This window comes from Choloepus didactylus (genome assembly GCF_015220235.1).
Source record: "Choloepus didactylus isolate mChoDid1 chromosome 5 unlocalized genomic scaffold, mChoDid1.pri SUPER_5_unloc1, whole genome shotgun sequence".
NCBI lineage: Eukaryota > Metazoa > Chordata > Mammalia > Pilosa > Megalonychidae > Choloepus > Choloepus didactylus.
In genome coordinates, this window is record NW_023637573.1 from 294,689 (window position 1) to 366,777 (window position 72,089).

Here is a 72,089-nt window from a genome sequence, read left to right on the forward strand (position 1 = left end):
TTGTTACCACGCACACAAATGTAATTAGAATAAAAATTAAAGTGAAAAAGAACAATTAAAGTTAAAAAAGAACACTGGGTATTCTTTTTTTTTTTTTTTTTTTGCCCCCATTTTTCTACTCATCCATCCATAAATGAGACAAAGGGAGTGTGATCCACATGGCTTTCCCAATTACATTGTCACCCCTCATAGGCTACATTTTTATACAATCGACTTCAAGATTCAAGGGTTCTGGGTTGTAGTTTGATAGTTTCAGGTATTTACTGCTAGCTATTCCAATTCATTAGAACTTAAAAAGCGTTGTCTATATTATGCGTAAGAGTGCCCACCAGAGTGACCTCTCAGCTCCTTTTGGAATCTCTCTGCCACTGAAATTTATTTCATTTCCTTTCACATCCCCCTTTTGGTCAAGAAGACATTCTCCATCCCATGATGCCAGGTCCAGATTCCTCCCTGGGAGTCATATTCCACATTGCCAAGGGTATTTACACCCCTGGGTGTCTGATCCCATGTAGGGGGGAGGGCAGTGATTTCTCCTGCCAAGTTGGCTTAGCTAGAGAGAGAGGGCCACATCTGAGCAACAAAGAGGCATGCAGGAGGAGCATCTTAGGCACAATTACGAGCAAGCCTAGCCTCTCCTTTGCAATAACAGTCTTCCCAAGGGCAAGTCCCATGATTGAGGGCTCAGGCCATCAAACCACCAGTCCCCAATGTCTGTGAGCACATCAACAACCATCGAGGTGGGGAAACCCAACACACCTGCATTCTCCCCCAGCAATGTTCACATTAATGGTGGCATGCACCACTATGTGTGCCTGGCTTATTTAGCTCAGTATTTTGTCTTCAAGGTTCATCCAAGTTGTCATATGTTTTAAGACATCATTCCTTCTTACTGCTGTGTAGTATTCCATTGTATGTATATACCACATTTTATCTATCCACTCATCTGTTGAAGGGCATTTGGGTTGTTTCCATCTCTTGGCAATTGTGAATAATGCTGCTATAAACATTGGCGTGCAGATATCTGTTCCCATCATTGCTTTCAGATCTTCTGGGTATATACCGAGATGTGCAATTGCTGGATCAAAAGGTAACACTATATGTAGTTTTCTAAAGAATTGCCAGACTGTCTTCCAGAGTGGCTGAACCATTATACAGTCCCACCAACAGTGAATACGAGTTCCATTTTTTCCACATCCTCTCCAGCATTTGTAGTTTCCTGTTTGCTTACTGGCAGCCATACTAATTGGTGTGAGATGGTATCTTGTTGTGGTCTTAATTTGCATCTCTCTAACAGCTAGGGAAGCTAAACATTTTCTCATGTGTTTCTTGGCCATTTGTATTTCCCATTCAGGGAATTATCTCTTCACATCTTTTGCCCATTTTACAATTGGGCTGTCTGTACTATTGTCATTGAGTTGTAGGATTTCTTTACATATGGAAGATATCAGTCTTTTGTCAGATATATGGTTTCCAAAATTTTTTTCCCATTGAGTTGGCTGCCTTTTCACCTTTTTGACAAATTCTTTTGAGGTACAGAAACTTTTAAGCTTGAGGAGTTCCCATTTACCTATTTTTTCCTTTGCTGCTTGTGCTTTGGGTATAAGCTCTAGGAAGTGACCTCCTGATACAAGGTCTTCAAGATGTCTCCCTACATTATCTTCTAGGAGTTTCATGGTACTGTCTTATACTGAGGTCTTCAGCCCACTTTGAGTAAATTTTTATGTAGCATGTGAGATAGGGGTCCTCTTTCATTCTTTTGGATATGGATATCCAACTCTCCCAGCCCCATTTGTTGAAAAGACTGTTATGTCCCAGGTCAGTGGCTTTGGGGGCCTTATCAAAAATCAGTCAGCCATAGATCTGGAGGTCTATCTCCAAATTCTCGGTTCTATTCCATTGATCGATATATCTATCTTTGTGCCAGTACCATGCTGTTTTGACTACTGTGGCTTTATAGTAAGCTTCAAATTCAGGGAATGTAAGTCCTCCCACTTCATTTTTCTTTTTTATAGTGTTTTTAAAAATTTGAGGCATCTTCCCTTTCCAAATAAATTTGATAACTAGCTTTTCCAAGTCTGCAAAGTAGGTTGTTGGAATTTTGATTGCGATTGCATTGAATCTGTAGATGAGTTTGGGTAGAATTCCTCATCTTAATGACATTTAGCCTTCATATCCATGAACATGGAATATTTTTCCATCTTTTAAGGTCCCTTTCTATTTCTTTTAGTAGAGTTATGTAGTTTACTTTTTATAGGTCTTTTCCATCTTTGGTTAAGTTTATTCCTAGGTACTTGATTTTTTTAGTTGCTATTGAAAATGGTATCTTTTTCTTGAGTGTCCCTTCAGTTAGCTTATTTCTAGTATATAGAAACATTACTGACTTATGTGCATTAATCTTGTATCCCACTACTTTGCTAAATTTGTTTATTAGCTCCAGTAGCTACATCGTCAATTTCTCAGGGTTTTCCAGGTATAAGATCATATCACCTGCAAATAATGACAGTTTTACTTCTTCTTTTCCAATTTGTATGCCTTTTATTTCTTTGTCTTGCCGGATTGCCCGGGCTAGCACTTCTAGCACAATATTGAATAACAGTGGTGACAGTGGGCATCCTTGTCTCATTCCTGACCCTAGAGGGAAGGCTGTCAGTCTCTCCCCATTGAGTACTATGCTGGCTGTGGGATTTTCATATATGCTCTTATTCATATTGAGGAAGTTTCCTTCAATTCCTACATTTTGAAGTGTTTTTATCTAACAGGGATGTTGGATTTTGTCGAATGTTTTGTCAGCATCTATTGAGGTGATCATTTGATTTTCCTCTTTTGATTTGTTAATGTGTTGTATTACAGTTATTGATTTTCTTATGTTGAACCATCCTTGCATGCCTGGAATGAACCCCACTTGGTCATGGTGTATGATTTTTTTAATGTGTCTTTGTCTCAATTTGCAAGTATTTTGTTTAGAATTTTTTCATATATATTCATGAGGGAGATTGGCCCCTTAGTTTTCCTTTTCTGTGGCATCTTTGCCTGGTTTTGGTATTAGATTGATGTTAGCTTCATAAAATGAGTTAGTGTTCCATTTTCTTCAATGTTTTGAAGGAGTTTAAGTAAGATTGGTATCAGGTCTTTTTGGAAAGTTTGGTAGAATTCCCCTGTGAAGCCATCTGGCCCTGGGCATTTATTTGTGGGAAGCTTTTTGATGACTGATTGGATCTCTTTGCTTGTGATTGGTTAGTTGAGATCTTCTGTTTCTTCCCTGGTCAGTCTAGGTTGTTCATATGTTTCCAGGAAATTGTCCATTTCCTCTACATTATCCAGTTTTTTGGCATACAGTTGTTCATAGTATCATCTCACAATTTTTTTTTAAATTTCTTCGGGATCCACAGTAATGTCACCTTTCTCACTCATTATTTTGTTTATATGGGTCTTCTCTCTTTTTGATTTTGTCAGTCTAGCTAGGGGCTTGTCAATCTTGTTGATCTTCTCAAAGAACCATCTCATGGTGTTATTTATTCTCTCCATTTTTTTCTTTTTTGTTGTTCTCTATGTTATTTATTTCTGTTTTAATCCTTGTTATTTCTTTTCTTCTACTTGGTTTGTGATTAGTTTGCTGTTCATTTTCTAGCTTCTTCAGTTGCTCCATTAGTTCTGTGATTTTGGCTCTTTCTTCCTCTTTGATATATGCATTTAGTGCTATAAACTTCCCCCTCAGTACCACTTTTGCTGCATTCCATAGGTTTTGATATGTTGTGTTCTCATTTTCATTCCTTTCTATATATTTAGCAATTTCTCTTGCTATTTCTTTTTTAACCCACTGATTGTTTAGGAGTGTGTTGTTTAACTGCCAGGTATTTGTGAATTTTCTAAGTCTCTGATGGTTATTGACTTCTAATTGTATTCCATTGTGGTCAGAGAATGTGCTTTGAATAATTTCAATCTTTTTAAATTTATTGAGGCTTGTTTTATGTCCCAGCATACAGTCTATTCTGGAGAAAGTTCCATGAGCACTAGAAAAGAATGTATATCCTGGTGATTTGGGATGTAATGTTCTATATATGTTTGTTAAATCAAATTCATTTATCAGATTGTTTAGGTTTTCAATTTCCTTATTGGTCTTCTGTCTGGTTGATCTATCTATAGGAGAGAGTGGTGTGTTGAAGTCTCCCACAATTATTGTGGAAACATCTATTTCTTCCTTTAGTTTTGCCAGTGTTTGTCTCCTGTATTTTGTGGCACCATGATTGGGTGCTTAAACATTAATGATTGCTATCTCTTCTTGTTGAATTGCACCCTTTATTAGTATTTTGTGACCTTCTTTGTCTCTTATAATATCCTTGCATTTAAAGTCTATTTTATCTGAGATTAGTATTGCTACTCCTGCTTTCTTTTGGCTGTAGCTTGCATGAGATACTTTTCCCCATCCTTTCACTTTCAATTTCTTTGTGTCCCTGTGTCTAAGATGAGTCTCTTGTATGCAACATATTGATGGTTCATATTTTTGATGCATTCTGCCAATCTGTAACTTTTAATTGGGAAGTTTAATCCATTTACATTCAATGTTACTACTGTGAAGGCGTTTCTTGAATCAGCCATCCTATCCTTTGGTTTATGTTTCTCAGATATGTTTTTTCCCTCTCTCTCTTATTGCCCTTTAATGAAGCAATATTGAATCTCTTTAGTACTGAACCTTTCTCCATATCTCTCTCTCTTTTCTTTGTTTCTCTGTTGATAGGGCTCTCTTTAGTATCTGAAGTATGGCAGGTCTTTTATTAGCAAAATCTCTCAGCATTTGTGAAAAATTTAAGCTCTCCTTGAAATTTGAAGGAGAGCTTTGCTGGATAAAGAATTGATGGTTGACAATTTTTCTGTCTCAGAATTTTAAATATGTCATGTCACTACCTTCTCACCTCCATGGTGGCTGCTGAGTAGTCACTACTTAGTCTTATATTGTTTCCTTTGTGTGTGGTGAATTGCTTTTCTCTTGCTGCTTTCAGAACTTGCTCCTTCTCTTCAGTATTTGACAGTCTGATCAGAATGTCTCAGAGTGGGTTTATTTGGATTTATTCTATTTGGAGTTCACTTGGCATTTAGGTTTTGTGTATTTATATTGTGTAGAAGGTTTGGGAAGTTTTCCCCAACAATTTCTTTGAATACTCTTTCTAGACCTTTACCCTTCTCTTCCCCTTCTGGGACACCAATGAGTCATATTTGGATGTTTTATTTTATCTCTCATTTCTCTGAGGTCTATTTTGATTTTTTCAAATTTGTCCCCATTCTTTCTTTTGTTCTTTCATTTTCCATTTTGTCCTCCTCCAGGTCAATGATTCATTGTTCAACTTCCTCTAGTCCTGTACTATGGGTATCCAGAATCTTTTTAATTTGGTCAACAGTTTCTTTTATTTCCATAAGATCATCTATTTTTTTAATTTACTCTTGCAATATCTTCTTTACACTCTTCTAGGGTCTTCCTCATGTCCTTTATATCCTGTGCCATGCTCTTGTTGTTTGTCTTTAGTTCTTTGATTAATTGCTCCAAGTACTGTGTCTTCTCTTGTCTTTTGATTTGAGTGTTTGGGTTTGGGTTATCCATAACATCTGTTTTTTTCATATGCTCTAAAATTTTCTAATGTTTTTGGCCTCTTGGCGTTTGTTAACTTGATAGGGTTTTTTTTTTTTTAATATTTAGGCTAATTCAAAGACTAACCTTTAATTTGTCAGATCTACATCTTGGTGGCGTACATGTTCTCTAACTAACCAGCAGGTGGCATCCATGAGCCACCTATTCCCCTCAAGTCAGTTCTCCCCAACTTTGTCTTTGTGGTGTGTGGGGGTCTGATTCTTGTGGGGGTCCAATTGGTGCACCAAGTTTGGATATGTTGTTGGTGCTGTCTGCCTTGAATGTGGGGCATGTGTCTGAGTGGTTAGGGAGCGAGGGTGGCTTTAATAATCAAACCTCCCAAGTGTTCCTGGAGATTTAAGGCTGTTGTAAGAGTCTAAACCTTCAGTTCAATCTCACCACAGATTGTCTCTGCTGCTGACCCACAAGTCCTTAGTATTGGCATATGGTCCCTGGGTTTTCTGAGTGGGTCCCTCTTCCAAGCTGTGCCCTCCTAGGGCCTCTGCTGAGGGAAGATTGTGCTATGTCACAAGTGCATGCCATCCCTCAAGGGAAGTTCTGGGCCGCTGGGCCGTGTAGAGGTGTTCCCTGCCTGCTGTAAGGATGGCTGAATGGGGCATGTTAATTTCCCCCTTTTCACACAGCTCTGCCTTCCCAGCTCCAGGACAATTAGCTGTGTGTGCACAAAAGGCTATTGTCCATACCTGATATTGTGGCATGTGCACATGTGGCTGGAAACACTTCCCATCTCACTGGGTTTTTTTGTGTGGCTCTGGGCTGTGGTGCCAGGGCTGGGCAGGAGCATTCCCAGCCTGCTGGGAAGACAGCTGTAAGGAGCATGGTTATTTTCCCTTTTTGGCTTACCTCTGCCTTCCTCGCTCTGAGACAATTAGCAGCAGGTGTGCAAAAGGCTATCATCCATGCCAGATATTGAGGCGTACCCACAGCCTGTTCCTGCCACACTTCACTGTGTGGTTCTCACTGCCATCTCCACAGCCACTTTTGGGTTTTTTTAACAAAGAACTAGTCCAACTCCAAACACCAACCCATGGTTTCCCCACAATGCAGTGTCACTGCCAGATATTCAGCAGGCTTATTCACTCGTTTCAGAACACAGACTCCTGGTTTAACCAAGTGCATGGTCCCTGTGGATTTAGCAGACCTTGTCCAACTGGTGCATTGCTGGAACTGGTACTCTAGGTCACTTTCTGGCTTTTATCTATTATTTTTCACGGAGGTGTTTTTTGGCCCCATCTCTCCTAACTGCCAACCATTAAAATAGCCTTTTAATTTATTAATGCTTAACAGTCATCACTGTCTGTCAGATGAATAGAAGTGCAATTTAAATTTGCAGTTTTCTATTTCTCATATTTTAATTTAGTTCCTGTATTAGTTAGGGTTCTCTAGTGAAACAGAATCAATGAGAGGTGTCTATGGCTATAACGTTTATAAAAGTGACTCACGCAACTGTGGGTATGCACGAGTCCAAATTCTGTACAGCAGTCAGTAAACTGTCAACTCCAAGGAAGATGTCCGATGAACTCCTCAGGAAATGAACTGGCAGCTTCGACGAACTCTTCAGGAAACACTCTGCTAGGCAGCCAAAGAAGAAGTGAAGGTCCTCTATCTGTCTCACTTATAAGTCTTCAACTGATTAATTGGATTAAATCCAGCCAATTGCATTCTCTCATTGTGGAAGACATGCCCTATGGTGAGTCATAAGTCACAGCTGCAGTCAATTGATGTTTTAGTAAACCAGGCTGTTGGTTTATTAACCAGCCATAAACATCCTCACAGCAATTGTTAGGCTAGTGTTTGCTTGACCAGCTGGGTACTATCACCTGGCCAAGTTAACAAATGAACCTAACCACCACATTTCCTTTACGAATAAACATATGCCAATTTCATCAATATTTTTCATACTTTATCATTATAGATTATTTCTAAATATAAAATAATTTGAGTATTTGCTCTGCTGAGATAATGCTGTAGCCTTATTCTATGCCACTGTGGTTTATAGTGTGTCACAAATCATCTGTGTGATTTAGCATTGAAGAAGTTATTAATTTAAGTGTTAAATCCATGAAAATAGCAATGCGATGGTTTATTTTGGTACCTTCAGCATTCACAGAGTGCTCAGAACCTTGCCTTACACTTCTTTGCCATCCCATTTGTCTTTACTTGCTCTGTCATTGGTCTAATAACTATTTGGGACTGCTTCCTGTTTACCTCCAATATTAAACTAATTAGAATTTAAAAAGTGAAAAGTTTTAAATAGTGATCTGATAAACTATTTTCTCATTTTTCCATGTTTGCTCCTGTAAAGAATATGCATGCTTCATATGAAGAGTCAGAACTAGCCTAAATTGTGCCTACATGCTGTCAATAACACATAGTTTGCTCAGTGCCCTGGCAGATAAGAAACCCAGAGTCCATTCAGTCCATTCAGAAATAGCAATAGTTTGTGTCCACATAGAGATGCCCCCATTTACCTCTTCCCAGAAGTTCAACCATTTCATTCCTTCAACAGCCTCCTTTATGCCAGGAGGGAAGCAGAGCCTCAGCACCTGCCCCAGCCCCACTGACTTCATGAGGATTAGCACCCAACTTTCACCAGTTCAGGATATGTCCTTACTAATCTCATACACTTAAGCTTATATCAGAGAAATTAGATAAATTCTCCAAAAAACAGGGCAATTCAAAGATGCCTACTAGGGTCAATTGAATTATGAACCTCAGTTTTGACAAGTTCTTGGTCTTGATCTGCATTCCTGTGGATATGAACCCATAGCAAATAGGATTTCTGGAAGGTATTTTTTTTTGGTGTGGTGTGGCCCAGCAGAATGAGGGTGGGCCTTAATCCCGATTATTGTAACAGAAGAAATTCAGAGGTCGTAGGAAAGAAAGCCACAGGGAGGAACTGGAAGCTGGAAGTCACTGGAAGCTGGAAGTCACCCAGAACCAGAGAGCATGGCCATGTGACAAGAAAAGCCAAGAAAATCCAAGAACTGTTAGCACCAGGAACACTACTGAATTGGGGAAGAAGAAGGTAAATTCCTGTAGTCAAGCCACCCCGTTTTGTGGTAAATATCTTTGTAGCCTTGCAAACCAAGACAGGAGAAAGTGGCAACAGATAAGGTAAGAGAGGTTGGAGAAAGAAAGGAATTGTGAAAGCAAACTATGAACTGGATTTGACAGTTGCCTGTAGTTCCTAGTAGTATCAGAGGCACATCTTAAGCAAGTTTCTTTGAATCACATTCCTCATCTATGAAATGAGGAAGCTAATAAATACTGGTTCAAAGTTTTAAATAATTCAGTTTTCAAAATGTTTAGCAGAGGGACTGGCAAAAAAAAAGGGCTCTCAATAAAATATATCACTTTACCTTTTAAATTCCAGATTAGTCATTGTGTCATAAGTAAACCTGACTATTCAGAGTCCCTGTGTTTTCTGTTACACAAAAGCCATATTGATGTAAAATATGTGGACACATATTTGTCATCTCAAATGTCCTCATATGAAGAGGGACTTTGGCTCATGCTTCATTACTTGCAGCAGTGACAGGCACATAGTAGGGGCTCAATATGTGTGGCATAATTAAATGAATTTGCCTACATGCAGAGTCTCTGCCAATTTGTTTTTGGCTTGCATCTGTGCTGGAGCAAAGAGCTTTCAGAGACCAATTTAGCACATGCTTAGATTTGACATTAAGAACTCTGCCAAGGCAGGGACTGACCAAATCCATGGGGATGACAGAGTAGAGTATTGTAGAGATTATATGACTCAGAAATAACTTGCATCTACATCCCTAAAGAGACCAGGACCACCTGCCAGTGTTGGCTGCAAAAAGAAATACCACTGCATTCTCTACTACAGCACAATTCTGGAAACAACACCTCTTTCTCTTTCCTCTCCCTCCCTCTTTCTCTTTCCTCCCTCCCTCCCCCTCCTTTCCCTACCTTCCTTCCTTCTTCCCTCTCTCCCTCCTTCTCTCCCTTCCTTCCTCCTATTCCATCTCACATCTCCATGCTGAAATGAAAACGTTAAACAGCTAGTTGAAAAGCATTTATAACTGGTACATTTTCATAATGAAAATGTTACAGAAAGGTGAGATTCATGCTAAAGTGCCAGAACCAGAAGCACCAGCCCCTATCTTTGAGGACAGTTTATAGAATTTCAACGTTGTAAATGTCTTTCATGTTTACCATTTGGGATATCTGACACAGGAAACGGAAGCCCTCAAAGTAGGATTTAATGATGACATTCAGGAGCCCCAGTTCCCTGGCACGAATCTGCTGAATGACTCGGTTGCATTAGCAATTTTGAGGAGTTTATTTGATGTAGCTTTTGAAATCTGGGTTTTCATAGCTACAGAGTCTTGGTATTGCCCGTTAGTCCCCTCAGCTCTTTTGGACCTCACAAGTAAATCATTACGGTGGGGATGTAAACAAACAAACAAACAAACAAACAAAACAAAAAACATGCTATTGCCAAGAACTATAAATTATTGGTGATTCTCTTACTAATAGTTGGTGGATCAAAGGAGTGTGGCTCCTGTGACTACTTTGCTAGCAGTGAAACCAGGGCACAGAAAAGCAAAGAAGCCCTTAATTATCATCTTGAAAAGAAGTTTTTCTTACACATGGCAATAGAATTCATATAGGTCATCCTAATATTTCTACTCATGAGAAAACAGCCCCTACAGGGGAAACCTTCCCAACCACTAGGGAAAAATAATCAAACAGGTACACACAGAACAAATTCCTATTAAGGAAATCTATCAAACATGAAAATAGAACTCAGCAGACTTTATACTGCGGGCTGCTAAGTCTCTATATGGGAGGGTGATTTTTTGTTGTTGTTTTGTTTTAATCTGAAAAAGGGACAAAATCATGTACATATCATATGTTTTCTATTTTAATAGAACATAGAAAAGCAGTTATTCCAAGATTTATATAATCACGTATGTTGTCCCTTAGTTTCATAAACTTCATTTCTCCTTTTAACATGCATCCATGATTTCCCATGAGAGAAAGCCCCCTTCTTTTTAATCACTTTAAAATGCAGATGTAGACAATCATCTCTCACATTTTGCAATGTGCATATATTTCACAGCACTTTAATTATAGAAATTGTGGGTTTACAGAAAAATTATGCATAAAATGCAGAGTTCCTGTATACCAACCCCCCCCCCATTATTGACACCTTGCATCAGTGTGGTAAATTTGTTACAATTCATGAAAGAACATTTTTATAATTGTACTATTAATTGTAGTCCATTACTTACAATATGTTTCACTGTTTGTTTTCTCCAGTCCCATATCTGCTTGTTTTTTAATTTTTATTCTAGTAACATATATTCAACCTAAAATTTCTTTTAACTATATTCACGTATATAACTCTCTGCTGTTAATTGCATTCACAATGTTGTACAGCATTTATTTTTAAATACAGGCTTTGTGGTCAAGTATCTTTGACCCAAAGTTTATGGATAAGGACTTGAACCCAATGTCTCCTGCTTTCATAGCTAAAAATTCACCCAGAAGACACAACCCAGCAAAACAGATTTAACATTATTTCTACATTTCTCTTTACAAGTCATTAAAATGCAATGATGCTAGTTGACTTGGTTTGTCCCAACAATTGGATAGCTGGTTTCACAGACATTTAATTGTCTGTCATTTAACAGAAAACCTCTCATGTTTCATCCTCATATGGGAGTTTGATTTGTTATTGATATCACCACATTAATAGTAGAATATATTACATCTAAACAATATTTTTTGCATGAAAAGGTTAATTAGTTTGAGCTACAAAATAAATAATTGACTATGGAAATAATGAAGCAAACATCTAAAGAAAAAACAGCATGTAATTGACATTTCCCCTGGCAAACTCACTAAAGATTGAAAGAACTCAAATGTTTCTTCCACATATATTATAATTTTTTTCACTAACATGATAGTATTTTCCAGTGAGAATGAAAAATAACTTTTTGTTGTTCATAATTTTGGACTTCTATAAGTTGTTGCTAACTATTGTGATTAATTAAATTTGTCTCTATGAATGAACTGATGCTAAAGCCTATTAAAAAATATTCCCTTAGCCCCAGGGCCTAAATCAGAAACATCATTTAGACAGGAACTAATGAAATTAGCCTTATCTGAACACTTTAAAGGGGATAAGGAAGTAGATGTCAATTTCCCTATTTCTACACAGGCAACATTAGAGTGCTCAACACATAATCAAAGGAAACATTTAAAATAATCTCTGTAGTCTAATTAAGAGTTCAGTTGAGGAAACTATAATGATCTTCCCTGATGAACTTTCATAAAATACCCATTTTAACAGACAAACTTTCATGCTGAAAAAAAGTGCAACAAAACATTGCATTTTCAGTATAAGTCCATTTGCTACTGAAGTGCTTTTGACAGCAGTTTTCATTTCATTGCTATTTAAAAAAAAATGGATAAGAATGTAAAGAGCCTAAAGCAGGCTGTGGGAATACTTCGGAGGGAAACCCTGTGTTGATTTATTTTGTAGACTCATAACCCACCTTCTGCTCAGCTTCTGTACTGTATTCTAGAAAAGGCTGTCTGATTTGGGTTTGTAATGGCCCTGGTGCTCTCTGATACAACGAAAAAAACAAAACAAGCAAAGAAGAAAAGTTTCCCTGTTGTGCCAGTTTGAATGCATTGTGTCCCACAAAATGCCATTATCTTTAATCCAATCTGGTGTGGGCAGACATATTACTGTGGATTAGATTGTAATTCTTTGAGTGTTTCCATGGGGACGTGACTCGCCCAACTATAGGTGATAACTCTGGATGATTTCCATGGAGGCGTGGCCCTGCCCATTGAGCATGGGCCTTGATTAGTTTACTAGCACTATATAAGCTCAGATAGAAGGAGCAAGCTTGCTACAGCCAAGAGGGACACTTTGAAGAACCTACAGGAGCTGACAGAGGAGCTGTAGCTTACAGAGACATTTTGGAGATGGTCTTTGAAAGCACACTTTTGCTCCAGAGAAGCAGAGAGAGGACAAATGCCCCAAAAGCAACTAAGAGTGACATTTTTGAGGAGCTGAAGCCTAGGGAGGAACGTCCTGGGAGAAAGCCATTTTGAAATCAGAACTCCAGAGCAGACACCAGCCATGTGACTCCCCAGCTAAGAGAGGTTTTCCAGATGCCATTGGCCATCCTCCAGTGAAGATACCCAATTGTTGGTGTGTTACCTTGGATAATTTATGGCCTTAAGGCTGTAACTGTGTAACCAAATAAACCCCCTTTAGAAAAGCAGCTCCATCTCTGGTATTTTGCATTCCAGCAGCATTAGCAAACAGGAACATCTGTGGAAGGCTTTACAAACAGACAACATTCTTTCATATGCACCATCTTATCTGATTTTCACATTATTTATGGGAATTATAGAGGATATCTGTTAGTGGTCTTAAAATGCAAATGAAATAAAACCACTTCCTACAATACATGAACATCACAAACTGTGGCCCAGGAAGGTAAAGTGGTTTGAACTAAATCACAAGGTAAATCATTAACTGCAAAGGATGCTGACCTGGGTTTCCCAAAGACTGACTTACTGGTGCATTGTTTTTTCCACTATATAAACTGCTTCTAGAATGAGACAAACCCAAATCTGTCTTCTAAGTGGCTCTTAAAGCTTTGAGAGATGCTTAGGAAACTGCATTAGCTGGTGACTGAAAGAACTGTCAGATTCACAAATGATGCAGTTTTCTCAATGGCTTTCTTGCCTTTGAATTTCCCTGAAAGTATGCATCTATCCTGATTGGGTAAATGGGTCTGCATGGAATCAGATCCTACTGAAAGTGGTTAGAGACCATGGCATTGCCTGTGGGGAACCCAAAGTGCCCTTTCTCAAGGACTTTGCATTCTTACAAAGAAGAGCACCAAGTAGAGGGTGGTAATAATCAACATAGTTGTATAGAAATTTATAGTTTACAAAGCCAGGTCACCTTGGCCATCACATTTAATTGTCAAAACAAATTTGAATGATAGATACTATTTCCTCAGTTTACAGATGAGAATCTTGGGACTCAGGGATGAAATTAAGTTCCCCAAGGTCATATGGCTAGATAGGGGCAAGTCACAAGTCAAATCCAAGTATACTAACTCATACATAGAGACTTTTGCAGCGTGGTAAAGCTAACAGGTATGTCTAAGTTGTTCAAATTCTAAGCATGTACATGTGTGTGCAAGTGCACTTTTACCCATACCGGAAAATTCCTACCATCATTTGATTTTCTCTCAGTTTTCAAAGAGTTGGGCACTACATGCTTCTTTTGGAAATGAATTAGACAAATTTATTTTTTCTCTCTTCCTCTCTCCATTCTCCCTCCTGCATTCACATCTTCTTTCTTAGATTAATACAACCTGGCTCCTGTTTTTAGCCTGGGAAGTATAAGAGAGAGACACTGAAGGGAAGTTGGGATCAAACAGGCCCACTTCCAAGTGGATAAGCCACCAGCACACATGGCTATTAAACATTTGAAATGGGGTTAGGGTGAATCAGGAACTGAATTTTTATTTAAATTAATTAAAAATTTAAAAATGATATTCAGTTCAGTTATTGGAAAACTGTTGTGCATGTTTTAAACAAATTGGATATGTGAATCTAATTTTGCAGCTGTAAATTTTATGTAATATACTTAAAATACAGTCTATATTATTACATGTTGAAATGATAATGTTTTGGGTATAATATATAATGGGATACATTTAAAGAAAGAAATACTATTAACTTCTCTTTTTTTACTTTTTAAAATGTGCTTACTATAAAATTTTTTACTGCAAAGGTAACATTAATTTTTATTGGACAGTACTAGATTAGAGAGTAAAGAAATACAGACATTTAAGATATACCATGAAGTAGGCATTTAATACTACCATTCCTATATCTATTTTATATCCCAACCCTTATTTCACATTTACTCTAAATTCCTTAGCTGTGTTTTTTCTTGTGAAAGATTCTGAAATAGAAACAAACAGATGAAAACAAACAAGAAAACTGAGTAGTCCTATGGAATGCTAAGCATGGTTTCTGCATTGTCTGATGCTATGTTTATTTTTAAGTATTTATTGTCACATTAAATTCTTGGCATAGTATTTTTCTCTCTAACACCTAAGACTCCTTCTGAATCAATTGTCCACATGCCCTCTGACAAGTGATAACCTAATAATCATATAATCATATCTAATATTATAAATAATAACAATAATATTAACTTTCTGTGTGCCTCATATAAAATTATCCTTGAAATTTTTCACAGGTCCCCTGGAAAAGCACAAAGATTTGTTTTTTGACCTTATAAAAAGAAAGATTCTAGAAATTAGTTTTTTTTTTTCCTTTTCGGACATGTTGCCATTGTAACTCCTCAATTTTAAGAGACATTCAGCCCCAACTAATTTTCTATAAGTTCATTAACGTGAATATTTCAGAAATTATATGCTTTATGGGAAGACCTTGGAGATTTCTCAATATCTTCTCCATCCACGTTTATGCCCTCAGGGAAAACACAGATCAAAACTCTTATGAAACAGTTATGATCTGTACCCTGTTGCTGTCAAAATGATTTTTTTTTCCTGTGGTGCTTGCCTGCTTTCCTTTAAGCTATAGGCAAGGACGTTTGTTTTCAACAAGAAGGACAGTCCCAGAGCTCTGGGAGAAGGATTGTTCCAGCTTCATAAAACTGCTATCCTTTCAAAGAATAGATACTAAGCAGACATTGCTGAGACACTTTCACACTGTGTAATAGACTAAGTCAGGATATCCAAGGTTCTTTTAGCACTTTGGGTTTAGTTTGTTCTTCTTTTTCTATTTCTTCCAGTTTTGAAATTAGATCTCTGATTTTAAATCTTTTGTCTTTTAAACACAAACATTTAGAGCTATAAATTTCCCTCTCAGCACTGCCTTTGCTGCATCTCACAGGTTGGGGATAATGGAGATGCAAAATTACAATATTTAAAGAAAATATGATTACGGGTAGAAAGAAAAGCAAGTGCAAAGGTCCTGAGGCAGCTGTGTGCTTGTACTGTCTATAAATATCAAGGCAGCAAATGCAGCTAAAGCCAAGTGAGCGAGAGGAGGCCGATAGAAGCAGAGATGAGAAAGGCAGCAGAGACCCAGATAAGAAAGAACTTTTAGGTATCTGTGGAGTCTTTGGATTTCATTCTGAATTAGAAGGAAAGACATTGGAAGGTTTTAAAGAGATGAATGATACAATCTATCACGTATTTTAAAAGAATCACTCTGGCTGCAGTGTGGAGAACAGTGTGTGTGTGTGGGTGTGGGTGTGCTTGTGTATGTGTGTGTGTCTGTTAGCTGGATAAGGGGGCAGGGCAGGTGCCTATTGCAAACTCCTAGTGGCAGATGATGGGCATTGGGTCTCTGGTATAAAAATGGAGGCTAATTTGCTTCTGGGTATGCTTCAAAAGTAAATGCAACATCAAAAAAAAGCATATGTTCTTCAGTAACATTGAATAACTTCAGAGAATTTTGAGCAATTGCTTAATTAAAAAATAAACATAAGAGCTATAACGTAAGGAAGCAACAAAGCATCCTAGTCTATGGACAATACAGTGAACTAATAGAAGAGAGAAGAATATGAAAGGCCAATGGAAGACACAGGCTATTCACTTGGATGTTTTCAATTATTTCTGAGCAGGGTAGGAATTAGCCTTAATAGTCCAACTTCATTCCTTTAAAGCAGGTGGTAAAAAAAAAAATCCTCTTTGGAAAGGGGACCGAGGAGAAGAGACACCTGAGCTTAAGTAAACCAAGCAGATACCCGAAGTTAGAGCGTCTCAGGCACAGAGAAAGCAAGTGCTCATATTCCAAGTACAGCAAAGAGTCCAGGGTCTCTAGATGTGCATATAAATATATTTATCCAAGGGATTTGGTTGTAAAATGTAATAACACATTCCAGAACAACTATTTCCTTGTCATAATTCCCTTCTTTTTCACTTTCCGATAGTAATAATGGTATATATTTAGGCTAGACATGTTTTTCCAGACTACTGCAATTACTATTCTGGCAGGCAACCCCTTACAGGATGCTGCGTTAGAGAGGGTTATTGCTGACATGTGGTACAAAAGCAGAAGTTGCAATCCCAACTCCTCACGAGATCAAAAGCCTTTCACGTGATTTTTCCTCCTGCATGCCATCTCCCACTCCAGGCTTTGCAAAAAATGTGACAGGGCTTATTTTGAAGTTGAATGAACAAAGAATTATGGTCCTGAATACCCTCGTACACTGATAATAGGATTGTAAATGAGCAAACCATTTAGGGATGGCAATTGGGAGTATATAATAAAAGCTTTAAAAGATGAATGTTCTTTGACTTAGCCATCTCATAAAGGAATATCTTAGGAAAATAATTAAGGACATTCAAAGTATTTAGATACAAGGCTTACAGTAGTGAAATACTGAAACTAAACTAAACTTCCATTGACATGAAATTAGATAAAAATGTAGTTTCATACACAAAAATTGATGTCCAAATGTATAGTAATTGATAAGGGAATATAGTCACAAATCCTTCCTAAAGTATAAAAAGTATGCTAAATATGTCTAAGCCCAGGTTTCTTAAAATTATTGTAAAGTTGATGGGTAGACAGAGAGATAAATAGAAACTTATATATATAATAATTATATATATAATACAAATCATATTTTTACATATACACACAGGATATTTTCCTCATTTTTATATTTAATTTGTATAATAAAAGCATATTTGGTTATTAAAATATAATTGTGTGATTTTTACAACAAAATACATGCTAGACTTAACAAAGATACTGTTCTTGATTTCCCTTCATGTAAATTTTGCAAAATCTGTTTTCTTTCACTTAGAACTATAATTTAGCTCAAATAACATAAAAAATAATGACAGTTTCTTTTAGGTATTCTTTCTGTGATTCTATTTTTTCCACTAATAGCACATCTTGGTCAAGCATCATAACTCTGTAGAGTCTTCTTTAGCTTTAGAGATCAATTACCACCATTCTCCCTTACCTCTCAGGACACTCTGGTTTTGTATGGCCACAGATAACCTCTACAATGGGACAGTAGGTTGGTAACATTTGCTTGAAAGCTATTGGTAAGTGTTTATTTATTGAGAGTCAAACTGACTTTTTCACCAACCCAGACTTCTTTTATTCATAGAGGTGAGTAAAGCATGGGACTCGGGGTTGACAGTTTTGTGGCCATGTTTCTCAAACTGCATTTCTGCATTATGGAGCTCGTTGTAAAGGCAGGTTCCTTAATGCAACCCTCTGAAGTATTAATTCAGTAATGCTCAAATATCCTATTGAAGTTCTTAATAGTTTTCATAGCATGGGAAAAGTTCTTTAAAAAGAGATTCTCTTTTTTTTAAATTCAGTTTTATTGTGATATATTCACATACCATACAGTCATCCATGATGTACAATCAACTGTTCACAGTACCATCTTATAGTTGTGCATTCATCACCCCAATCTATTTTTTAACATTTCCCTTACACCAAAAAGAATCAGAATCAGAATAAAAAATAAAATTAAAAAAAGAAGACCCAAATCAACCCCCTCATGCCACCCTATTTTTCATTTCAGTTTTGTCCCAATTTTTCTACTCATCCATCCATACACTGAATAAAGGGAGTGCGATCCACAAGGTTTTCACAATGACACTGTCACCCCTTCTAAGCTACATTGTTATACAATCATCTTCAAGAGTCAATGCTACTGGGTTGGAGTTTGGCAGTTTCAGGTATTTACCTCTAGCTATTCCAATATATTAAAACCTAAAAAGTGTTATCTATATAGTGCGTAAGAATGTCCACCAGAGTGACCTCTCGACTCCTTTGGAATTTCTCAGCCACTGAAGCTTTATTTCATTTCATTTTGCTTTCCCCTTTTGGTCAAGAAGATGTTCTCACTCCCATGATGCCGGGTTCAGATTCATCCCCAGGAGTCATATCCTGTGTTGCCAGGGAGATTTACACCCCTGGGAGTCAGGTCCCACATAGGAGGGAGGGAAGCAAGATCACCCACCAAGGTGGCTTAGTTAGAGAGAGAAGGCCACATCTGAGCAACAAAGAGGAACTCAGGGGAGACTCTTAGGCACAATTATATGCAGCTTTAGCCTCTCCTTGAAGCAACAAGCTTCATAGGGGCAAGGCCTAAAACAGAGGGCTCAGCACATCAAGCCATCAGTCCCCAATGTTTGTGAAAACATCAGCAACAATCCAGGTGAGGAAGTACAACACCTCTGCATTCTTCCCCAGATCTTCAGGGGGGCACCAAATATGTATTTTTATTCTCCACCCAAATTACTTTAGGATGTATTGCTATTTCATTCTAATCTCTACAGACCTACCATAGCTCACTTCCCTTCAAAGTTCCATGTAATTGTAGTATTTGAACAAACTGACTGTAGAACTTACATTGTTTAGAAAATATAGATCCTACACCAAATAAACATCTCTTCTCTTTGCCCCACATGGAGTTGAAGTTTAAACACAATCAGCTTCAACCTTTACCCTTTGGCTCGATTTGCTCTAGTCTTAACCAGATCTGCTTTATCCATATCTCTAATTTAAGTCTGGGCTCTATTTCAGCTTTTTTTTTTTTTTGTAACATTTGCTGTGTGTGTTAATACTGATATTCATATCTGCTGAGCTCTAGCTCTGAGTTTCAGGTGTAACACAGACACACAATGTTCCAGAGGCCAATCAAGTTATACATTAAGGGATCAACATCTCAGAGTTTGGAGATGGCCATTACAATTCAGGAATAGATTTGACTGCTGTAAGAGCTTACAATCTAGAGACCATTACAATGATCATTTACCTGTTAGGCTGTGGTCTAAGATTTAATTCTGAGTTTACACATTGTAATTAGTCCATATTGGTGAGGCATTATAGTGTTTGCCTTGGTTTCTGGCGTACTTCAGTCAACGTGCTGTCTACAGGATCCATTCACCTTGAGTGTCTCACAGCTTCACTCCTCCTCCTAGTTGCTCAATATTCCACTGTATGCACACACCACAGTTCACCATCCTGCTCCTCAGTCAGTGCACCCTCAGGCCACCTCCACCCATTGCGAATCATGAGTACTGCCTCCATAAACACCAGTGTGCAAGTGTCCATTCATGTCTCTGCTCTCAGATCTTCCAAATACATACCCCATAATGAGGTTGTAGGACCTTATGGCCCCACATACTTAGCTTCTTGTGGAGCCACCACAGTGACAAGGGGGATCTTTTAAGTGTTTGTTTTCTGGTCTCCATACTTTAAGTAGTCCTATCTATCACCAACTCTCATGCAAAAGTAAGTAAATTAATAAACAAAAACTAATTTCAGACCTCACAAGCACCGTTGTTCTTCCAGATCCCATGTTCAGTGACAACACAGCATGACCCATATCATAAATATTCACCCTCATGACTGACACTAGGTGTCCCCGAGAGTAAGAGACTGCCATGAAAGCGGGTGTCCTCTGCCTGTGCCAGCAGAGCCGGATGCCGACAAGGATGCATATTCCGCAGTCACTCTGAACAAATCCCCTGTGTGTCAGGAACATCGAGTGGGCAGGGTGAGAAGTTTGGGAAGATTTTAGTGGCAGATGTGTTTGGTTAAGAGGAAAGACAAATGAATTAAACTGTTATATCCTTTTTCATAAAGAACACCAAGGTAATAGAATCTTGCATAATGGATTCTCATTTCTGACTAGTGAATGGAATTTGTTTTCATGCATATCTGCATTTTCCAACTCACAGATCTTGAGGTACTCAGGAATTAGTGTGGTAGATGCACTAGTTGGTACGTGGCAGCTGAGGAATCTTTTGGAATCAACAATTCATATCGCTATTACATTTGCCTAAATATAGGTCTGTGCTTGACAGTGAAGCACTGATTCTTTACATTAGCCTCCAGGTGGACATGGATGCTAGAACTGTGAATATTTTTACTTTTATAAAATACTTAATATAATATCATTATATGATCTAATTATATTATAAAAAATTAAACAAAAATGTTAGCTCTATTTATATGCAATTTAGATTTAAATGTATCCATTTGTTATAATTTGTATTTGACTTTCCATTATAATAATTGTGAAAGTTGGAAGAAAATTATCTCTGTTTGAAAACCTACACAAAATGTTTTCAACATTTTAATAGTTATATCTTGAGAATATATTAAAATTTTGTAGGTTTGGAGTATAATTTCATTTTAATTACTTTAATCATTATTTTCAATAAAACACACATCATGAGAACAACCTGGTTAAAATAACATAATTTGTAATTTTGCTGTAATGAAGGTAGGACAAATCAAATATATGAAGTATTCATATACTAATTTATGAATTATGCATGTATTTATTTTATTATTCATCCAAACATCTCATGCTCATAAACAGAGCACCCAAACATGTATAGTAATAATTAAAAATACAGCATCTCTTGGTATTTTGTCATTTTTTAGTCACACAAGTTCTAGAGATTTGCAAAATATTTTTAAATCACTCATTACACATTTATTTTTATCATATTAGGAGGTTGGGATACATTTTATTTAACAGTTTACTACCTTGAGTTATATGCTTTAACATTTTAGTTTCATAGTAGGTGGGTCTTTGTTTACACCATTGCTCTGGACTCAGGGGATGTTAGGGGTAGATCTGGATGAATGGGGTTTTGGGAAAATATCAAACTGTCATTAAGATACTAGAGCCGAATCAGTTAGGATGATTAAGAGCACGGCAGGGGGATTAAAAAAAAAAAGACAATATTCCAAGGTTGACTAGAAAGTGTCAAAAATTAGTGGGGGAAAAAAAAAGACTAGAAGCTCCACGTAGGAATCAAAACATATTAAGCATTTCTAGTGTATAATGTGAAAAGAAAGGTCTCACAAAAGGTGCAAAAGATGTAGGTAAACTTGACTTATGTGAAAGCCGAGAACCTGGATTGAATCCTGTAGGTGTCGATTAATAATGTTTTAATTAGCAGAACAGCATAGACATATATTTTTATACTCACATAAGGCAGATGTATGGATAATTAATTTGAAGAGGGGAAAGTTAGGAAACAGGTGACAACTTAGATATGTGGGAAGTTTAGAAACAGGAGATCAGCTGGGGAAAAAAATAGCATTTGCAGATACAATTAAAAGATTTAAAAATTGATTGGCTGAGCATAAGAGGGAAAGGCAGGCTTTTAAGATCATTCCTGTTTTAATTCAGGTAATTATGAGAGTTTCTGGCACATTGAGAATGTATCATTTCAGTTTGAATGTCTTGACTTGAATTGTCCTAGAATACCTTAAGAATTTGCTTTTCACTCCTGGAAAGCTAATATTTCACAAAGTTAAAGGGTATATATTTTTAATGTGAATCAAAGTTAGAAAGTATTCCCTAGGGTGTTTATTTTAGGAAGAGGCTCATAAGTATTTTGTCTGCAGACAGTACTTCAATATTTTTGAAAGAACCTAATAACCAAGCAACCTGTGGTGGGCTTTACATGGAGAATCTTTGTTTACCTAGGCCTCGGCAGAAGATATTTCTTAATGAACCAGTCAGTGACCAAACAACTGAATATTTAATGTTATTTGATTCTCATTAATTTAAATACAAATGGCCACATATGGCTATAGGCTACCATAATGAACCGTGCAAGTTTACAGAAAAACTCAATTACTGTATCAATAACAGCATGCCGCATGCCAAGAAACTTATTAATTTGTTGCAATGATTTAGAACCACCAAATAAACCAACCTTTTCTATTTCACTGTCATGCTCCAGAATCATCTCTTCCCTGGGCAGAACAAGCAAAGGAGTTAATTGTGGCTCTGCTAGGAATCACTTCCCTTGCATATTTTAAGGTTTACGGTTGATGCTAATTTATGAAATCCCCTCTATGGTGTGATCATACATACAATTCTTTTTTTGTAGATTTGTTTTTATTTAATTGATTGCTCTAGCCCTTGATTTAAAATTATGTTTCTCTTCCCCAGGTTGAATCTAAGAATCCATTCTTTGGTATGTTCCACAAGATTTTGTTAATATAAATTGGAAATGCATTGGACTTATTTTCATAAGATTTCTCATTCCACTTTGACCCTGTCATTGGCCTCTTTTTCATTTGTTGTCAGATATGATGATGTCTAAAGCAATGTATGAGAAGCTATAAAGCTTAAGAGAAATGGTGTGTGAGGATAATAGACACATCCTTGCAAGGTAAACATGCACTTTCAAACTAGGAAAGACTTGCCTTTTCTCTAAAAATCTTCTTCTGCACAGTAGGGTCTCACTGGTGTTTAGGGATTAGGGTATTTGGAGTTATCTGTATACTTTCAAATAGTTCTATTTCAATTTTTTTTAAACACAGACCCAATTTTTGCCACAAAATAGTGCAAAGTTGGGAACTACTATTGTAATTTAGCAGTCTTCAAGATCAGGTTCTGTCTCTGCTATGTGGATACATTTGCCTTACTCTTAAAAGAAATGGGCATTCCTTTAAGGTGGAAAAGAAAAACATTGATTCTCTGATCATGCCTAGAGCAGAAAATATAAATTCTTCGGTGGTCGTTTTGTCCTTCATACTTTCTTTTAATAAATCCTCTTCAGTGCAGTTAGAAGTAGCCATTGTTCCCTACAGTTCTTGCATTCTTCGTACCAATACCTGGTGCCATAGAATAAAACTGGTTTGGCCCAAATGGTGCTTTAAATAAGCATTTCATTCTAAGTGACTTAACCCTCATTAAACAGTACCCAGGTCCTCTCTGAGTGCAAAACTACATCAGATAACCTACTTGATATTTTTATTCTTGAGGATCTGCTGACTGCAGTCACATTTGTTACAAATATTGCATCTGAAATTATTTTATTTAGTTTAAGCATAGAAGTATTTAATATGAGGATTTAGGTAATTGAACAATTATTGGAAATGACGGTGGAGACTCTTGACTTAGCTTAAACAGAAATGAATTCTAGGCTAACAAGGGAGCTACCTACCTCTAACAAATGCTGTTGAACTAATGTTTGTCTTCAGAATCACCTTGCAATGATTTAATTTTGCTCCAGAAGTTAATCACTCCATAAACTTAGTGAATCAACTGGCAAAAACTGTCAGCAATTTTTTCTTTCATAACTCTAGGATCTAATCAAAAGCTTACAGCAAACAGAGGCACAGTTAATTAAGGGAAAAAAAAAAAAAAAAAAAACCAGCTGAATCACCATAAGAGTTTTGTGGCATTTAACTTACACAGGTCTTAACCTTCCCTCCACACTCAGTGGTGGCCTGGAAGGCACTAGCCTGCATTCTTGGTACATGTATCTAATAGCAGAGGTTGCAGAATGGACTTCATTCTCAAAGAATTCTGGTTGTCTGTTTTGAAGTATCTGGTAACTCTCTGGAGGACCAGCTAAAAGGGCTTGTCTTTATCTTAGCTAACACAGGACTCTCCCATAGATGCTGTGGCTACATAGGGCAACATTTTCTCAAAACCATTAAAAGACAAATATATTAGTGAAAGCCTTCTGGGGGAAGAGATAAGACTTGGGACAAAAAGCTTGGGGAAAAATTTTGGGGAATTAAATGCTTTGGGGTTTAAGGACCTTGAAAAGTTCCTGTATATTTCTGGGACTATAGAAGGCATGTCCCTCTCCAAGATGGGGTATGTGAACGGAATAAGCCAGGGGGACCTTAGTGCTCACATCTGGCTGACCTTCAGGGTCTGCAAAAGTAGGAAGTGATGGCTAAGATAAATTCGTAAACTACCTGGATGAGTTTGGAGACATACTCCTAATTACACACACAGAAAACACTAGCAAAGACTAGAATTATTTTTGTAATATGTGGTTCCCAGAATTTAAGGACTATCATTACCTTAACAGTAACCTAAGGACTGGAGACTTCAGTGGCCACACATGATAAAAATACAGATTCTATTTAATTAGTTCAGAAAAGTCACTAAATAAATAATGATAACCACACCAAGAAGCAACAATAAACTCTGGGGGAGGGGAAATCTTATTTCCAGAGTTGCCACATTATAATATTCACAATCCCCAGTTTACAACAAAGTATTTCTAAGCATTCAAAGGAGGAAGTATTTGTCCCATTCCCACAAGAAGAAATAGAAGAGATAATAAAAACTGTCCATGAGGAAGCCCAGACATCAGACTTACTAGATTAAGACTTTAAATCAATTATTTTAAATATGATCAAAAAGATAACAAGCCATGAGGATGCTATTTCACCAATAAAGAATATCAAAAAAGTGACAGAAATTATAAAGTGGAAGCAACTTGAAATTCTAGAGATGAAAAGTGCAATAACTACAATGAAAATCGCTGGAGAAGCTCAACAGCAGATTTGAAAGGGCAGAAAAAAGAATCAGTGGACTTAAAGTTATGTAAACTGAGATTATCCAGTTGAGGAGAACAAAGAAAAAAGAATGAAGAAAAATGAACCGAGCCTAGAAGACCTTTGGGCACCATCAAGCACTCAAACTTATGAAAAATGGGGCTCCCAGATGGAGAGAAGAAAAAGAGACAAATGTAGAAAGAATATTTGAAGGAATAATGGCTGAAAATCTCTCAAATTTGATGAATCTGCAAGTCAAAAAGTGCTATAAATTATATATTTGATAAACAAAATGAAATCCATTAGAATACTCATTGTAATGAAATGGTCAAAAGCCAAATACAAAGAGATTACCCTGTAAGTGGCAAGAGAGAAGTTACTCATTACATACATGAGGCTCTCAATGAGAGAAATAGCTGATTTCTCTTCAGAATCCACGGTGGTTAAAAGGGAACGGTATAGCATATTCAGAACACTGGTTAGCAACAACAACAACAACAAAACTGTTAGGCAAGAATTCTAAATATCATAAAACTATTTTATAATAATAAAGAACTAATTAAGACCTCCTATGGTAAACAAAAACTGAGAGTTTCCATCACTACTAAGCCTTCCCTACAAGAAATAGTAAAGCGAGTATTTCACACTGAAATGAAAGAACACTAGGGAAAAACTCGAATCCAAACAAAGATAAAGAACAATAGCAATTTAACTAGAGAGTTGAAGGTTAAATCAATATTAACATATTTTTGTAATGCCTCATTCTACCTTTAAGATTTAAATGACATCTCCATAAAACAATGACTGTAAACATATATTTAAAGCATGAAATGTAAAAAGATGTAATTTTTGACAATAACATTATAAAGTTGTTAATTGTAATCTCCAAGACAATCATTAAGAAAATAATTAAAACCAACAGAGTAAAGTAAATAAGAAGCCTATATCTATTTAACAGAAAAGAAAGCAGTAATTGAATAATTGCAGATCAAAAAAGATATGTCACTGTAGAAGAAAAATAAGAAAATAGCAGAAGTAAATCCTTCCTTGTTAGTAATTGCATTAACGCAAATAATTAAAATCTCCAGTAAAATGGTAGAGACTGGCAGAATGGACACAAAATGATTGAATACATTCGGTCTACAAGCCACTCACTTGAGATCCCAAAACACAGAAAGATTGAAACTGAAAGCATAGAAAAAGGTATTTCAGGCAAACAGTAACCAAAAGAGAGCCAGGGTGGTTATATTAATACCTGAAAAAGTCGACTTTAAGAAAAAATCGTTACAAGAGATAAAGAAGGTTATCATAAAACAATAAACATGCCAGTATATAAAGAAGATATAAGCAAAGCTATGACAAAGATATAAATAAATATGCAAGAGACAAGACTCAAATTACTAGAATCATAAATGAATACCACTGAGCCCACTGATACAGGAGACCCAGGGATGAGGTGCTTCAATAAGACTGAAGTGAAATCAGAACAACAGACAACGTCCATCCCCAAAGCATGCCCCTCCCCCAAACCCAGCTAACAAGCTTTGAATAAGAATAATAGAATACTGTTGAGATAAGGACAGGAGAGGAACAATAACGTGCAAAGAAATCATTCCTGAGACACAGTGCTAAAGAGATAATTTCAGGATTCAAGAAATACTGTTCTGGCAAACCTCATCAGAAACTCAAGGCATTACTACAGGAACTCTAAGTCTATGATGTACAGAGGGTAGCCATAGCAACAACAGACCTCAAAACAGCAGAAGGCGAACTAGATTAACTCAAACCATCACAGTATGGGCCTCCCAGAAGGAAAGGGGCACGCATTTCCAGGCGTAAACACTATTTACTTCAGTGTGTGTGTCAGACAGAAGATGACTAGTTTTCAACAACAAAAAGACAAAATGAAGCTTTCAAGAAGACAAGGAAAAACACACCCCCATGAAACAAACAAAAAATAATGAGAACTAGCCTCAGAAATGACAGAGATACTGGAATTCCCTGACAAGGAATTTAAAAGAATTATAACCAATTTGTGAATGACTCTAAACAAACAGGGGAACAACATGAAATGCCAATTAGTAATTTCCATAGGGAAATGAAGCTGTAAGAAAGTATCAAATGAAATGTTAATAAATGACATCACTGTCTCAGAGAAGAAGAATGCTTTTGAAAAGTTTGCCAGTAGACCAAACACAACCGAGGAAAGATTCAGTAAACTTGAATACAGGTAAAGGGAAATTACTCAGGCTTAAAGATAAAGAGACACGTTAAATAACAAAGACAACAATAACAGTAATAATGAACAGAATTGAACATCCAGGAGCTACTGAGCAATAAAAATTGTCAAACATAATGGTAACTGGAATCCCAGAAAGAAAATAGAAAAATAGAAAGGGACAAAAGGAATATTTGAAAAAATAATGGTTGAGAATTTTCTTAAAGTATTGACAGCCAAAAAACCACAGATAAAATAAACTCGTAGAATACCAGACAAGATAAATAAGAAACAAAGCAAGTAAACACAAAACCAAATATAAAATCTGGACATATTTTATTTCAAATACTGGAAATGCAAGATGAGAAAATTCTGAAGAAAGCCTTTGAAAACATTTTTTTTTTTTGCAGATAGAGGAGCATTAAAACAAAATTTTCCAGGAACTATGAAAGCCAAAAGATACCAAGCTTTCTATATCTATGAAACATTCTTGGTCACAATGTAAACTAACAAAAATACATAGGTTAAAAGCAAGCAATGGGATAAGATACATCACGCAAAGGGTAACAAAAAGAAGGCTGTATGGACTATGTTAACATTAGATAGTAGAGTTTAGAACAAGGAATATTATCAAGGATAAAATATATTACAAATGATAAAAGGGGTGAAGTCACAAGAAGATACAAAAACTTTTAAAGTGTGTCCTCCTAACAACAGAACTTCAAAATACACGAGGCAAAAATTGACAGAAATGAAAAGTGAAATGGACAAATTCACAAACATATTTAGAGACTTCAATATTCTTCTCTCAGTAATTGACAGAATGAGTAGACAGAAAATTAGTAAGGATGTAGAAGACATGAACAACAATATCTACCAACTAGACGTCCAGTCATGAACAACAGAATACACTTTCTTTTCAACTGCAAATGGAACATTCATTAAGATAGAACGTTATTAGGGGCCATAAAAATTCTCAACAAATTTAAAAGAGCAGCAATCATAGAAGTCTGTTCTTTGTCCACACAGAATTAAATAATAGATCAATAATCAATAAGGAAGATATCAAAGAGGAAGGAGATAACAGGAAGATATCAAAGAAAATCTCCAAATATTTGGGAATACGACAGACTGCTAAATAGCCCATGAGTTAAAAGGAAGCCTCAGGGGAATATATATATATAAATTCAGGATGCAGGCAAAGTAATAACTAAAAATTAATATCATTAAATGCTTAATTCTCAAATAATTTGAACCTCTTCCTAAAGAAACTAGAAAAGCAATAACAAACTAAATTCAAAACAAGTAGTAGGAAATAAAAAGTAAAAATGTCTGACAGACCCAAAATGAGTACTAATTTTCTCTCTGTTCACAGAACACCTATGTGGGATATTTCAAAGAAGCTACCAAAAGCTCCTATAATGCTGATTGCATTTCCTGTAGTAATCAATGAATAATTTGATTTGCATTTTGGGTGGAAAGCATATGAGAAAACTTTTATGCCTAGGGCATTATTTTTCCTCCACAGACATGTGTGCCTGTGTATCTATGTGGGTGTTTCTGTGTGTGGAAAAAGATAAATGATCTTTGCACCTTTTGTTTCTTTTATCATTATTGGTAAGACGTCAAAAAAACACTAAGGCATACTCTATAATAACAACTTTGAAGTCTCTGAATTTCTTCCTCACTCCTATTTGTTTTACCACAATCTTTGTTATTTTTTGAAGATTCTTTGGGGTACAGTGGGAACCAGAAGAATAAAGAACATTTCACTGTAGGTAAATCGATGTCTATCTAACTGTGGCCTGCAGGATAATGGTGCCCCAAAGATTTCTATGCCCCAGTCCTTAGACGCTGTGCATATGTTAGGTTGTATGGTGCAGGTGAACTGAGGCTGTGGATGGAATTGAGGTTTCTGGTCAGCTGCCTTGAGATGGGGAGATGATACTGTATGGACTGCCCGATGTTGTCACAAGGCTGCTGCAGAAGAGAGAAATGGCAACATGAGAAACAATCAGCCCTGCATTGTTGGCCTTTAAATTGGAGGAATAGGGCCACGAGACAAGGAAAGAGGGTGGCTTCTAGATTCTGCAAAAAATCAAAGAAATGATCCCCACCAGAGCCTCCAGGAGGAACGCAGTCCTGCTGACACCTTGATTTTAGCCTCATGAGCTCACTATAGACTTCTAACCCCTAGAACTCTACGATAATAAAATTGCTTTCTTTTAAGCCATTAAGCTTGTGGAAATTTGTTAAAGCAGCAATAGAAAGTTGATACGCTAATCTTTTCCCATGAGAAGGGTGCATGTAATTCAGACTGGTCCTCAAATGCCAACTTCCCTGTCTTCTTGGCTGGATGTTTAAAATTGTGGTCATAGACGTGTATCTGTATGTGTGCATGAGGGAGGTATAGCAAATTTATGCCAGAGTAGTGCCGATGTAAGACACACATTCACTTAATCTAGGGTAACGTAATCTTTGAAAATTAAATGAATTCAAAGATTATTGATCTTTGGAAAAATTATACCAAAATGAACAATAATGGAATCATGTATCTTTTCATGTACTTAATATGGTCAAAAAGGAAGTGATAATGAAAAAGAATAAGAATAAATGAAGGTAATTATTTGGGAATTTGGGAAGGAAACTTAAACTACAAAATTGTATATAACTTGTGAGTACTTAGACACATTGACTGATGAACTGAATAGCTTCTAGCTTAGCAAGAGCATAAAATGAGAGCAGCTGAGGTTTGCAAATTTGTAATCTCCTTATGGAAAAACAGGGGAAAAGACATCTCAGCATAATAAGGTTAATCTATTAAGGACTAAAGACTTGATCCATTTGTCCTTGTAATTCAAAAAGTTGATTCAAATACTGATCTGATATATCATGTTAACAACCATTGCTGAGTAGCACAGCCTACCTGGCCCCCTCCTTTATCTGACATCTAAATTATTCAGTGATTCCTGGAATGTCTCTTTTAAACAAGCTAAGGCTTAATTTCAATCTTAGGGTAGTTTCCTCTGAGAAATATTTCCCTGTAGTACATTTGCAAATAGGAATAAAATGCATGGATACATGGATACTTTCACCCCAGAGAACACTTATTAAATCTGTTTTGCATCAGAATATCAACAACTTTGAATCAACTGCTTTACCTTTGAGGTTTTGCTAAAAGTTTCCTCCTCCCCTGTGGGCTTAAATCATTAATTTGCATGGTGTCCTTTACCAGGAAATCTGGTGCCTTTTGATTTTTCTGTACTGTTGCATATACAATTCTAATATTTGAAAAACAACCCCAGTTGATTTTTGCATAGACATGGACAGGTGATGTCCTGATAGACAGAAATGACAACTTTCCTGACAGTGTTTCTATATTACCTTCAAATTGTACACTGATATTTGTGTAGTGAACTTTACTGGCGGGTATGGATTAAATTCTCCTTTTTGCCCCAGTTGAAGATATGTATCATAGTTTTTCATTTAACTTATTTGTTTACTGATATTGACAGGCAGAATGACAAGATATCCAGTTTGGAAAACTTACTCTACTAGAGTGAGGATGTAATGATGATAGAATTATGTGCGAAACTGGAGATGAGATGAAGAATATGGGTCTTACAATACTCTATCATATCATGTTTGCCCTTAGAAAGATCAAAGCATGAGAATAGAATTGCATTTTCTCCTTCCCCATTGAATAAATATAAACAGTTACTCTCAAATGCATGCATACCAAAATGGGTAAAATGCATCAGCATATAAATTACAAAATGTACTTTTCATATATCATGAACATGCAGTTTCAAATTTATATGGAATAGATGGAACCATATTGGAGAAAATCACCCATGATCCCATGCTAGGAAAAAATGTGAAGTATGATGGGAAATTGAATAGAAAAATTCTAACAGAAATGTCATGACTTAATAGAAGAGGCAAAGGCTGGAGTTAAGATACATCTAAGGGTGAAACAGACTTGAAATAATAGAATTTAGAGCTGATCATGGTAGGTTAGGAGAACATTAGTGAATTCACCAAAGAGAAAATCTGTGTAATGCAATGCTTCTTCCTAATTATATTTTTTACTCAGGTGACCATAAAATTTATTGTCCAAACCCGGACAATTTAAATTGAGAATTAAATAAAAACTGTCAAAAAGTGAAGCTGCTCTGGAAATCGAAAGGTGGCAGTCTCACCTTGACCCTGACGAACACTATTGTCCAACAGAAGGACTTGCCCTCAGAATGGTCCGAGCACAGCCACAGACTGGAGGTGGTGGAACCAGAACAGAATCTAGAGAAAGCCGTACTGACTGTGCACCTGAGGTAGAGACCAGAGCACAGAGAAAACCAGAAATAGGTTTCTGGCTAAAACAGATCAACAAGTGAAGAAAATACATAATGTATGGAAATAAAATGCTACCATAGGATCAATGAAATGGTAAATAAATCCAATTATGTATGTTCTTCAGGTAAATATGAGAGATCTAGAATTTTTGTAAAGAGTGAGAAGATATCCGATGGGTATCCAAACACAGTTTCCTTCAGAGTAGATCATTATACATCTTAACTAATCAACATTTAAATATATATATAATTATGAAAACTTCTGGGCCATAAGAATGAAAAAAGTTAAGGGTAGAAAAAGACATAATATTTTATCATATAAACCCAGTCAATCTAACACAAAAGGCCTTTTTGTTCTAAAATATATTTAAGAAATCATGATTGTTATGCATATTTTTTAGAAATCCTTATTTTAATTTTTAATGCTATTTTAGCTATACTGCTTTTACTTATGCATTTATTTGTTTAGTAGTTGTTCTGTTCTATGGATTACAAAATACATCATCTTTTCAGTTTACTTAAAGTGCATTTTCTACCACTTTATGTAAAATGTGTAGGTTTCTTTATATCCTCTCCCCTGTCCTTTTATTTGGCTGCTGTCATACGGTTGTTTTGACTCCTTGGCTTCTGTAAGACAGTAAGACTATGAGAATAATCCTAGTTATACTCACTGTTTCAAAATGCCACCTGAAACATATCCTAAATTCTCATGCAGACGTGTGTCTAAATTGACCTTTATTCTACTGTGTGTTCCATTATACCTAGCCCTAAATCAGTACTATATGATTTTAGTTACTAAAGATTTATAATTAATTTAATACCTGTTGAGTTTAGTGCATCTTTTTTCTCTTTATTGCTACTACAAACACACACATTATATATATTTATTTTCTTTAAATGAATCTTGAAATTCTTTAAATATTGCTAAACTATCCTAAAGAAATTATGATTGGTAGTTGTTGTAGTTTGCTAATGCTGCTGGAATGCAAAACACCAGAAATGGATTGGCTTTTATAAAGGGGGTTTACTTGGTTACACAGTTACAGTTTTAAGGCTATAAATTCTCCAAGGTAACACATCAGCAATTGGGTACCTTCGCTGGAGGATGGCCAATGGCATCCGGAAAACCTCTGTTAGCTGGGAAGGCACGTGGCTGGCGTCTGCTCCAAAGTTCTGGTTTCAAAATGGTTTTCTCCCAGGATGTTCCTCTCTAGGCTGCAGTTCCTCAAAAATGTCACTCTTAGTTGCACTTGGGGTATTTGTCCTCTCTTAGCTTCTCCAGAGCAAGAGTCTGCCTTCAACGGCCTTCTTCAAACTGTCTCTCATCTGCAGCTCCAGTATTTCTTCAAAGTGTCCCTCTTGGCTCCTCTTCAAAATGTCACTCACAGCTGCACTGAGTTCCCTTTGCCCGTCAGTTCATTTATATGATTCCACTGATCAAGGCCCACCCTGAATGGATGGGGCCACGCCTCCATGGAAATATCTCATCAGAGTTATCACCTACAGTTGGGTGGGGTGCATTTCCATGCAAATCTAATCAGCACCAAAACATCTGTCCGACAAGACTGCATCAAAGAATATGGCTTTTTCTGGGGGACATAATACATTCAAACCAGCACAGTAGTGCATTAAATTAATGCATGATTTTATGATGAACTTGTATATATGATATTAAATCTTTTTTATCCAAGGACCATATGTGTCTTTCTATTTACTGGGGTCTACAGTTATGAACATGAGTTAAAAAATACACACATACATATCATATATATAAATATATGTGTTATATATACATATGTATATGTGTTATATATACATATGTATACCCATTGGTTCTGCAATTAGATATTAAGCTTATTTTCAGCCTTTTACTGTTGAATTTCTAGATGAAAACGGTTTTCTTAAATTGTATATCTTAGGACAACACACAGTTTGTGCATGTTAAAATTATTGATTATAATAATCATAATTATTAAATAGCTACAATTATAATTATTAAATAGCTACATTATCATTTTTCTTTTGTTTCCTATACATTTTCCGGTTACACTTCTGTTTTTGTGCTATACAAGTATACCAACTCAAATGTTTATACCAATTTCAAAAGAATGTGTTATTTTGCCATTGAATATTTTAATTCCTGAATTTAATTTATAAGTATGTTAAAAATTTTTATTTGAAGTTTTCTATCTTCATATACCAATGATTCTACCTACCCATTTGTCTATCTTTGGCCATCTGTCTCTAGCTAGTTAAACATAAAAAGAAGTTACAACCATTTTAAGTCTTTTTTCATCTACAGATAGGTTTTGTCATGACGTTTCCCTGAAAACACTTGCAAACATCTACAGGACAGAATGGTTCATCTTCAACAGAAAGGACTGTCCCAGAGACCATGGAAAGGACTATGCACTCTGGGGCACAGGCTCTAATGACGTTGCTTAAATAACTTTGAGACTATACCCCTGGGCTGAATTCTCTGGAATTCTACTGAAGAAGCCAAGGAGTTCATGAGATTGCTAACACAAGATCTAACAGAACAAGAATTAATTACCTAGAACTGCATCAACTTTGGATAAACAAAGTGTCATATATACATACAATGAAATATTATGCAGCTGTAAGAAGGAGTGAAGTCCTGATTCATGCAAAAATGTGGATGATCCTTGAGGACATTATGTGAAGTGAAATAAGCCAGACACAAAAGGACAGATATTGTATGGTCTAATATGAACTGATTATAATGAGCAAATTCTGGGAGTTAAAATCTAGAGTATAGGTACCAGGAGATAAAAAGAGGGTAGAGAATGTAGAGAATGCTTAAGATGTATACAGAATGTTTAATAAGGTTGACTATAAAGTTTGGAAACGGATAGAGGCGATGGTAGCACAATCCTCTAAGTGTAATTAATGATGCTGAGTGTGAGGATGGTTGAAAGGGGAAGTTTAGGGTCATGTATGTCACTAGAGTAATAAAACATGGGACTGTGAAACCTATTGTGGATGACTGTGGTTAATTGTTTAAATATAAGACAGCTCTTACATAAACTACAGCAAATGCTCATGACTATTACAAGTTGTCAATAATAGCATAGTATATGGACTACCCTATACTGCAAACTAGGACTACTGTTAACAGTAACATTGTAATATTGTTTCATCAATTGTAACAAAGGTATTATACCAAAGCTAAACCTCAATAAAAGCGGGGGAATAAGAGGTATGGGTTTTTTTTTTTTCTTTTCATAGCAATGAGAATGTCCTCAAATTGATTGTGGTAATGAATGCATAACTATGTGATTATATAAAAAGCCACTGATTGTTTGTGCTGGATGGATTGTATGTTGTGTGAATATAACTGTTTTGAAATAAAAAAAGAATGGGGACATAAACTTACAATTGGTAATGTGCTATTTCTTCTCCATTACAGGTGTATTTTTTTCCAAATCTATGCCACCACCACTTAAGGCTGAAAATCAACTAATTTGAGAGAATTGTGCTTAAAATTTAGAAATTTAAAATAAGCAAAGTTAGTTTCTGTATCATTTTACCTGAAAATTTGAATAGAATGCTATCAAATTTACAAAACATGTCAACATGTTTAATTTTATTTGCTTCTCAGAACCACCTGGTGAGTTGGGTACCATTATATCAGCTTTATATATTTGAAACTGAGGCTCTGGGAAAATTAGATAAAATCATTTTTTGATGTAAAAAATCACAAAACCAATGTGTGAATGATGTGACCAGGATTTGAATTCAGGTCTTTTGAGTGCAAATTATGTATCACTCTTATGTAATTTTCCTTTATACTAATTCTACTTTTTCAGTATAATAAAAATTAAAAGCAGGTACTTAATATAAAAAAAAAATTAAAAAAAAATTACCTAGGACTGAATGAACTGATAAAGAATGATTATAGTTTTCTTTAAATGACTGCTGAAGTTTAAATTTTCTTTTTTATAGATACGAGGAATCCCTTAATCTTTTCCCTTAACCTATCTATAATTCATAAAACATTCATCTTTTTCTCCCTGCCTGATTGCTCCAGAATTCAGAAACACTTATTGAATATTATTATTATGATAAAATAATTGTTTGCAGTGGTTCAATCAGAATTTGTCCTCCTTAACAGACATAATTGGAGACACTAGTGATGTTTGAGAATGATACTTATTTTATCAAAAATGACCAGAGATTTTTAAGGAACTGAGATTGACTTTATGGAGTCAAAACCCTCCTGGAAAAAATTCTGTCTGGTACTTAGCTTCACAGTTCCCAGCCCTACAGGTCAGTGGAAAGGTTACTTTCTGGCAAGCATAGAAATCACTTGATACTTTGAGAACCTCAGTAAAGAGGAATTCATTCAAATCTGTAGGTTCTGCAGGTGAACTCTGGTGCCGAGTTCTTGGCTTGGTTTCCTAGCCTCGAGAGGGTTTCAAAAGTCAAATCAGAGATTCTTTATGAAAAATTCTAGCAAAGCCAACTTAAAAAGGCTTATGTGGTAAATCACCATTCTAGCTACATCTATGTAAATAATCAGGCCAAATCTAATAAAATCAGCCCTATTTTATGAAAAACAGTAATCCTTTTGGGGTTATCTTTGATGAAAAGAAGGGTGACTTGGAGAAAAATTTTGTATTTTGATTAAAAATATATAATACATTTCTGTAGATTATTGGATTCTATTCCTGTCCATTGTCTGAGCTATTTTGCATCCCCTTGGTAAACTGCAGATAACTACCTTTATATGGTTTTGTTATCCTACGTGTAAATTGGACTGGCTCCTGTGATATTGCATATATTGTCTACCCTAAATGCCAGTCAGAAATCTATCAGCATCTTTTGTACTCCAGGCCTCAAACTGACAAAAAAGGAGATGATCCCCAATCTCTTGACTTACCATAATACACGTACAAGATCACACTTTCCCTACATATTACCTGGAGTGAGCGGTAATAAATATATCTAAGGTTATAAAACAGAGTTCAACAGAGTACTAAATGCTCTTCAGGCCCTGTAGGCTGAAGGTGACAGCTTAGCACCAATGTTCTTGCAAAAGATATGGGCTCTAGATATCCTGACTTCCATTAACAATGTTGCTTTTCAGTTAATAAGTCCAGCTCACTGACTAATAACCTAAATATTTTAAAATACCAAGATAAAATCTTTCATAGTATCAGTCAGGGTCAAACATTTCAGTGGACAGATTTATTTCCTGACCCAGGTTCTTGGTTTCATAGAATAAGGGGGCCCAAACTAGTATGCTTTGGTTTTATACTTTTAATTGTGATAATCAGTCTATATGTTTTTATTTCTTCATCAAACTGTTTCCGGATTCTGGTCACATTCCTTTTCAGACAGATGGTTGCTCTTAGGATAGATAATCAAAAATAAAAAGAGATAGAAATGAGACTTCTCTAGAGGACTGTGACAAAAAATAAAAACAATAGACATCTTGACTTGGAGTGATGGCCATATCCATAATCGCCTCAACTGAGTAAGGACCCCACACCAAGACACTTGAAGGTCACTGCAATGAAGAAGGGAATAAACACAGAAAAGAAAAAGGAAAAAAAAGAAATAAAATGACTGATCAAGGCTATTCCACTGACCGACAAAAGAATCAATGATGACCAGAGATGTTTGGGTAAAATTTCCAATGATATCATTGGAAAAATGACCAAAATGTGGGACTGTTAAATAAAATAAAATGGTCACATGCATTGGACATTGCTGGAAGGGATCCCTTTGTTAGAAGGGACATTCCAGAAAAAAAATAATTGACCTACAGGGGCTTTCTGAAAGAAACGGATCGCACTTTGCAGAGTTGCAGGTAAGCAACACCTGGTGATAAAACACTTTCAGTCTGGTAGGGATAGCTTATCAGAATGGATAAGCATATCATGCTAATCAATGTATACCTGCTCTGCACTCTGTAAGAACCTCCCCCCATGTAAAATGGAAACTATGGAAATGTAATGTCAGCCAATCAGAACATTTCCTTACTTGATTCCGTGTTTGCCCTATATAAACTCCCCTTTTCCACCTCCTTGCCTGAACTCCCTTCTAATTTCTAAGTGGGATGATGCTTAATTTATGAATCACTCAATAAAGCTGTAAGATCCTAAATTGTATTAAAAGATTTTATTTTATCACTATACAGTAACAAAAAATACTTGATTTTGGGTAGTTGAAAATAATTTTTTCATAGTCATTTGTGCATATATTTTTAAATGTATATCTTTATGGCATACCTTTTTAATTCTATGATTTCTAGTCAGTTGGGTTTGTTTTACTCTTCTTATGCAATTATATTAAATATCTCTTTTCTATCTATTCCTTCTGATTATTTGGTATGAATTTATATAATTTTTTTAGTAATTAAAATGCTTACACCTTTATTTCCCATCAGCATTACACTTTTTTTCCTGTGCATTTAATACAGCCAAAACTCTTTTTGAGTTTTCCATATCAGAATTTCTCAGTCTTGGCACTATTGACATTTTGGGCCAGATGATTCTTTGTTGTGGGGACTACGCTATGCAATGCAGCGTGTTTAGCAGCATCCCTGACCTCTACCCACTGGATTCCAGTAGCAACTAACCCATCCCCCATTTGGACAACTCAAAATGTCTCCACACATTGGCAAGTGTCCCTAGAGGGGAGGGGACAAAATTGCCACCAACTGAGAACAACAGTTCCTGATGTTTACAAATTGCAGATTGATTTCTTATTTTATACAAAACGTAAATATTCTTTACTTTGTAAACATCTAAGGGCTATTTTTTTCTACATCTACTATTAATTCCCAAGTTTATTGCCTCAATAACTGAGAGTCCATTTTATATTAAATTTTTCAAAAAAGTTGATATTTTTATAAATATTACAAGTGCTTGTAATTATGTTTTCTCAAACGTAAGGGAATTTCCATATGTACATATCGATTTGCATACCATTATTAACTACATTATTCTCATGTTTTGTAACCTCATTTATTGTCTGTGTGATTTTTGCCTTGCATTTCTTGATTTTTTCTTTTTTTTTTTTTCCATATATCCACCTGGCATTATTGATGCATGTATTTCAGTTACTGTTATATCTTTATTAGAAGATTTTGTTAAATATATTGTTATATCTTCATTCAATCTCTTAGCCTGATAAAAGATTCTATTGTTCCAGTTATAGTATTTTAATTTTACATTAAAATTTTCTGATAATATTAATGTCTCTCTATACTTAGTATATTTCCCTATTAGTATATTTCCCTACTATGTAGACTTTCCAATCCAAGGTATTTTTTTTTTAGTTATTATGTGTTATGATTAAATATCCACTTCTCATATTTTCATCTTTGTAAATTAATTAACCTCAAGTTCTTAAAATGCACAGAGCAGAGTAGTCCAAATGTAATGCTAGGCTAATGTGATAACATTACAAAATTAATAAAATACAGAGCGAGATTCTTTCTTCAGATAACAAATTAAATCAGAAAACTACTGAAAATGTAAATGATGAATTATATAATCCTTTGCAGGTATTGGATTTATTCATACAAATTCAAATGCATATATCAAAATAGAGACCAGGAGATATAATTGAATAAAGTTTAAAACATATGCTTTAAAATGATATAATTAAAATAATTAAACATACACACATGGAAATAGTTAATATTCTTACTTCAGTAATCTTTAAGTGAGAACATCTGGTCTTATGGAGGTAAAGAACATCTGCAGCAAGTGCACACACTGTTTTAGATTCTTGGCTGCTAAATTAAATAACATACAGTGGGTTGGCCTTTCGACAGGAATTTATTGGCTCATGGTTTCAGAGGCTAGACATCTTGCTTCCTCCTGTGTTTGCAATCTTCCAGCTGGCTGACAATTGGGGGGTGGGGGCGGTTCTTGGTTTTTCCATCACATGGCAGTTTAAATGGTAATGTCTTCTCCTCTCTCTTCTGGGTTCCACTGACTTACAGCTTCTATCTGATCCCCATGGCTTTCTTTCTCTCTCAATCTGAATTTTGTTCTGCTTATAAAGAACTCCAGAAATCTGGAATAAACCCCAACCTGATTCAGTTGGGCCAACCCTAACTAAAGTAACACCTGGAAGAGATCTTGTTTACAATGGTCCACACTCACCAGAATGTGGATCAAAACCAAGAACGTGTCCAAACAGGTACACAGTTCAATCCACCACAGCCATACACTCACATGCATGAATAATTCAATATTGTCAACTATACACATGAATATATTCAACACCACAAGAAATCATTCAAATGAAAATTAAGCCTATTCTTTCTCTCCTTTAGGAGAGTGAAGATTAAAAGTTACAATAGCAGATATTGGAGGTGTGGAGAAAAGAGATGGGTAAATGTGACTAGTATTGTTGTTTAGAATGTAAATTCCTGAAAAGTGTATAAAGTTATATTTGCAATTTGTATCCAAAACTCTGAATATATGGTTACTACTTTAAGTATAAAATTTATACTCTATTAACTTATGATAAATACACAATAAGTATGTATAGAAAATTTAGCAATATTGATATTCAGTACCTCATTTTACATTATAGTAAAATATTTTCTTTAACCAATTATCCATTTTAGGAATTAACAGAGGTAGCATCTACTTTTTTTCAGCATCTCGTCATTTTATCCCAGATCTATTAAATAAGAGAAATAACATTTTAGCTTTATTTTTAAATTTGCAGAATCGTATTTTTCAGCAGATGGTATATTCTACCAAATCTCATGTTTGTTGTGAGCCATGCTTTTATGAGTCCCAGCTGTTAACTGATAATATTTCACTGCTGAATCTATCATGTGTAATATAATTGCTCATTATGTGCCTTAAAACACCAACAATACAGTTATTTTCATCTTGGAGGAAATTAAAATCTTATCAGCATTTAAAAAATCTACAGTTGTCTCTCCTGGTTAATTACTTTAAACTTGTGTTTTGCTCTGTATATATTTAGTGAGTTGCACTGTCAAGAGGAAGAACTGAAGCTGATCATTCTTTTAGATTTTTCTCCATATACCTTGCAGGTGTGTGATAGTTTCATTTTTTTTTTTTTTTTTTTTTGAGTTTAAATGCATTTTTATTTTTAGACAACCTACATGACATGTTTTTCTTAAAAACAATGCCTCCGCTCCAAATAAATCAAGGTCAAAATAAATGAGTTCAAGATGGCATCAGTCCATCTGTCTAAGTCCTGGTATCGTGTGGATGACAAGCAGCAGCCAGTTATGATGACAGGTGATAGATCCAAGGAATTGCCAAGTTTGTTAACATTTCTCCATTTCTAAACCATCCTTAAAGAAAATCATATATGGGGTCACACCATCCTCACGGTAGTCCAGGAGAGCAACCATACCATCTGGATTCATGTTTTCACCAATATAGAACTGGTAGTTTTTGAAATTAGCAAGGATGTGCTTGACTTGTTCTGCAGCCCCTGTCATAAAAGGTTTTACTCTTTCTGGTCTCTGTTCTTCAAGTTTGCCTTTGATTGATTTCATGTAATCTTTGATATACTTTTTGTAGGCTTCTTTTGTGAAGCTAGTTTCCTGCAAGTGATGGTTCATGACAATATCAACACCGGTGACGACTGTGCTTTCGGTACCTTCACCCTCGGGGCCTTCAGCAGAGGCATTTCCACCAATGAGCGAGTCATCAATGCCACCCTCTGTCCTACTGACCATCTTCCCCTCCACCTCGAGGCACAGCCCGTCCGCGATCTCCCGGATCTTGTAAATGTCAGAGAACATCTCATCATGGCTGATGAGGTCCCGGTAGATGATCATGATGGCGGCTGGAGGGAGGCGGCGGCAGCGGCGCTGGCGTGGCGGGAGCCCGGAGCTCGGAGCGAGCGCGGAGCGGCCGGAGCGGCACCGGGGGGAGGGGGGAGCGGGCGGAAAAAAAGCTGATAGTTTCATTTTGAAGAATGTTCTTTCATATCTAGCTTGCAAGGTGAGAATCCTTTTCAGTTCTATACAGCTGTGAGAGAAATAGCTGCAAAATATTACACTTTCATGGATATTGTTATTTGTGCTAGAGCTGAAATTGGTGAACTCAGTGGATTACTCAGTTGATTGATACTTGTTCTGAAATTCCAAATGAGAAAACTAGGTCTTGGGCTATTTTCTACTGCATAGCTCCAGTGATCACTGAGCATCACCTCATGAGACTCCAAGTGTGGAAAACTGTCTCTGTGGAAAATTGTAACTGGAAGGACAGACTTCATATCTGGACAGGAGAGTGATGTGGACTTGGTACTATCTGTGGTGGTCTCAGGCGATTTGTATCCCTTTCTTTTCTCAAGAAAACAACTAAACAATCTATAATCTGAGGAAAATGTGAAATGCTATGTATTAGTTGAAGCAAACAATAGAAATTTTGGTATAATTGATATTCCTATATAGATCTACATCCCAGAAACCAAATTCCTTTTGGTTCAACTATGAGTACGCTGGTTAAAGTGTAGGCTGAAATATTCGGTTGAATCTAAGTTAAAAAGAAATTTTAGAAATTTTAAATTTTAAATTAAAAATTTTAGAAATTTTTAATAGAATTTTAAATGACTATCCTTGTCATCAGTGATATTTCATTTGGAAATCCTGATTGTCTACAGTTAAGATCACTGGGTTTCTTTCTTCATAGTCTTCACTGTGTTTCAAATTCATATATTTACTAATTTTAAGTGGTTGGTTTTTGTCTACTGCAGTAAAACTTAAACTACCTGAGAACAGATTCTTTGTGTGTCTTCCATTCCTCTGTAGTCTCAGCACCCAGAAAAGAATATGGCACATAGTGTGTAATCGATAAATAGTTGTCAACTGACATATTGAGACCTCAGTAAATATATCTGAATTACTTGCACATCCCATATATCCCAGCTAAACTTCATGACAGTGGGACATTCCCTGTGCGCTCCCTAAGTTGGCAACCACATGTTATTCTCTAAGTTAATTCCTTTTTTTATCCCGCTTTGTATGTCAGGTTTTTTTCTGTTTATATTTGTTTTTTATATTTTTGTCTGCTGACTTGTTTTTCTTTCTTCCCTGCTACACTCTAAATTATATGAGGGCAAGTTCATTACGCTATATTTAATGGCTAACATATAAACAATAAGTACTTTTGATCCATGAAATAGTTAATAAATAAATGATTAGTTAATGAATAAATGTTTATCTAAAACTTTATTAAAATGGTATTGCCAACCTCCATATAAGGGGAGTTTAGAAAAATTAAAGCTTCATGTAATCCCCAAAGGTCAAGTCATGCAATTACATTGGTTGAAGACAGCACATGGAAAATAGGGACCATTGCTCTCTTGGGTTTGAGAAACTTTCTGAATTTTGGCATAATGTTACTATTTGTGGAGGACGGGGGTAGAATAAAATTATCAAGAAATCCAGAAATTATTTTAAATGAAATTTGTAGTGAGAATGCTTCAGTAAATTGAGAATTTGCAATTTTATACAAAGGTAGAAGTACTGGTTTCAAAATAAATATAAATGTATATATTCTTATTAATCATTTGAGTGGAGGTTTGTAATCTCTCTATATAAAAAAATAGCAAATATTTCCCCATATAGACTGTAAACTTAGTAAACTGGGATCTCTAGGCTATTTTAAGGTCAAGTGTGAAATAAACAAATTGGGTCAAGATATGAGTTGATGGCTATAGTAACCAAAATAATCTTTGACCTATGATTTTTTATTTTGTTTAGTGCTACTTAGTTTTTCTTGTACACCTCTTGGATGTGATTGTTGCATTTATTTTTGCCTTTAGAATCTTATATAAAATGTTGAAAATCGAAATTTGAAAAACTTTGGAAGTTACAAAGGGATGAAAAGAGCCATTTAGTGATAATTAATTTAGAAAAACATCCAAGTGAGAAAAACATATAATATTTTTGATTTTCTTGTAAGTTCTGCTTTAGGTGCATCCAACTTATTTCGGTCACTTGTGTTTTTAGTTTTATTACATTCCAGAATTTTATCATTTTCCTTGTGACTTCTTTTCTCACTCACAAGTTATAAGATGTCTGGTCTGTGCTTTAATTTTCAACTATCTGGGCGCTACTCCAGATACCTTTCTTGTATTGAATTTTTATGTAATTACTTTTCGTCAATTCTTTACATTTATTGGTATTTGTCTTAGGACCAAGTATATGATGATGTATCATAGTAAAAGTTCCATGAGCTCTTGTGAAGAATGCATATTCTACCACTGTTGATTGGAGTGTTCAATAAATGTCAGTTTAGACCAGATGGGTGGTGGCACTGTTCATATGCCATATGTCCTTACTTATTTTATATCTACTTGTTCTATTGGTAGCTGAGATAGGAGTGTGGGTAACTCCAGTTACAATTTTTGATTTGTTTATTTTTCATTTCTGGTTGGTTAGTTTAGCTGTGCCTACAAAATTTAGGACCATTACGTTTTCTTGAACACTTACCCCTTTATTATTATAACATGTCTCTTTTTATCCTTGGCATTATTTCTCATTTTGAAGTCTACTTTGCTTGAAATTTAGCCATTTGATTTTTTTTATTATTAGTGCCTCCATGGTATATCTGTTTCCATCCTTTCATGTTTAATCTATTTGGGTTGCTTATAGACAGCATATGGTGCTTCCTGCTCTTTTATTCTTTCTGACAAACTCTAGCTCTCAACGAGAATGCTTGAATGATTTACATTTAATCTAATTATGGATACAGCCAGATTAAAATCTACCATCTTCATATTTATTCTGAAATCTGTTCACATTAACTGGTCCCTTTAGGGATTAGTTGAATAAAATTTAGCATTCCACTTAATTTCCACTTTGACTTATTGGCTATTCTTCTTTATTTTTTAATAGTTTCTCTGTAGTTTATGACATGCATATACACTTTCTCAGTCTGACAAAAATATGTTGCTTCAGGTATGATGTAAGACTCTTGCAAAAGTATATTTGTATTACCCCTCATCCCTCATGTTATTGTGGTCATACATGTTTCTATACATTATCAACTGCTTGATACATTATTTTTTCTTTAAACATTCAATTATTAAATTTATAAAATTAGAAAAAAAAGTGTTTTATATTTCCCCTCATATTTACCATTTAGTAGTGAAAGCCTGGATGTTCCAAAACCCCTCAGCTTTTAGTTGCCGATGTTAATTTTTTTTTAAAGTCTTTATTTTGTCTTGAGTTTTGAAAAATATTTTTACTGGATATTGAATTATAGATTTACCTTTCTCCTAAGTACTTAAAAATGTGGATCTACTGTGTTCTAGTTTGCAAAGTTTCTGATTAGAAGTCCAGGGTTGTTTTACCATTGGTTATTTTACCACTGTTATCCTGCCCATAATGCCTTTTTTGGGGGGACTGCCTTTGTGTATTTTTTTCAGGAGTTTAGCCTGAATGGTATTTGTCAAGGTTCTTCATTCTCTATATTTTTAGTTTTATCAATTTTATAATTTTTTTGCTATTATTTCTTCAACTATACTCCTCCATGCTTTCTGGGTTATAGATGACCTATTTTACACTGCTTGATACATTCTGACATTTCAGCTAGTTTCTTAATTTTTTAAATCTATTTTTTTCTCTTTGCTTCAGTTTAGATGGTTTCTATGGCTGTCTTCAAATGCACTTATCTTTTCTTAGTGTATATTCTGCTAATTCCATCTAGTGGTTTTTTATTTAAAATATTTCTTTTCATTTCTAGATGTTATTCTTTAATTTTATATCTTCCATTTTTCCCTCATGTTCCTTTTTTTAAATACTTTAACACATTTAGAATAGTACTTTAAATAACTTAATGCAAAGTCTGTCTTCTCAGTCAATTATGGGTAACTAATTATTCTTCAGTTCATGGGCTGTATGATCCAGCTTCTTAGCATGCCTAGTCATTTTTCATTGGGTGCAGGACAATGTGTTGTTAAATTATTGAATGACTGAATTTTATTGCCTTCTTTTGGATTTGGTCTGACAGGCAGTTCATAAATTTGAGAAGTAGTCTTTTTTTTTTTTTTTTTTTTTACTTGCCTTTAAATTTGTTAGGCCAGTCTCAAGCAGTCATTAATTCAGAGTTTTTTTAACCGTGTTATGAGGTTGTTCTCTGGTGAATATCCCACATTTTCAGTGAGTAATCTCCATTCTGGTTCAATAAGCTAACATGTCTTAATGTCTAGGAACTTTTCAGCTTACGATTTACTGGTACCTTTTCTTTGTTGGACTTTACAGAACTTCATCCTATGAATGTTCATCTTAGAATTCAGCAAGAGACTTAGAGGAAATTTTATGGTAACTCTTGGCTTTGCTTCCCTGTATAGCTCACTCCTCCCCCAGGAATTGTAGCTACTTAAGCTTCTTTGAATTTGATCACTGTCTCCTCATCTCAGTGATCCTGTACTGTTCTCTGGATGATTCTTCTCTGTGAACTTTGATTCATGTATTTTCCCCATATATGAATCTGAGGAGTAAGTGGAACACATCCTGTGTCTCTCTTTGGTCAGTGATCGCAGTCCGTCTGTCCTTCCTTCCTTCCTTCCATCCGTCCTTCCTTCCTTCCTTCCTCCCACTCTCTCTCCTTCCTTCCCTTCCTCCTTTCCTTCCCCACATCCTCCCTCCCTTTCTTCCTTTCATTTCCACCTCTTCTTTCCTCACTCTGCCAGTTTTTCATGTGATCTGTCCCTGTTCCTTCATGTAATCTGCCAAAGAACATAATACAAGCCAGAGAGCTTTCCTCCAGGGTAAAGATAATGGGTGAAACTTAAGTCTGTCTAACTTTTGGTTAATGCTTGCATCACATGTTTTCCCATTATTTACTTTCAATGTATGTTTAATATACATTTTATAAAATATAAATAAAAATTATAAAATATTCATTAATATCCCTTTTTAAAAAATCTGGTCTGAAAAATTTTTAATTGGTTAACAGAGACTATGCTATAGCTTCTTGACTCTTAAAGGTGTAACATGAAATTGTGACTTTGGTCTACTTATAAAATAAATGATACCTCAGAAGATCTTTAAATCAATTTATCTTGTTCTCAGTTTATTGCTATTGCTATTGTGTGTTAGATACATTTTTAACTTAATGAGACAGCACTGCTTTATGCAATCACTATCCATTTAAATGTATCCATATTAACTCCTTTTTTTTTTTTTTTTTTGTATTTCTTCCTGTAGTCACAAACTTTCAGCAGGGAGAGTAATTTTTCAATCACTGCCAAAGGTGTTCTATTACAGCTTACTTTTATTTATAGACCAGCTAATTGGCTAAAATGTAAAGCCTGAAGTAATTAGTAGGGCCATTTCCTCCTTGGTGAGCCTTGTAATCCATTCATCCTCTGCACATTCCCTTCAATATTTCTAATGATGTTTGAAGTCTTTTTTTTTTTTTTTTTCAGGTTCTCAACCATTTCATACTAAGTATGTGAATATTATGCCGAGGGAAATTCATCCTTCATCCCTCAATTCTAGGCTCCCCTTCCTGGGATTCCTCTTACTTCTGGATTTGGCCTTGTACTTCTTCTCTGCCCTGTGATCTCTCTGATGCTTTCAAACATGCATTCTTATTTTTAAAATGCATGTTTTATAATTTTTTTCCTGAACAGGATGATTATTCTAAATTGTCTACAGTGTAATTTCAGGTAAAGGGCTATATATATATATATATATATAAATAAAATGTAAAAGTATTCACAAACAGTTACTAAAAGAACACATCCAAATACTCAGTGAAATGTGTTCAAACTTGTTAGGAACAAGATAAATGGAAGACAGAGATATTTCTACTCATCCATGAGAATGGCTAATATGAGAAAAACTGATTAATAATATTACATGTTGACAAAGATGTGGATCAACTTGGAACATTTATATACTGCTGGTCAATAGTAAAATTGGTAAAAATGACTTTGACTTTGAATAATGCTTGGCATTAGAGACTCAAACTGAATGGCTGAATGTATGCATACTGCATACTTTATGACTTAACAATTCCATTCCTATCATAAAAAGAAATGTGTGCAGATGTGGTATATATATATAACAAATCCCAAATATATATGTGCATATACACACACATATGCTTGCACACACACAAGATATACCAGTTGGCATCTAATTGGAATAGGAAATGTTACAGATATCTGGTGTTTGGATTATCTATTGTTGCATAATAAACCACTGAAAAACTGAATGCCTTGAAAAAAACTAGTTTATCTGTAAATTTTTTGTGTCAGGGCTTTGGTTTGGGATCAGCTGGGCAATTCTTCTGCTCCATGTGCTTTCACCTGAGGTCACTAGGTAATACTCAGCTGGTGGCTGGGCTGGGCTGGAGGGACTAAGACAGCTTCACTCACATGATGCCTGGGTGGGGGTGAGGGCAAGGCTGGGCCTAGCTGGGAGTGTTGACCTGAGTGCCTACGCATGACCTCTACATCATGGTGGTCGCAAGGTAGTCAAATGTCTTACGTGACAACTCAAGGCTTTCAGAGAGTGTGTCTCAAAGAACAGGAAGTGATTGCTGCCCGTCTCTTCACATCAGGGCCTACACACTGGCCTGCTTCACTTTCCTGTATTCTATTGGTCAGTAAAGCAAGAGGGTCCACACAAATTCAAAGTGGGGGAATACTGACCCCACAGCTCCATGAGAGGAATGTTAAAAGAATATATAGCCATCTTTCATCCCTTGTGCCTATTAGGAGCAGGACAGAGAAATACATAGAATGGTAGCAATAAAAATAATTGAATAGAAGACATAGTGTAAAAAAAGCTATGATTCTTTTAATAAAAAATTCAAAATCAGAGAACGTTACCCTATGATCAAAGAAGTCAGTTACCATTGGGAATGGGGATTACTGATTAAGAGCAGGTACAAATACTGTGTTTTTAGTAATGTTCTATTTCTACCAATGGGTGATGGGCAGATGAATATGTTATTGATTGAGCTGGGCACATTTGATCTGTGTACTTTACTATGTGTATGAAAGATTTGAATAACATGTCTTATTTATATATGCAAAGCCAAAATAGGCCACTCAACAACGATAAATAGACAAATACACAATTGTATGGGAAAATTTGTATACAATTCTTTATAGTTAATTGAACAATCATACACATCCCAAATTAGTAGAGATGTAAAAGATTTGAATATCATGATTAACAAGACTGACATGTCTATATATTGATATATGTAAAAGTATAGAAATATACGTTCACAAAAACTAGGCTCATAATATGATTTCTGAACAAGGTGGAAACAAGCCTGATACTAATAACCAAATACATAAACAACTCAAAACTCCCTTTTTGTTTGCTAATTAATAAATACTTTTGTATTGTTTGAATTAAATGACTTTCTAGTTGTAAGGGAAAAAGCCATATTTATAGTTGGTAGAAGTAGGTTGTAGTGTTCTAAATATACCCAAATTGCATACTTGGCAATAGGGGGAAAGTCTTTTTGTAATGGGTGGATAGAGCAAGACAATAGAGAAGGACACATATGTATACAAATAAATATGTAAAGAAGGGTGGTGGCAGATGCTGGGTAATTGGGCAGCGTGATGGTTTGTATGTATTATGTCCCCCAAACTCCATGTTTTTGGTGCAATCTTGTGGGGGCAGACTATTTAGTCTTGATTAGGTTGGAACCTTTGGATTGGGTAGCTTCCATGGAGATGTGACTCAATCAACTGTAGGCAAGACATTTGATTGGATAGTTTCCATGGAGGTGTTACCCCTCCCATTCAGGGTGGGTTTGAATTAAATCACTGGAGCCATATAAAATTGCTGACAAACAGAAGGAATTCTGTGCCGCAGCTTAGAGAGACATTTTGAAGATGGCTGTTGAAAGCCGACGCTGACATTTTGGAGAATGCCATTTTGAAATGCAACTTGAGAGCAAGCAGACACCAGCCACGTGGCTTCCCAGCTTTCAAAGGTTTTCCAGACACCATTGGCTGTCCTTCAGCAAATGTACCCTATTGTTGATGCCTTAGCTTGGACACTATTATGGCCTTAAGACTGTAACTCTGTAACCAAATAAACCACTTTTATTAAAGTCAATCCATTTCTGGTATTTTGCATAGGAGCAGTATTAGCAAACCAAAACAGGCAGTGTAGCTAATGGAGCTCTAAGGAATTGCTATTGTCATCTCTAGTCTCAGGCTAGAACTCAGAAGTAGAAAGCACCAGGTGCACTTGTGCCCAGTTTCTTGGCATCCAGCAGAGACACCTGTTTGAGCCAGGGTGGAGCTAGATGATCTTACTGTTGCTCTACTGTCTTATGTGATGAACAGAGAGTAGCCTTGTGGAGTGAGACTGCTTGATTCCAAATTGTCTGTTATTTGCTGGGAAATACCAGCATTGGCAGAATTGGGGGCAAAGGAAAGCTGCTCCAAAGCTCCTGTTATGGAGAGAAAACCTCTGAGAAGCTCCTGTCAAGCACAGCCCCTCACACCGGGGAGAAGGCATACCCCCAGTTCCTGCCAGACTCTGGCGGAATTTCCACATCCACTCATTGAATAATCTTCACTGCTTTTCTTCATGTGGACAAAGTGAGGACTACAGGGGACATTTTCATTATTTTGGATGCCCGTCTTCAACACTCCTTCCTGCTTTGGGAGACTATTCCTTCATATGAATCTGGTATCCACTCTCCATATTTTCCTCACATCTATTTCATGGATGTGTGAAATAATGTAGCCTATCAAAGGCATTTCTTTGATGGGTCCTGGAAGCAGGGAAGGGGAGAATCCTTTCCCTATTAGTGGATGACGAGAGGGAATCACATTTCCTGGCACAGCCATTGTAGTAATGATGGAGGGATAATTGAGCACTCAATGCCAAAGAGGAAAAGGGGTGACCTCACCCCTGGCAGCGTGCAATGGTGATCTCCATGAGTCTATGTGGTCACATAATTTGGGACATTGTTTCTAGCTATTTTGCCTCTACCTCAGGCTAATCAGTTTTCTTGATGATAATTTTTTAAGTGATTTCCTTTCTTCTTAAAATGTGCAAACACCATTTGTATTTCTTGCATCAATGAATGATAGCTTATGTGTCAGAAATCATTTAAATTCTTTATGAAATAGTCCCTCCTCTTTCCTAAGTTATGCCCCTTTCCCCTAAAAGAGTGAGCACTCTACATTTTTTATTCACTACTTTTATGTATTCTTTGGGGTATTGTTTTCATAGCCCTTTTTAAGTGAGATTGTCTATGTTTTGCAAATGAGAGTCTATGTTCTTGATTTATACAGAGAATAAAACTAGTACATCAGAGGAATGCAACATGCTGTAATTGAAAATGGAAGAACTCTGTATATAGATGATAACATTAAAAAATTTCTGAGATCACAGGTCTACAGATTCCAAGTTCCCAATTTACACCACCACCCTGCTATTTTGATGATAATAACATTATTATGTGTAATATCCTACAAATATTCCAATGTTCCGTTCATTTTCAAAATAATACAGGAAGAGCCCCTAGAGCACTTCAATCTCTTGGAAGTAAAACATCTATAATTACTCATACCGAAAATTTGGTTTTATTTTTTCCTAAACAAATGAAGTTATCGAACAGAATGATATTGGATATTGTATGTGTGTGTATGTGCATGTGATTGTAAAAGCATACCTACCATTGGTATGTTTCATATTCCATGGGAGAGAATGTCAACTTTTGAATCTAATTAGCAAATGGGTACTGCTTTTTCACATTTTTATTAAAGCAAAGACAGTCTAGTTAAAAATAATTCAACTCATTATGGAAATACATAAATTGTTGCGAATTGAGTTGCTGGCCATGGACTGTCAGAGGAAATATGTTGTGCAAATCCTAGATGAAAATTAGTGCTTATGCATTAAAATCAAATCATTTTGCACCACACTGGATAATGCTTAGATTTTAAAAATTATTTCAAGTTTGTAAAAAGAGTATATATACTCAACAAAGAGCTGAGCAAGCTCCAAATATCTATTTCCTTCTTATATATTTTTGCACCTGAATTAGAGTCATAAAATCTGCAAATCTTTCCACAGCATAGTGCTTTCCATTGAGGATTTCATAGCACCTTTCATAGAACTGCCCAATGCCCACCTTTGTTTTTACAGTTATATTAAGGAGACCCTCTGCAGAAAACCAAAGAGCAGAAACTAAAGTAGAGGGAAAACCGCTGCAGAATATAGTCTGGCTGCCTGGAAGTGCCTCAACAAGTACCACCCACAGGTCTCGTAAGTAAAGAGAGAGCATGTGTCTTGAGTTTAATTTTTACAACATTTTTATTACTCCAGAAAAGAAATAAAGACAAAGAAGAAAATAAAATGAAAAGGAAACTCAAATCCTCCCATATGCCTAACCACCCCCCTCCACTGTTGACTTGTAGTATTGGTATAGTACTTTTGTTACTATTTATGAAAGAACGTTGAAATACTACTAACTGTAGTATATAGTTTGCAATAGGCATGTATTTTTTCCTATATGCCCCTCTATTATCAACTTCTAGTTATAGTGTCATACATTTGTTCTGGCTCATGAAAGAGATTTCTAATATTTGTAGTTAATCTTGGACATTGCCCACCACAAGGTTTATTGTTTTATACATTCCCATCTTTTAACCTCCACCTTTCCTTCTGGTGACATACATGACTCTGAGCTTCCCTTTCCACCACATTCACGCACCATTCAGCACTGTTAGTTATTCTCACAATGTGCTACCAACACCTCTGTTCCTTTCCAAGCATTTAAATTCTTCCTAATTGAACATTCTGCTCATACTAAGCTACCACTCCCCATGCATTAGCCTTGTTCTACATCTTGGTAACTTATATTTCATGTCTATGAGTTTGCATATTACAATTAGTTCCTATCAATGAGACCCTGCAATATTTGTCCTTATGTGTCTGGCTTATTTCATTCAGCATGTTGCCCTCAAGTTTTCATTATCAACCCATTTTTTTTAAGATAGTTTTGTTCACACCCCATATATTGCATCCTAAGTAAACAATCAATGGTTCCCTATATAGTCACATATTTATGTGTTCACCACCCTCACCACTATCTATATAAGGACATCTACATTTCTTCCATAAAGCAGAAGGAAGAGTCAAAGAAGGTAGAGAGACAACAAAAAAAAAAAAACAAAAAGGAAAAAGAAAGAGGGAGAAAAAACAAACAAACATGACAGCTAGGAAGCAGCAAACGGAAAGATAACCTTAGATCAAAGTAGAATAAAGAGTCAGACAACACCACCAATGCCAAGAGTCTCACACCCCTCCCCTATACCCCTCTCTTATCTGCATTTACCTTGGTATATTGCCTTTGTTACATTAAAGGAAGCATAATACAATGATTCTGTTAATTATAGTCTCTAGTTTACATTGATTGTATTTTTCCCCTAATACCTCCCGATTTTTAACATATTGAAAGGTTGACATTCATTTGTTCTCCCTTGTAAAAAACATATCTGTACATTGTATCACAATTGTTGAATACTCTAGGTTTCACTGAGTTATACAGTTCCAGTCTTTATCTTTCCTCTTTTCTTTTGTTGTCCCACATCCTCCTAATGTTCCTCTTTCAACCATATTCATAGTTATCTTTGTTCAGTGTACTTACATTGCTGTGCTACCATCACCCAAAATTGTGTTGCAAACTTCTCATTCCTGTCTTCTTCTCCTATCACTCTGTAGTGCTCTCTTCAGTATTTCCTGTAGGGCGGATGTCTTGTTCACAAACTCTCGCATTGTCTGTTTGTCGAAAAATATTTTGAGCTCTCCCTCATATTTGAAGGACAGCTTTGCTGGATATAGAATTCTTGGTTGGCGGTTTTTCTCTTTCAGTATCTTAAATATATCACACCACTTCCTTCTTGCCTCCATGGTTTCTGCTGAGAAATCCGCACATAGTCTTATTAAGCTTCCTTTGTATGTGATAGATCACTTTTCTCTTGCTGCGTTCAGGATTCTCTCTCTGTCTTTGACATTTGATAATCTGATTATTAAGTGTCTTGGTGTAGGCCTATTCAGATCTATTCTGTTTGGAGTATGCTGTATTTCTTGGATCTGTAATTTTATGACTTCCATAAGAGATGGGAAATTTTCATTGATTATTTCCTCTATTATTGCTTCTGACCCTTTTCCCTTCTCTTCTCCTTCTGGGACACCAATGATATGTACATTCTTGTATTTTGTTTTGTCCTTAAGTTCCCAGAGAGGTTGCTCATATTTTTCTATTCTTTTCTCTATCTGTTCTTTTGTGTGTAGGCTTTCATGTGCCTTGTTCTCCAGTTCCTGAGTGTTTTCTTCTGCCTCTTGAGATCTGCTGGTGTATGTTTCCATTGTGTCTTTAGTCTTTTGTGTTGTGCCTTTCATTTCCATAGATTCTGCCAGTTGTTTTTTCAAACCATTGATTTCTGTCTTATGTACGCCTAGTGTTTTCTTTATAGCCTTTATCTCTTTTGCCATATCTTCTCTAAACTTTCTGAATTGATTTAGCATTAGTTGTTTAAATTCCTGTATCTCAGTTGAAGTGTACATTTGTTCCTTTGACTGGACCATAAGTTCATTTTTCTTACTATAGTTTGTAGTTTTCTGTTGTTTAAGCATCCAACCTCTTAGGCCACCCCAGTCAGATTTTCCCAGACCAGAACAGGCTCAGGTACCAGGAGGAGGAAACATTCAGTATCCAGTTTCCCTGATGGTGTATCTTAGAGGATTGACACACCCTGTGCTTTTCTGCCCAGCAGGTGGCATCTGTCAGCCTGTCACTACAGACTGGTGTAAGGAGGTGTGGCTGGGGCCTGTTTTCTCCCAGGCTCTGGAGTCTGGTTCTGAATGTAAGGCGGGTAGTAGAGCTGGGCCCCACCTCTTTCCTTTGGGAAGCTATGCCTCCTAGAGAGAGGTCATTTGCATATAAATAGATTCTTTTTTTCTCTGACTCAGCTATCCCCACCTTGTCTGGGTCAGAGTGGTCCAAGTTTAAAATTGCCAAGGCTTTCTTTACTGTAAAGTGCTGGAAGCCAAAAATGGTTGAGGCTTTCTCCACTGAGCCACAGAGGTTGAGAGAGAGAGAAAGGGACAGAAAACCCCTAGATTCACCCATCAGCACCTGATCCTTTGGGCTCCCTGTCCCAAGACAGATATGTCCCCTGACTCTCCAAGGTCAGTAATCACCAAAAGCCTCTGTCTGCTTGCTGGGGATTCACAGTCTGTATCGAGCAGTTAATATTAAAACCCCAGTTGGAGTTGGGCTGAGGTATATTTGCTTGTTCATGGAGTGCTGCTCTCTAGCTCTGCAAGGCTTCTGTGAGGGAGGGGTTCTAGGCTCTCGGCTCAGGTCTGCAGTTTTTACTTACAGATTTTATGCTGGGATCTCAGGCATTCCTCCCCATTCAGGTTGGTGTATGATGAGTGGACAGTCACGTTTGTCTCCCCACAGTTATTCCATGTTATTTACTTGTTGTTTCTGTTTATTAGTTGTTCCAGGGGGACTAACAAGCTTCCACTCCTCTCTATGCCTCCATCTTCAGGTGGAATCAACTCTTAGACTTTTAACCTTGTTCCTCAGGTGTTTGAGACTCAGTTTATTTATTTTTTTTAAATCTTTTACTCTCTTTTGGTCAGTTTGCATAATGTTTGTTTATCTTTCTTTAATTTCACTGCCCTTTCCTCTGTCATCTTCACTTTGCTAATGGGGACAATTGGAGAATTTTGTTTCACATATTGTATTTTTCTGTTCTAAAATTTCATTTGTTTCTCCATATAATTTTAGTTTCTCTTCTTAGTACTTCTACATTTTCATTTATTTCAAGAGTGTTTTTCATTAGTTACAATTGCTGTTTAAAATTTTTTTCTAGTAATTTTAACATATTATCATTTCAAGGTCAGCATCCTTTAATTGCTACTTCCTTTAAATTATTCACAATTTCCTGATTCTTTATACCAAACTATTTTAGACTGTGTACTGTATATCTTGAATACTACATGTTGATTTTTTTTGTCCTGTTAAAGCTTCTGTAGAATGCTGATTTCTCTCCTTCTAAGGATAGTGGTTCCATCATCAATTATGGTTTCATAATATTTGCTTCCTGCATGTTCACTGATGGGGGATCCCTCCAGCTCTCAGGAAATGATTTATGACATTGTCCAGTTTGGAACGTCTTTGCTATGTTATCTTGTGTCTGTTTTATACGTAGGTAGCTCAGGGATGTGCATGGGGCATGTGCTGGTTTTTACATTTTTTAGGGGATCTTCTTCTCTGGTATTATTCTCTCTGATATTTTCCTCAAATTGTCCTTATCACACTTACCTCTTTTCTTGGTCCTCTAGCGAGAAACTTGGCATTTGTCTTGGAGTTTTATCTGCCTGTTTTGGGACTGGGGCCACATTTAAGGTGGGGTCAGAAATTAAAAATAAAAACAAAAACAAAAACACAAAACAAGATTATTCCCAGTTCTGTAGCTTAGAGGACTTAATTTTCCTATGGCCAGAAATGTGGGTTTTCTTTTAGCATTTTGTTAGCTTACACTACCTGTCACAACAGCTCCATTGGAGACCCACTCTTGGATCAGTGCTGGGAGAGGGAGGAGGAAATACATGCACAGAAACACAGAGAGATGGAAACACCTTCTCAGACCATCAGCTTCTTCAAGCTTTGATTCTATTCTCCACTTACTGCCCTTTTGCTTCCTTGACTGATGTTTCAGCAGTAGCATTTTGTATGTTATCAAGAAACTTTAGCTGTAATCAGTTGGAGAATAGGCTATAGTATATTTACTTCATATTTGCTGGCACCAGATATCCTGGATTCCATTTTATTACAGCTGGATCCATATATTTTGTGGTCTGAGAATCTGGTCTGTATGATAATGTCTCAATGATGTTTGCTTTGGTTGAAAGTTTATCAGTGATCCTTTTATGTTCCCAAAGAAAGTGCATCCTCTGTCTCTTGGGTGTAGGAATCTATGTGTGCCTCTTTGTGAATGCCTTACATTGTGTTTTTCAAGTATTTATCTTTGTTTATTTAAAAAAATTTCTATAAATTATTGAGAGGGTTTATTATAATCTCCCACTATTTTTGACTTTGTCTCTAATTCTGTCATATATTACTTCGTATACATTGTAAATATATACAATTATGTAAATAATTGTATAAAATGGAAATATAGAGACAAACATTAGTACACAATTGTATTAAAAAACAAAGATGTATACTCATCACTGCAACATTTTTTAAAAGATGTTAGTTATTTTCCTTTTACTTTAAACTTTACAAATCAGGATGAATACTCTGTATTACATTTTAATGCATATATTTACACATGGCCTTTTTGTATTTCTCTACTTTTTAATATCTATACTCAAAATTAGGGTTTAATGCTAATGAAGTGTAGTGACTTTGTTTCATTTTTCCTCTAATCAGTATATACTCTACTGGTATAATAAACTATTAATATTGCATAAATTTATTCCTTGGTTCTTACTGAAATTTGTTTTGACATCTTCAATATATAATTTTGATATTTGTAATATATATCTATGATATGTATTAATATCCTTATCTTAAAAAGGGGAAATTGTGCCTCTGTCAGGGGAAGCAACTTACCAGATACAGAACTCAGCATTAAAGTCTGCATAGCTTGAGATCCTGCTCTCTTTCCATTTATCTTTACTGCCTTTTATGTATATGTTCAATAAATTCACTTCCTTTAAATTGAATTTAAACTGTGAAGCAGTGTTTTGTGGAACAATAAATATGATATAGAATGCCCTTCCTACTTTTGGTTATGATTGGTTCATGGAGAAGGAAATTCTTTCATTTTGCTAGAAGCTTAAAATAAAGAAAATGGCACTCTCCATGTTAACCAGGAACTGAAGAAAATCAAAGTGGATTGCATGTGATACAGAAAGCAAGTAGAAAAAGAATTGAATATAATTACCCTTTATGTTCCCTTATAATCTAGCTTTTGAAGAAATATTTTTCCTAAAGGAATCTCCATAACCCGTGTCTGTATTATGTATGTCTAACAGGAATTTCGAGGAACGAATCAGCATGAATTAATCATGGCTCATTCATGTCACATTTTTGTTTAAATAGTATGCTCTAACTTATAAGTCTTCCCTAGGAAATGCCTCTTTCAAATATATGTGCTGAGTCTTGCTAGAAATTGTTTCCTCCATAATGATTAATTGATATCTAGTCATTACATGCTGCTTTCTAAATTTATGATGAAAGCTGCCCATAAAGCATACATGGGATGATGGGAAAGGTGACAAGAGAAGATAAACACCATGTTAATAACCTTCAAAGATGATCTTTCTTTTCCTCCCATTTCTTGAGACCTTAACAAAACTTAATCCCTTCATGTCTTTTTGTCCTTGGTTCAAAGTTGCAGTGTACCACACTGTGTAGAACAATTATGTAATGCAATAAAAAGGACATTTTTCTTTCATGTAGAGCCAAGCTAACTGATGTTTCTACAGCCAATATACTTCCTTTGTCATTTTTTTTCATGTTGTATCAGAAGTCATTGATAGTATTTCTAAAGGGCTATATTGTGGCTATTTCATTGTGAATCAATTATAATTTTTAGACCTAGTGATTCCTGTAAAAAATTTGTCCAAACTGATCAAAATTCACTGTTCCAAAGAGCAGTGATTTTTCATAAGATTCTGTGGTCTTATATTGACTTCGAAAATTACAGACCTGGCTTATGTTCTTAATTGTTGGTAGATGTAGTTTAAAAATCACAGTCTTATTTTCCTTTATCAGTTACATCATAATGCAACATATATTACAATTAATGTCAATTAAAACTGAGACTTTTTGATCATGCTGTTTTTAAGCCATGTCTCACCCATTCTGAAATTGGCCAACAATTTTTGGAATTGATCAAAACACTTTATATTATTCCTAATGAAGTCCATCTAATCAGATTTGGCACATGATTCCAACTTATTACTCTATTGATAATGAGATAATGATATGCCTCTCCATTTCATTTAGACTAGAAGCCAAAATCATTAACAAAGGTCTCTGTAACCCTTCATGATCTGACTCCTATTTCAACTCTCAAAGCTCCTCTTCTTCATCTCCACCCTCGATAGGTGCAGCACTGCCCTCCTTGCTGTTTCTTAACATACTGGCTTGCACCTTAGGTGTCAGCTCTAGCTAATTCTTTGGCTTGGCATGATCTTCAAATACAACTTGAATAAGTTCTACACCTTCCTCAAGTCTTCACTAACGTCTCATGTTCTCAGTGAGACCTGCAGTGTGTACTGTATTCAACAGTTCAAACAGTTGCCCCCCAGTAGCAACACTCCCCATACTACTTATTGCTCTGCATTTCCTTTTTTCAATGTAAATTCCTGTAGCATGTTCACTGTTGAGGTTGCAGCTCCCCTATTGAACTGTAAGTGCTGTGACCACAGGGATCTTTCTCATTTTGTTGATGTATACTAGGCACTTAAAAGAGGTCCTGGCACACTGTGGATATGTGATGAATACTTGCCAATTTACAAAATTCTGAAAAGGTCTATGTCACTCTTTTTTCTCACTTTCTTCAATTTCTCTCCTCATACACATCCTTTTAAAATTGAAGTTGTGTTCCACAACTTCCATTTCTTATCTTTCTTTATGTTTCTTAGTTCATGGAATGTCTTTGTTGTTGTTATTTTTTCCCTCCCAGTCAGTAAAAATAAAACACTTCAATAAATATTTTCAATTATATATCACTTTTCCAGTTGAATGGGTTATTCTATTTTCATCAATTTATTCTTGTTGACATCCACTGCCGGCCCCCCCACACACTTTTTTTTTTCTTTCTCTCACACAATTCTCTTAGAATCTCATGCTTCTCCTTGTACACATACCCTTCACACTAAAGATTTCTGGAGTTCTATGCTTTGCCTTTCAATAAAAATATCATCTGTGTTTCAAACTCATCATTACAACAAAATAATGGACATATTCTCCAAGACGTCCTTAATGCATTTCAAATTCAACCTGTCAAGAGATATTGGCATTGTTTTCCCTGAAAATCTTCTTCTAGTCTTTTATTGTTTTTATAACAGTTTCCCCAGGCTTAGACAGGGAAGTATTTACACAAAGCTTAGGATTTCTGGAAGGCCAGTGGACTGATGTGACAAAGATCTTATAGAAAGGAAGAGTCCATCTAAGTAGTCATCATCAAGCAAAATGCTTGAAGGCATAATATGCAGGGGCCCTGGCTCAGATTTTGAGAGGAGGGTTTATTTGGTGCACAGTACAATGTCAGTCACTCATCTAATCCCCAGAGACAGCTCCCTATGTAAGCTTATATAAGGTCTAGGGATTGTATACTACAAACACTTAGAAACCACAATTAGAAATCACTGGCCATGAAAGGATCAAATCATCTTCAGACGTTTTTCTTTCTCCCAGTGGTACTACAATAGAATCCATTTACAAATGTGGTAAAAATAACAACACAGAACCAACAGTTATAGTCATGTTGCTATTCTGTTTATTATGCTTTAAGAACTATTGTTAAGTCACTTTCCTATTTTCTCTTGTTTAATTCTCACACCTTTAACGGGGGGTAACTGTTTTTATCCTCTTTTACAATGTCAAACTGAGGCATGGAGGAATAAGTAACATTCACCAGACAAAATAACTAATAATTATTTATCTGGGATTTGAACATTCCTATCTTTGAACTTGGGTTTCAATATACTTGACACAGTCATTACTGGAAACCAGCAGTGGAGATAAAATATTATGTAATGTATACCATACATTTTTCCCCTAAATTCTTAAAGTTACTTTATAATAATAAATAAAAATAGAAATTTAAAAATAAAATAATAGTCAATGAAGATTTCAAAATCTGGAAATAAATATAAAAACAGCAAATCTCTAAAAATATAGTACTAAACTTACTAATAGTAAGTGCAAAGAGTGATACAAGATCAATTGCAAAATTCAAAATTTGCCTTAAAGGAAAGTGGAGAAACATTCCTCGTATAGGAAAATTTCTCCTGGGCCTCTGTATAAGTAGGATACCATGTGATGCAATTATTAGTCTCCTAAGAAACCTCCCGCTAGTAGCTCATTCATGCATAGCATATGTTCTAGCTTGCTAATGCTGCCATTAAACAAAATACCAGAAATGGATTGGCTTTTATAAAGGAGGTTTATTTGGTTACACAATTACAGTCTAAAGGCCATAAGGTGTCCATCAACAAAGAGTACCTTCACTAGAGAAGGCCATTGGCATCTGGAAAATTTCTGTTAGCTGGGAAGGCATGTGGCTGGCATCTGCTTGCTCCCAGGTTGCAGTTCAAAATGGTGTTCTCCAAAATGTCTGCATCAGCATCCAACGGCTGTCTTCAAAATGTCTGTCTCAGCCCCAGCTGCAAGCTCCTTATGTCTGAGCCTATATAAGGCTCTGGCAAACCAATCAAGGCCCACACTGAATGGGCATGGCCACACCTCCATGGAAATTATCTACTCAGAGTTATCACCCACAGTTGGGTGGGTCACATCTCCATGGAAACACTGAACCAATAAGTTCCAACCTAATCCACACTAATACATCTGCCCCCATGAGATTGCATCAAAGATAATGGGGTTTTGGGGGACATAATATTTTCAAACTGGCATAGCATAGAATAATATTTTTTTACTGTCCCTAAATTTAAGCCAGGAATATGATGTGATGCCAAACCATAATTTAGTTCAAGTTTTTCTATAAAGGAACATACTAATAGTACCCAGCTAAAGAGCTGAAGTGAATAATATATTTCAGACTATTTAGAACAATAGATACACCATATGTCCTATACCTGGTTCTTTCACTTATCCCCTAAATAATATTTCCTTGCAAAAAAGGCTTTTACAAATACTGGACAACAATTGCATTCAATAAGAAGCTCCAAGAGTGCCAATAGTCCCACTGTGTGTGATACTATGATGATATATCTCATAGGTTTTGTAGACACTTAGACAAATGTGTGTGTGTGTGTGTGTGTGTGTGTATGTGTGTGTTAAGCTTTAGGACTAGACCTTAAGGTAAGGGTAGCCCACCACCTGAGCACCTGATGATGCTCTTGGCAGGAGTGTGATGTATCTCCAGTATCCTGATTTTTCAGAAGTAGTTGAAGGAGAGGCACAATCACTAGGACCCATGGGTATAGAGAACACAGGTCCATATTAAGGTCATGTGAGAAGCTCCCGTCCCCATATGGTCACCACCCTCTCCATACGCAGAGTCTTTTGGAGAATTTTGTGGAACTTGACCTGAAGTTCTCCAAGGATTATGGCAAACTGTGGCCTGAGCAAAACAGGCCTGCAGATCTTTGGTGCACAGCAGTCTGCATGACCTAGGCAGCTAAATGTTTGACCTATTGTCTTTCTAAGCCAGTAAAGAGAAAAAGGGTAAACTGACCTTAAAATGTAACTTTATGCAAGCAGGCAGGAAGTGAGAGGCTCTTAGTCTCACAAAAAGAGCAAAATGTAATTGTTTAAGTGCTATTCTAGTCCTTCCTGCACCACCTCTCAGGTCAGAGTGACCTGTTCCCGCATCTATGCTCCCCCCACCCTTAGGAAAGCCTTTGTCTTAAACCCTCACAAAAGGCTTTCTATCCTCTTTGCATCGCCCGGTGGTCTTCACTGCAAACGCGATGCCTGCCCGGCCTGAGAGAGCCGTCATGATCTCTCCACGACTTCTCACCCTGTAAGTAAGCCCTGGATAAAGGTTCATGTATCAGAAAATGCTCGTTGTCTTCTTTGGCCTTTAGACTGGCATGGCCCTCTTGGGCTGCAACAAGGATGTATAGGAACAGAAATAGAGAAATGATATTTCATTATTGTTACTGCAAAATATATCATTTCTCCCCCAAGAGAATGAGGTTTAGCCATGATGGGTTACATTTATCTTACTAAACAAAAGCTTCATTGACCATGCTACAGAAGCTACATATCAAGGAATTATCAATTATTCTATGATTTTCTCTCACTTTACATACATGTAGGTAACACATTCAAGGGGTTTAAATGGTATAGTATGGATTCCTTACTCTCTATGCCAATAACTATGATTCTCACTCATGACCTCATTCTATCTTGCCTGAAATACAGATTACTTGTATTTCTGTTCTCCTAAGAAATGTTGACCAATTCAATTAGCTCTATTCTTTTGAAAAGTTATACAAAAGTATATTTCTTAGACTTAGAAAACTAAAAGTAATCAATTTTGAAAATCAATGGAAAATTAGCATCTAGTCAGTTAGTTCATATTAATCCCTGAAATGTTTTTACACATTTTTATCATTTTTTTAAAGAGAACCCATTACAAATGACAATAATAATGTCTTCATTTTTTAAACAAATATCCTTTCTGTGTCATGATAGAAAACATGCCAGAAGAATCTTCCTAGAGAGGTGATAGTAAAAGAATATTAAATTCCAGGAGTTTTTGGCAGTACACTAAAATCAGTTATTACTAGAAGTATGTGTGGAGTGTAGCAATTCCTGCTGATATGCTACAGTATTTGTTCCCATTGTTCACATTTTAGAAAAATTCAGAGTTGAGGACATTACCAAGACTTTATAAGTTCCAACCACCATCTCATTAGATGACTTTGGAATTCCATGTACTTTAATCTTGCACTTGTCTCAAATTTTATTTTAAGTCTGAGATAATCATAGACTCATTTTCAGTTGTAAGAAATCATATAGAAACACCCATATATCCTTTATCCAGGCCCCCATAAAGGTAACATCTTGCAAAATTATGGTACAATATTCCAGACAAGAAATTGACATTGACATGATCCATCCACCTTCTTCAGACTTCAGCAGTTTTAAATATACTCATTTTTGTATTTAGGCATGTGTATTTAATTCTGTGCAATTTTATCACCTGTAGATTTGTGTGACCACCAACTCAATCAAGATTTAAAAAACCTTTCTATTATAAGAATTCCTCATAGTAACATTTTATAATAACAGCTGCCTCCTTCCCTGGCAACAACTATTCTGTCTCCTATCTCTAAATATTGTGATTTTTAAATGCTATATAAATGGAATCATCCAGTAGGTGATCCTTTGAGAGTGGCTTTTTACCATCTTCATAAATTTCTTGAGATCCGTCCAAGTTGTTGTATGTTTCAGTAGTTTGTTTTCTTTTGCCTCTGAGTAGTATTTCATGGTGTGGTTGTACCAGTTTGTTTCAACAGTCACTCTCTGAAGAACATCTAGGTTGGTTCTAGTTTTTTACTATTACAAGTAAAGTTACTATGGAATATTCTATCCAAAAGTACAGATTTGGGGGTGAACATAGGTTTTTTTTTTAATCTCTGGGACAAATACTTGAGTGCAATAACTGAATCATAGTAAGTACATGTAATTTTTTTTAAGAAAATACCATACTCTTTTCCAGAGTGACTGTACCAACTATTAGTTTAGTCTTTATCATAGGTGCATAATTATATCTCATTCCTGTTTTAATTTGCATTTCTCAATGGCTAGTTGTGGTGAATATCTTTTCACGTTATTTGCCATCTGTGAACATCTTCTCAAGTGAAAAGTCTTCTGCCCATTTTCAAATTGGATGTTTTAAACTGTTGAGCTATGAGAGTCCTTTATGTCTTCTAAATAAAAGCATTATGTCATAAATGTAGTTTACAAATATTTTCTCCCAATTTGTAGCTTTTTTATTCAAATTCTTTTTCCATTTATATTTCATTAGGATAATTCATATGACACACAATTAAACTTTTAAGGTGTACAATTCAATGCCATTTACATTCACCATGCTGTTACAAGTTTCTCTAGTTTCAAAACTTTTTCATCACCTCAAAATACTTCATTTCCATTAGATAATCTTTCACCATTCATCTCTCCTCCCAAACCCTAGCAACAACTAATTTGCTTTCTTTATGGATTTGTGTGTTCTGGAAAAGGAATCATACAATGTCTACTTTGCTGTCTGGCTTCTTTTACTTAGTATAATATTTTCTTAGTATAATATTTACTTGGTATAATATTCCAAGTTGTAACAAGTATCAGTACTTAATTCCTTTTTATGGCTGAATAATGTTCCATTTTACATACATACACACACACATACACACACACACACACACTTGTTTATTCACTTATCCCTGGGTCAACATTTAGGTTGTTTCCAAATTTTGACTTATGTCTTAATTTGATAGGGCTGCCATAATAAATCATCATATACTGTATGACTTAACAAAAGAGAAACTTATTTTTCCACAGTCTTGGAGACTAGTTGGTGTGAAGTGGTAACTCATAGTTTTGATTTGCATTTCCCTAATGCCTAATGACATTAAGGATCTTTTCAGAATGTGTGTGTGTTGGCCATTTGTATATCTTCTTTGGAGGAATGTCTACTCAGGATCTTTGCCTATGTTTAATTAGATTGTCTTTTTGTTGTTGAATTGTGAGAGTTCTTTATATATTTTGGATATTAAACCTTTAACAGATATATAATTTGAAAATATTTTCTTCCATTTTGTAAGTTGTCTTTTCAATTTATTAATAATGTCCTTTGATGCTCAAAGTTGTGTTTTGTTAATTTTGGTGAAGTTCAATTTATCAATTTTTTCTTTTGTTGCTAATAAATTGATGTCATATCTAAGCACCCACTGTGAAATACAAAGTCATGAAGATTTACCCCTATGTTTTCTTCTAATAGTTTTATGGTTTTAGTTCTTACATTTAGGTTGTCTGATCCATTTTGAGTTACATTTTGTACATGGCATGATGGATGGGTCAATATTAATTATTTACATGTCAGTATCCATGTTTTCCTATATTTGTTAGACTATTCTTTACTTTTGAATGATTATGGTACATTTTTCAACAAGCAGTTGGTTATATGTGGATCATGCATGGGTTTATTTTTAAATTCTGTTCTATTCCATTGGTCTATATGTCTTTTCTTTTATCAGTGTCACATTGTTTTGACTACTGTTAACATTTTAGGAAGTTTTGAAATCATGAAGTATGAGTCCTCTAACACTGTTCTTTTTTTTTCCTTCCAAGATTTTTTCTGGCTATTCAGAGCCTGTTGTGATTCTATATGAATTTGAAGATTGGCTTTTCCATTTCTGCATAAATGGCTATTGGGACTTTAATAGAGATCACATTGGATTTGAATGGCTTTCAGAACTATTGAAATTTTAACAATATTGTCTTCTAATCTGTGGTGCAGTTCCATTGTTTATTGACTTCTTTAATTTCTTTCATTACTGTTTTGTAGTTTAAAGCGTACATGTCTTTTACCAACTTGGTAAGTTAATTCTTAAGTATCTTTTCTTCTGGGTGCTATTGTAATGAAATTGTTTTATTCATCTCTTTTTTAGGATTGTTCATTGCTGATATATACCCAAATGATTTTGGTGTATTGATCTTGTATCTTGAAACATTGCTAAATTCTTTTATTAATTTCTATGAACCTACCTTTGCATAGGTTCTTGGGTTCATACATAGAGATATATATTTATATGTATTTTAATATATTCAATATTCATAAAGCTTTAAAAGTCTCTGCAAAATCTGTGCCATGTCATTTTCTTTTCTAGCCTAAGGAACCAAAAGTGGGAGAATCAGCCAGCTGAATCTGTATAGCACGAACAGGAAACAAGTGGCATGTATGTACTCTGAGATACCATTTCACGTCTCCCACCACCAAATCTTAGCAACCGCATTTTGAAACATTTTCCAACTTCAACCACTGCCATCAGTTTTCCTTTATATTACTGAATAAAAGTAAATAATAATAATAGCAAAAACATACCTCAGTTGAATACATTCCCCAGGAAACAGATCTTGATTTTAACTCCATGCAAGAGGTTCATATTTTAGTCCATTTTATTAGTTTAAATTGATAAATGAAGTCATCCTACAAAAACCAGCATATTCTCCCTTCTGTTTGCAAAATATCTTCAGGCTATGTGATTAGAGAAAGATGTTTATCTCATAGAGGATTTTCATAGCTAGATTTAGTATTTTGGCGTATAACAAAAATAAAGCAATGAGTAACACGTGCATACACATATACCTTGTATATTCTTGTTATCTTTAACCATATTCCAATAAAAATTAGTATTCATTCAGTGTGAGAATTAACAGATGACCAAAAGATTCACAATATTAAAGTTTATATTAATAAGGTTTAAAAATATTTAAATGAATTATGTTTTTATTTGTATCTTTTTAAATATGTATATACAATATATATTTTACATGTTCAATAATACACATAAATCTGCTGGCTCTTATGAATGTAATAATGGTTAAAATCAATTAGTAAATTGACATATATTGGCATATATACCTGTGAGTGTGCGTTTTAAATATAATTATATATACCGTAATATTTACCCTTGCTGTCAAGACTTCCAGGAATTTCATTTATCTTTAGATTGTTTGCATATAAAATATTTACCTAACAAAGGTATGATAGTGAAAAATACCAAGATACTCTTTCATTCAGTCTATACACAGGGTTTTCTTTTATAATTAAAAAGTTTCTTTCAAAACTTGATGTGATACCTATGTACACAACAATCTTCCAGATGAAAAATAAATGCTTTTTTTCCTCAATCATTAATTTTGCTGTGTTCAGGATAAAATTTCCCTTCAGAGTTCTGGAACCTTTACATAGTGTAACAAGTTTACTCACTAAAATCTCTTCTGAAATATTGGCATTCATTAAAGTTAACCAGCAATTACTATATTTAAAGAAATAAAATATAATTTGCATTCTGTATCACATGGGTGCTTTGTTTCTGATTTAATCAAACTCTTTATGTGATTATCAAAAGCTTAATCATTGAAAAGAACACCTTTTTTGCATGAGAAAGACCATAGAATCACTGTGCTTTGGTCTATACAACATAAATAATTTCTTAATCCAGGGTAGGCTTATTTCTGTAGCAAGTGATAGTAAGAAAAATGATTGATCTCAATAGGATAGACATGGTAAAAGACAAAACATTTCTAAAACAGCAGTACAATATGTCTTGATAATGGGGATCAAAACTTGAGATGTTATTTCAGCTTATAACTCCACTGTGAAATTGGGTGAATGATATACAGTTTTGGAGTCATCTTTTGTACAAAACCAACATATCAATTTTATTAAGTTCAACACATTAATAATTTAATGAAGATAGGTCATCCTAAGATAAATTAGTGGATATTGTAAGATGAAACAAAAAATAATTTTAGAAATAATTTCTTGTTCTGCTATTTAACACTCATTTTATTTAGCATCATCCTTATAAAAATAAATGTATTATGTCAGCATTATCAAATTACCATCGAAAGTTAATTATTTTATAATTTACGATAATAGGTTTTAGAATGCTTAACTATATTCTTTCATTCATGCTTTCATAAATATGTATATAATATATATTTAACATGTTTAAAATACCTATCATAATCTGTTCTTATGGATGTGATTTTAGTTAAAATTAACTAGGAAATATCTTATTTCCTCATTTTCAATTTAAATGGTCCAAGTGTGGTGTTGTTTACAAATTACAGTTGTTCCTCATAGTTCATTGATTCCATATTTGTGAATTTGCTTAATCACTAAAATTTATTTGGAACTCCAAAACGCATAGTGGCTGCACTTTTGTAGTATTCATTTGCAGGCCTGTGCAGTGCAGTGAAGATGCATTTCTAGCTGAGGTAGAACAAGGTGACGCTCATCATTCTTGTTTCAGCTCTCCTAGGGGAAATGTGTCCTTTTTATGGTACATTAATGCCATACCTTTCACATTTTTATGCTTTTTGGTTTTGTTTTTGTTGATTTCCCCTGTTTAAAATGCCCCCCATGAATAGAGCTGAAGTGTTGTCTAGTATCCTTAAGCACGAGAAGACTTGTGATGTGCTTATGGAGAAAATGTGTGTGTGAGGTAAACTTTGTTTGGGCGTGAATTACAGTTCTGATGGCTGTGAATTCATTGTTCATGAACTCATGTAATGCGCTCCAATGACCGTTTATTAAACTTACTTAAATTTCTTTCAGAAGCTCTGTTTAAATGTTCTAATGAAGGCAATCATGCTCTTTCTAGTTGGGAGTAAAGGGGGCAGTCTCTATGCACAGGGAAACATTGTGTACAAATTTAAGGAGGAAGTGAAAGATGTGTGGTATTTTTAAACAGAACCATACATAAAACAAGATTATGTATTGATCAGTTGACGAAACATCATTACCAGAGGCTCTCAGGCACCTGGCCCTGCATTTCCACTAGGGGCAGTGGTTCAATAGTCACTAACTCAGTGTTTGTGGCGACTTGATAGAATGTAACTCCTGCAAAAGGATGAGAACTGACTATGTATTGGTAGGTGATAATATGTAATTACTTTGAAATTTTTACCTGCCCATCAAAATGTCTTTAAATATCCACTAATATGTAATGTCTTACATAACACGGAGACATTTAACTAAAGACCAACTTTTTTATTGTATTCAAAAGGACATTTGAAATATAAATTTAGTTGAATTAGTGTTCAAATTAAATTTCTTGGTTATTTAAGAGAACAGCATTCAGGTAGCCTTAAATATTTCCAAATGTGATATATTTATATGAAAGTATTTAATTATTCCTGTTTATGAAATTGCTGTATTTTCATTAATAGAAGTAGTCTCCTAAGTTTGTCTACTTTTACTATATTTTATCTTTTAACTTTCATTATTATTGTGTTGGAAGGGTGCATATTAATTTCAGTCAATTTCAGTTTAGTTAAAACAACTAAATTCTGATCACGCATATATGAGAGGGGAAGTCCCTGCTTTGAGATGGTGTTAAACAAAAACACTTTCTGATATGAAATTCAGTGCTTATAGCCCAAGTATTCTTGATTCTGAAGTTTCATTTTTATTCAGCAATATATTTTTTCAAAAGTAAGGATGGAGATATGGGGTGTATTTTAATCCGGATTGTAATATTTTCAGGATCCCAGCCCAACATAAAATTTGAAAATCTTTTAGACTTGATTACTTCCAAAAAACTAGGCAGTAGGAGGACACATTTTCAATAAAACATTCCTCTACAAAATGCTGACAAAAGCAAAGCAAGGATAACCATCACATTTCTTCTCTTTAGATTAACTGTGGTTAAGTTCATTTAAAACAGTTCTTTACAAACATTAAGTGACTGCTGAGAATAGCATAATTTACTCCTGCATCCTCAACTCTATTTGGTTTCTTTTAATAATATATGGGGGAGGGTTCAAAATAATCCTTTCAAACAAATAGCCAGCATGATGTCATTGCCAGTACATATGAGAAGATTGGGAAGCTGTGGATATCTTTTCCCTGCAGTTGAGTATACTTTCTGAAGCGCTTCCTAAATCTTTTAATAGTCTGAGGTACTCGTGAATCACCTAGGGCAGGGATAGCGGATAAAGACGTGTATTTGTAGCAGATGTCCACCCTGACCTGCAGCATCTGTGAGGAAGATTTCCCACACATGGGCAGCGTCCCACCTCTGGTATTTGCATCTCCATTTCTTCCTGAGGGTTTTATCTAGCGTCACCAGAGTTTGCTGCTTGGCATTACAGATGCAATAGGCACAATCAGGAAGGGAAGAGGGTGAGCGAACAGCATAAAGGCAACTCTCGCCTAAAGAGGGATGAATGCACTAGCCTCCCTGCTCTCCAAAAGTATGATTCTCACGTGTGTCCCACACAGATTCCGACAGGACTGAATCTACGTGTCTAACACAGGAATTTTCTTATTAACATACGCTCCACTGGATTTTTTCCCTTTCCTGTTTTCTCTTTTGCATTTTCTTTGTCTTATCTCCACCACTTCTTCACTCATGCTCCATGAGATCACCTCACAAACAAACAGTTTAAGTTATTGACCTACCATGACAAATATATGACACTTGAGACTGGAATCTTCTACTTTAAACTCCTTGGATGCTATAATGACAATAAGATTCTTGATATTAAGAAAGGAATTTAAAACGTTGTAAGAGATTTCCCTTTCTTCAAGACAAACACCCTTTAAAATCCCCATTTCTGAAGTTTTTCTGAAGATATGCCTTAAAACCCATGATGAAATTACACATATGCTATAAAAATATACATTGTATACATATATACATAACATATTATATATACATATAAATACACGTGCATCCAAAGTTCTAAAAATCAAACCAGTAATTGTGTTCGAGTTGACAAAGGTTCTTAAATGTCCAATATTATTTTAAGGAGGTCTTGCCTCTAGGAAAACTAGTGATATACTGAATAAATTAATAACTTAGTTATCCTAAATCAAATAACTCATTATGGACTCTTTCTACAAACTCACTTGGGTAGCATTATTTTACCTATGACAAAGAATTGAAGGTTGAAAGATTAAGCTAATTTACTCTATTCAGGGAACAGAAAGCAATTATTTCACAAGTAACAAATATATACACTGTCAAGGTATATGTAAATTGTTTTAACTCCAAATATTTTTGAGTCAATTAAAATACATTTTTCAGTTTGCCTAAAGTTTTACACCTATCAAAGTGATGAGAATATTGAACAATTTTGAAATTCATTATTCCTCTGAGAATGATGGAGAAATTATAATATGGTGAAATACTCTGATTGACATTGTTTGGGATGGGAGTAATTCTCTAGAGATAAACCTCTGCCAAGATAGTTTCTAATGGCATAGAGAAGTACTAATGTACAAAATTTATGAAATAAAGGATCACTAATAAGTAGAGATAGGTATCTATTTTTAATTTAAAATGTACAAAAAACATGTTTAAATTAATTGGAAGATTATGTTCTATATTGAATCATATATCTGTGCATTTAATTTGTGCATTTTATTTCCAGGTTTTTTTTTTTTTTTTGCCTTAGTTTATAAAATCATGTTATTTTATGATAGAAATAGGATATGCTAATTAAAGGAAAATTAGAACTTAGAAAATGAAGAAAAACAGTATCTGTCAATCAAGAAAAGACAATAATTGAGTGATTTAGAGCATATAAGCTACATCTTGTTTACAGAACATAACCAATGTTTATGCTTCACAGAGTGAGAAAGAAACTGCAAGGAAATTAAACTGGGACAAAGAAGTAAAGTTAGGAAACTTTTGCAATAAATTTATGTGACAGAAGATTTGGGAACTCTGTTAGGTAAAGCATTGAAAATGATAGAGTATTTAAAGACATCTAGAAAGTTGAATCTATGTCTATGGTGGGTGAGGAGCACTTGATTACTGCATGTTTCTGGCTTTGGCAATGGCAATATTCCTTGGCAATGAGAATACAGCAGAAGTGAAGGCAAAAAGATCTTTTAAATTTGGGACATTTGAGTTTTATACACATGAATTCAAGAATTGCATTCTGTTAATATCAATATAGTTCAAACAGAAGGAAGTAAAACATTCCTTAACTGTGCCTTTATGGAGAACACATAAGCAAGAAGAGACCATAGGGGCAGAAGTAGCCAA

General features: G+C 35.4%; 1 protein-coding gene across 1 annotated transcript; it reads right to left on the reverse strand.

Moving 5' to 3' along the window:
- Nucleotides 1-40,650: 40,650 nt before the first annotated feature.
- Nucleotides 40,651-41,446, reverse strand: LOC119524347 (translationally-controlled tumor protein). The gene has a single exon (XM_037822936.1). It carries the CDS (start codon nt 41,391-41,393, stop codon nt 40,875-40,877), a length of 519 nt encoding a protein of 172 aa, XP_037678864.1. The 5' UTR covers nt 41,394-41,446; the 3' UTR covers nt 40,651-40,874.
- Between the last annotated feature and the right edge of the window lie 30,643 nt (nt 41,447-72,089).

What these genes read in the sequence shown, in the direction of transcription:
- LOC119524347 (XM_037822936.1), bottom strand. Translation starts at nt 41,393, where the DNA reads ATGATCATCTACCGGGACCTCATCAGCCATGATGAGATGTTCTCTGAC.